Genomic DNA, 72,089 nt, shown 5'->3' on the forward strand with positions numbered 1-72,089 from the left:
AAGATGACATCATTATGAACAACAGTGCAACCTCCTACTCAAACATAAACATCAACTAAATGGATCAAAACGACAAATTATTGGTTCATTCCAACGTGTTCCATTCTTCGTTGGGGGTATGCACACATTGTGATCGACCAATAATGGTCGCCTCTGTAAGGTTTTGGTTACGGCTGACATTGATGATGTAAAATGTAAAAAACAGTGTGTGGACCTTCCTATAAATAGGTAGTCACCCTGTTTTTTTTTCTGAGGATGTCTCTAAGACTGCTAACATACCTCCTTCTGTCATTACCCTAAGGGCACATCTCAATAGTCTCATGTGGCTTCCTTCCCTGGTCTATTCTTATCCCACCGCATCTCTCTCTCTCTCCAAATCAGATCAGATGATGAAGACAAGAAGGGAAGAGAATATAGATAGATTATTTTATTAGTCACATGCACGGGGGGATGACAGATGTAATTGCAGGGTACAGTGACATTCTTGAGCTCTTAGCTCTAACAGTGCAGGTTAACAATAGAAGTGAATGAAAAAAAAATGATAATTAAATAAATAAAGAATTTACGGTACCTAGTTTACACCGCTGCCGATAGCATCCAAACACAACATATTTCAGCATGCACAAACCCTGTGATATGTCTTAGCCAACTGAGAACCGATCTACTCATTGACACAACTCTGCTTAGATTGCCAGGTAGTAACTGAATTTAACTTTGGTTGTTTTGTTTACTAGTTTAGCGAGCCGGCTAACGCTGGTGCTGCTGCTGTCAACTATTTAGCTACCATAGCTAGATAGCTAGTTGGCTGTTAATATTATGTATTCATACCTTTGTAATCGGTTAAATAGTACGACTTGTAGAATTGACAGCCCTTCTCCAATTTGCTTTTCAGCACTGACGTTGTTGCAATTCTGTGGACATCGCTTACGGGGAACTGTGGCATCTAGCTACCCTACATGACCATAAGTATGTGGACAAACATATAATTCCAAAATCATGGCAAATAACATGAGTATGTCCCCCCTTTGCTGCTATAATAGCATCCACTCTTCTGGGAAGGCTTTCCACTAGATGTTGGAACATTACTGTGCGGACTTTCTTCCATTCAGCCACAAGAGCATTAGTTAGGTCGGGCGCTAATGTTGGGCGATTAGGCTTGGCTCGCAGTCGGCGTTCCAATTCATCCCAAAGGTGTTCTATGGGGTTGAGGTCAGGGCTCTGTGCAGGCCAGTCAAGTTATTCCACACCGATTTCTCTATGGACCTTGCTTTGTGTATGAGGACATTGTCATGCTGAAACAGGAAAGGGCCTTCCTCAAACTGTTGCCCCAAAGTTAGAAGCCCAGAAAAGTCTAGAATGTAATTGTGTGCTGCAACGTTAAGATTTCCCTCCACTGGAACTAAGGGGCCCGAACCATGAAAAACAGCCCCAGACCATTATTCTTCCTCCACCAAACTTTAGCGTTGGAACTATGCATTTGGGCAGGTAGCATTTTCCTGGCATCCACAAAACCCAGATTCGTCCGTCGTCCGTGGCCAGATGTTGAAGCGTGATTCATCACTCCAGAGAATGTGTTTCCATTGCTCCAGAGTCCAGTGGCAGGTAGCTTTACGCCACTCCAGCCGACGCTCGGCATTGGTGATCTTAGACTTGTGTGCGGCTGCTCGGCCACGGAAACCCATTTCATGCAGCTCCCGACTAACAGTTATTGTGCTGACGTGGCTTCCAGAGGCTGTTTGGAACTCGGTAGTGAGTGTCGCAACCGAGGACATTTTAACGAGCTTCAGCACTCGGCAGTCCCGTTCTGTGAGCTTGTGTGGCCTAACGCTTCGCAGCTGAGCTGTTGTTTCTCCTAGATGTTTCTACTTCACAATAACAGCACTTACATTTGACTCTAGAAGGGCAGAATTTTTGATGAACTGACTTGTTAGTGAGCTCTTCAGTACCGGCCGTTCTACTGCCAATGTTTGTCTATGGAGATTGCATGACTGTGTACTAGAATTTGTGGGTGTGGCTATTTTGAAGGTGTAGTGTAAATTGGTAATGATTACTACAACTTTAGATACCTGACTAGACTAACTTAAACAATAAATAAAAATCTTAGCTGACGTGGCTAATTGAGTGATTGCTGAATTTCGAAATTGCACCTTGGGTATTCTACTATTGTAACTCTCAACAGTGTGTTGAGACGTCGACTGAGTTGCCCCAGAAATGTAAATAATTATTTGGTCGGAGGTCTGTCATGCCAGATAATGTCCCCGTCCAAAAAGTGTCCCCGTCTGCATCACAATGGGATTCGATAAACTATCATTGCGTCCATTTCTATATCAACAGTGTGATGACATAATGATGATAAGTTTGGAGATCATTACAGCCTAAATCACATTCTTTTCATCATCGCTATGCGAACAAGGTTGACAGTTTCACTGTTTAAGGTCCCTGTGTGTAAGGGTGTCTGGTTCTTAACAACGCAATTGACTGTATATAGCCTCCACATTGACTCTGTACCGGTACCCCCTGTATATAGCCTCCACATTGACTCTGTACCGGTACACCCTGTATATAGCCTCCACATTGACTCTGTACTGGTACCCCCTGTATATAGCCTCCACATTTACTCTGTACCGGTACCCCCTGTATATAGCCTCCACATTGACTCTGTACCGTAACACCCTGTATATAGCCCCTCTATTGTTATATACTGCTGCTCTTTTATTATATGTTATTCTTACTTCTTACTTTTTATTTGTTGTATTTTCTTAAAACTGCATTGTTGGCTAATGTAAGTACGCATTTCATTGTCAGGTGTGTAGTTGTTGTATTAGGCGGATGTGACAAAAAACATTTGATTTGATTTGATTTTGAATTATCCCAACACATAGGTTGTAATCTGGCTCCCCAGTGATGTTCCACACTCACCGCTGCTGAGAGAGAGAGAGAAAGAGAGAGAGAGAGACCTGGAGAGTCTGCCCGGCCGGGAAATAATTCCCTATTTCTTTTAGAATAAGTTCAAATTGAAAATATTTTTTTTGTCTCCACGCCTTGTTAAATCATTTTCATCATGGCAATACACATTAAAACAAATTCTAACTTAAATGTGCAATTTTAATTTAGAAAATAAAGACAAATTACATGGATTTTTTTTTATTGGCACCCTGAAGCTAATACCGCCTTTGGCCAAGCTAAGTGCAAATAAATGCTTCTTGTAGCCATCAATGAGCTGCACCTTTCTATTGGAAACTTGGCAGCAAATTGCTGTAATTATTAAATGTTTGAGGGTTGTTCTGCGACCAACTGCTCTGTTCTGCCTTATGGTATTATCGGTTATGGATATGATCATCTGGACATTTCGCTGGCCACTCAAGGTGAGTACAGCATCTCTTCTTGAACCAAGGTGCTTTTGGTATATGTTTGGGGTTGTTTGTCCTTTCAGCAGAGATAGAGACACAGATTGTCGACACTGGGTTGAACATTGTGGATCTATTTTTTTTTTCACTCTCCCGCGGCCCAGGGGGGAGCTCTTAACATTCAGCCTTTTATCAGATGTTTTCAATACTATTGTGGATAATCATGCACCCTTCAAAAAAATAGTTTAATTGAAAACCTGGGATACTCCAGAATTATCAAAGCCATTCATAAAAGAGATGATGCTTGGGTCAAGGTCAGGAACACAGGCTTAGGCCCCGGACTGGCAAGCTTTTAAGCAACTGAGGAATCATTGTGTAAGACAAATGAGAAAAAGCTCAATCTGATTATTATGTAACATCTCTTTTGGATTGTAAAATGGGAACCCGGCAAAATTCTGGGAAACTGTCAAATCCCTGAAGGGTTCTACTTCCTCGTCTCTGCCACAACAAATTGATTCAGACACTGGCCTCATTACGGGGGGGGGGGGGGGGGGGGGGGGGGGAATGCATCATTGATGCATTTAATCACCATCTCTTTTAAATCACTTCTAAGCCTATTCACAGTGATATAAGGCTGGATGCTGATAGGCGGAAACTTACTCAATGATCAGAGAAATTATAGTCAAAACTTTTCTTTTAGTATATATGGACAGAAAAAGTCCAGAATGCGTTGCTAGAAACATGAAATTCAAAAGGGGCCGATCAATTGGATCCCGGTATGCTTAAGTCTGCAGAGCCCGTCATTGTTCGCTCAATAACACACCTTTTTTAAATTTACAATTATTATTGTTATCAGGAAATATTCCAAAATGGTGGAAATCATCTCTTGTGCTGCCACTTCATAAGGGACTGGGATAGTAGGGATCATAATCATCATAGCTCCATTTCAAGGCTTCTCGGTCTAGCTAAGATTCATCCTGTATCACAAGGTTGGCTGGACTTCGATAAAGACTCGTAGACATCTACGTTACTCCCGTTTTGTTTACAAGGGATCTACTTCATAAACTTCAGTCTCGTCTAACTTTGCTGTTGAAAGTATAGACACCTGAGTTGCCTAACCCGCTAACAGGATTGGTTAACTCTTGAGTTTCCTAGGGTCTACCTCGAGCTAGATAAATCTGCTTTTAGATTGGTGGGATAGAGCAGTATGGAGGTGGGATAGAGCAGTATGGAGGTGGGATAGAGCAGTATGGAGGTGGGATAGAGCAGTATGGAGGTGGGATAGAGCAGTATGGAGGCGGGATAGAGCAGTATGGAGGCGGGATAGAGCAGTATGGAGGTGGGATAGAGCAGTATGGAGGTGGGATAGAGCAGTATGGAGGTGGGATAGAGCAGTATGGAGGTGGGATAGAGCAGTATGGAGGCGGGATAGAGCAGTATGGAGGTGGGATAGAGCAGTATGGAGGTGGGATTGAGCAGTATGGAGGTGGGATAGAGCAGTATGGAAGTGGGATAGAGCAGTATGGAGGTGAGATAGAGCAGTATGAAGGTGAGATAGAGCAGTATGAAGGTGGGATAGAGCAGTATGGAGGTGAGATAGAGCAGTATGGAGGTGGGATATAGCAGTATGGAGGTGGGATAGAGCAGTATGGAGGCGGGATAGAGCAGTATGAAGGCGAGAGAGCAGTATGGAGGTGGGATAGAGCAGTATGGAGGTGGGATAGAGCAGTATGGAGGTGGGATAGAGCAGTATGGAGGTGGGATAGAGCAGTATGGAGGTGGGATAGAGCAGTATGGAGGCGGGATAGAGCAGTATGGAGGCAGGATAGAGCAGTATGAAGGCGAGAGAGCAGTATGGAGGCGGGATAGAGCAGTATGGAGGTGGGATAGAGCAGTATGGAGGTGGGATAGAGCAGTATGGAGGTGGGATAGAGCAGTATGGAGGTGGGATAGAGCAGTATGGAGGCGGGATAGAGCAGTATGGAGGTGGGATAGAGCAGTATGGAGGTGGGATTGAGCAGTATGGAGGTGGGATAGAGCAGTATGGAAGTGGGATAGAGCAGTATGGAGGTGAGATAGAGCAGTATGAAGGTGAGATAGAGCAGTATGAAGGTGGGATAGAGCAGTATGGAGGTGAGATAGAGCAGTATGGAGGTGGGATATAGCAGTATGGAGGTGGGATAGAGCAGTATGGAGGCGGGATAGAGCAGTATGAAGGCGAGAGAGCAGTATGGAGGTGGGATACAGCAGTATGGAGGTGGGATAGAGCAGTATGGAGGTGAGATAGAGCAGTATGGAGGTTTGATAGAGCAGTATGAAGGTGGGATAGAGCAGTATGAAGGTGGGATAGAGCAGTATGAAGGTGGGATAGAGCAGTATGGAGGTGGGATAGAGCAGTATGGAGGTGGGATAGAGCAGTGTGGAGGTGGGATAGAGCAGTGTGGAGGTGGGATAGAGCAGTATGGAGGTGAGATAGAGCAGTATGAAATGTAGGTGAGCCTCTTGTCCAGGTGGGATAGAGCAGTATGAAGTGCAAATGAGATTGTGTTGTCCATGGATCTATTGGGGCGTTATGCAAGTTGGAGTGGATCCAGTGTATCTGGGATGATGGAGTTGATGTGGGCCATGACCAGTCTTTCCAGACACTTCAGGATGACAGATGTGAGTGCTGTCATGATGTGACTACCATTCATGTGATGACTGTTATTTTATCAAATCAATTAACTATGTTTAGTTATTACGTGATTAAATGAATCATGTAACAATTAACTCATTAGCAATCTTGGGGCACCACGGGAAAAGTTATTTAACGAGTTACTATCTCCCGATTTAATAAATTAATATATCTTAAATCAATAAAAGTACATGATTAATTATTACCTCATATCAGTCTCATTCTGAATGTTGTTGACTTCATAAATTTGCTTGAACCCTAGTCTAAATGACGATTCAGTGATACACAAATTGGCTTAATTATTTATTTACTAACTAATTAAATCATCTCACAGAAATTCCTTGAGCACACACAATTAGGTTGAATTGATTACTAACATAATCAATGAAAAGTCCCTAGTGCACCAACCTGATATGACGGCTTGTTACACAATGAAAGGGGTGGGGAAAGAAAGAACGGGAGAAGGAGAGACAAAGAAATTCAACTGTCGTACATACAGTTGAATAATACGCTCACTGTAAATATTAATATTCAGCACCCTAACAATGGCTCTTTCGGGTTTAGAAATGCAACATATATTTACGTTTAGATGTATTTGTCTGTCTTCTCTGAAACCAGTCTGTTACGAATAATTAGAGAGAAAGTCTCTGGTTGTGTAAGTCTCTGGTTGTCCACCAGAGGTCACAATGTTGTCCTCAGTTGTACGAGGCTTCTTTGTCTCTTAGTGTTCGTTAGACTGGATACATCAAACGTACCACACAGTGTTGATAGGGAAAATGTTCTTCTTTTCTTTTCTCATCTTCGGTTGAGTTTCCTAGACTACGTTACATGCAGAGCTGCAGGCGGTGCATGTCTTCTTCTTCTCTGTTGAGTTTCAGAGGATCACGCTGTCGGTCTGTATTTAACCATTTCAAAGTGTAGCCACCGCTCCACACATTTTGGTCTGGTAGATTCCATTCGTGACGTCCGGCTCAACACTGTCCGCCTGCTTTGTCTAATGTACATTTTAGTTAGCAGTCCTTTTATGCACTCACCTTGGAGGGATGACGTGGGCGTGGTCACTGACTCAGCAAAAGCTAACATGAAAAACAATTCTCCTCTTGTTAGCTTGTTTGATATAATCAAATGTAATCTTCACACAAATAGTTTCATGTTTAATCATATACGTATTAGAACATTTAGATGTAAAGCTGATAACTGGGACAGATACATTTGTGGAGTTACAGTAATTTAGTTATACTGTCCATAATTGAATGATATCACAAAACAATCTTTTGACAGGATTTATTGTTTGGATCCCCACCAACCATCTCCCACATTCATTATGTTAGGAAAATTGTTTCATTATCCACTTTTGGATGTTGGAGTATTGTCGTCAGATTCTCTCTCTACACACACACAGGATTGCTTTCTTCTTCTTCATACTGCAGGTCCAGAGAGAGAGTTTACGGCAGGTCGTTAAAAAGTAATTCCTCTCTGGTGGGATGGAGGGGACTCTCTTTTATCCATGACAGTGCTACAGGACAATATTCATTTAAACAGGTTGCCTTTGATTTATTGGGAATAGGGACAATGGTGGTCAGCTTGTAACATGTTGGGATTACACCCTGGGACAAGGAGATGTTGAATATGTCTGTGAAGACCCTTGCCAGATGGACTGCTCATGCTCTGCAGACATGACTGGGGATTCCGTCTGGTCCTGCGGCTTTGCGAGTATTAACCCCTTTTAAAAGACTTACCGGTACTCACATCAGCCATGGAGAATGAGATCCCACAGTCATCCGGAACAGCTGGTTGCCCGTATCACACGCAGCAGAGAGAGGGAGAGAGAGAGAGAGAGAGAGGGAGAGAGAGATAGCAGGATATTGTACTGCAAGAAGATAGTGCAGTGCAAAGATTTTTGACTGGAGAAAAGTGTGTATGAGTCTCTATGGATGTGTGTGGCTTAGAGTATCTCTGTTACCATCTGGTAAGCCATCAGGTTCCGAGATGGCTACTTCCACCAGCCCATCAGACTGCTGAGCATCTAACCCTAGCTGTCTCCCTACACAGACCTGCACCTTAGTGACTATTTGCACAACAAGCTCTAACAGTCTGTCGTCAGAATTAAAACGTTCATCCATGTTCATCGAAGTTGTGCCAAACGTGAAATTTCTAAGTGCTTTAAGGTTGAGAGGGTCATCTGACCAACGGGCGTTGTGGTCGCTAGTCACTAGAGCTCTGCAAACCCAATACCTCTTTCTCATATTGCATTACAATATTTTGATACTGAACTCTTTATAAACGAACCCAATACTGATTAACAACGCTGACTACTCAAGGAGGTAAGAAAAACGTTGCTTCTCCGATGTCTTCGTCTATAGTTAAGCGTCACGAGACAGCCCTCAGCACTTAAATAGCTGCTGGGATTTCTGAGGCATTAGCCAAGCAACAGAACTCTCTCGAAGCTATGCTACAACTGGTGTTAGCTGAGGCGGTGAAACCACTCAACAGAAAACACAGAGAGAATTTGGTGGCTGTTGAAGCTCTTACAGTCAACGTTGACAGGTGGATGAAAGTGATGGACAATCTGTCTACTAAAGTGGCAAGGTGAAAATATGGGAAAGCAAAAGGAAAACCAACTGAAAGCAAACGGAAAACCAACTGAAAGCAAACGGAAAACCAACTGAAAGCAAACGGAAAACCAACTGAAAGCAAACGGAAAACCAACTGAAAGCAAACGGAAAACCAACTGAAAGCAAACGGAAAACCAACTGAAAGCAAACAGAAAACCAACTGAAAGCAAACAGAAAACCAACTGAAAGCAAACGAAAACCAACTGAAAGCAAACGGAAAACCAACTGAAAGCAAACGGAAAACCAATTGAAAGCAAACGAAAACCAACTGAAAGCAAACAGAAAACCAACTGAAAGCAAACGAAAACCAACTGAAAGCAAACGGAAAACCAACTGAAAGCAAACGGAAAACCAACTGAAAGCAAACGGAAATCCAACTGAAAACAAACGGAAAACCAACTGAAAGCAAACGGAAAACCAACTGAAAGCAAACGGAAAACCATTGACTGTCTTGTGCCATTGCAGAAGACGCAGGTGAAGATGGCCAAAATGGACGACTGTTCACGTCACTCAAATGTACGATTAATTTCTTTAAAAGAAGGAGACGAGACTGACGATCCCATCAAATTCCTACCCAGAATTCCCTAAATGGATCCCATCCGTATCTCACAAGGTTGAGATAGAAAGAGCCCTTCACATCTACTCAGGACCTGGGACTAGTAATGCTTCAGCCAGACCCGAGGATGCTGATCTTCAAGGTCCTCCGGTACAATGACCACCAAGCCATTCTACAAGGAGCCAGAGCAGCAGAGCTCATTCACCAAATCAAATCCAATCAAATAAAATGACCATGCACATATTTAGCAGAGGTTAGTGTGGGTGTAACGAAATGCTGTGTTCCTAACTCCAACAGTCTGGAAGTATCTAAAAACGATTCACAAAAAGCCACACAAATCTAAAAGAAAAAGCATGTAATTGAATTGAATTAAGAAAAAATATATATTACATTGAGTAATGTCAGAGTGGCATTGACTAAATTACAACAGAATACAGTATATACATATGAGATGAGTACAGCAGTATGTAAACGTTATTAAAGTGACTAGTGTTCCATTAATAAAGTGTCCAGTGATTCAAGTCTATGTATATAGGGCAGAGGTGCAGAGTTGAGTGAAAGCCGGGTAGTGATGGCTATTTAACTGTCTGATGGCCTTATGATAGAAGCTGTTTTCCAGTCAGTTGTGTTGTGACAAAGTAGGGGGGTATACAGAAGTTAGTCCTATTTGGTAAAAGACCAAGTCCATATTATGTCAAGAACAGCTCAAATAAGCAAAGATAAATGACAGTCCATCATTACTTTAAGACATGAAGGTCAGCCAATGCGGAAAATGTCAAGATCTTTGAAAGTTTCTTCAAGTGCAGTCACAAAAACCATCAAGCACTATAATGGAAGTGGCTCTCATGAGGACCTCAACAGGAAAGGAAGACCCAGAGTCACCGCTGCTGCAGAGGAGAAGTTCATTAGAGTTACCAGCCTCACAAATTGCAGCACAAAAAATTGCTTTCAACAGTTCAAGTAACAGACACATCTCAACATCAACTGTTCAGAGGAGACTGTGTGAATCAGGCCTTCAGGGTCGAATTGCAGCAAAGAAACCACTACTAAAGGACACCAATAAGAAGACGAGACTTACTTAGGCCAAGAAACGAGCAATGGACATTAGACCGGTAGATATATATGTATTTTGGTCTGATGAGTCCAAATTTGAGGTTTTTGGTTACAACCACCGTTATTTCATAGTTTGAATGTCTTCACTATTATCCTACAATGTAGAAAGTAGTAAAAATAAAGAAAAACCCTTGAATGAGTAGGTGTTCTAAAATTATTGACCGGTAGTGTAAATAGACAAAAAAAAGACAGTGAACATGTACCTGTGCAAAAGAGAAGCTTTGATAGAGTAGCAGAGAAACAGAAGGTCTTATCTGATGACATGGAGTCTGAGCTTGATAACCATATTAAGAATTTCATGGGTTTACCAGTTTCATGGGTTTACCAGTTTCATGGGTTTACCAGTTTCATGGGATTAGAAGTTTTCTTGGGTTTACCAGTTTCATGGGCTTAATGGTTTCAAAGGTTTAGTAGTTTTATGGGTTTAGTAATTTCATGGGTTTAGTAGTTTCAAGGGTTTAGTAGTTTCAAGGGTTAAGTAGTTTCATGGGTTTAGTAGTTTCATGGGTTTAGTGGTTTAATGGGTTTAATGGTTTAATGGATTTACGAGTTACATGGGCTTAGTAGTTTCATGGGTTTAGTAATTTCATGGGTTTAGTAGTTGTATGGGTTTATTAATTTCATGGGTTTAGTAGTTACATGGGCTTAGTAGTTTCATGGGTTTAGTAGTTTCATTGGTTTAGTAGTTTCAAATGGAGAGAATTTACCTAGTGTGTGTGTGTGTGTGTGCGTGTGTGCGTGTGTGTGTGTGTGTGTGTGTGTGTGTGTGTGTGTGTGTGTGTGTGGGGTAGAGCGTCTCTGTGTGGAGTAGAGCGTCTCTCTGTGGAGTAGATTATCTATGTGTGCAGTAGAGCGTCTCTGTGTGCAGTAGAGCGTCTCTGTGTGCAGTAGAGCGTCTCTGTGTGCAGTAGAGCGTCTCTGTGTGCAGTAGAGCGTCTCTGTGTGCAGTAGAGCGTCTCTGTGTGCAGTAGAGTGTGTACGTGTCGGATGCTTACCTTGGACGGAAGGTCATTTCTCAGCCAGGGGCCTGATTAACCTTAACCGCAAGTTCCCCTTTTCCTTTTCTCACACAGAAACATTACCACTACACCACTACACTATGGCCCTCTGATCCTAACGTACACACATAGGAACAGGCGTGTGTACACATGCACACATGCACACACACAAACACACACGCACACACACACAGTCATTTGAATGAGTGTAAAACCTGGAGATAGTAATTATTGATGAGAGGTCAACACATCTCTACATGCAAATGTGCTTCCCACCCGCAGTTACAGAATAACAAACATTAAGGCCTGCTCTTTCTCTCTCTCTCTCTCTCTCTCTCGCTGTCTCTCTCTCACCCTTTCTCGCTGTCTCTCTCTCTCTCTCTCTCTCTCTCTCGCTGTCTCTTGCTGTCTCTCTCTCTCTCTCTCTCTCTCTCTCTCTCTCTCTCTCTCTGTCTCTCGCTGTCTCTCTCTTTCTCTCTCTCAATCTCTCTTGCTGTCTCTCTCTCTCTCTTTCTCGCCCTTTCTCAATTCAATTTAAGGGGCTTTATTGGCATGGGAAATATATGTTAACATTGCCCATGCATGTGAAATAGATAATAAACAAAAGTGAAATAAACAATAAAAATTAACAGTAAACATTACACCCACAAAAGATCCAAAAGAATAAAGACATTTCAAATGTCATATTATGTCTATATAGGCGTAGTGTTGTAACGCAAATAGTTCAGGGCTACAGACGATACGCGCTGGCAGAGTTTGCTGTTTTGATTGACAAGGCAGATCATCCAATTACATCGTCCAGAATGATTATTTGAGACTCGCTCCCCAATCGGCGCCGGCATGAGGCGGTCCTTAGGCAAATGTGTTGACGAAGAGGACGCATGCATTTCATTCATTTTCAGCGAACGGAACGTAGAGAGCGAACGACGGAGTGAGGCAACGGGGAAACTTGCTGATTTGGACTTCACTTGTTTCAGAGCTTTTGAGAAATAATTGTAAGAGCACCGTAAAATAATTGATTTGTCCGTAAGGTTCTGAAGAATCGAGTCTTCTACATAATTTCAAGGTAAGAAAAGAGATAAACTGTCATTTTTTTTTTACCAATAGTGTCTAGACAACTAAATAGTAATTTCTTGCGCAACGATGTTAATAAATGTGTAGTGGCATAATAGTCAAACCATGTTATAGGCGGATTATTATACCCAACTCAAAGGAAGGACATAGTGACAGGCGCGCGCGCGCGCACAAACACAAACACACACACACACACAATAACAAGGGCATGGGCAGCATGAGCGTTTGAAGCTTTCTTTGCGCGCATAATATCTATCTGTGTATCTCTCTCTCTCTCACACACACACGCATTCTCTCTCTCGGGCTCAATTCAATTCAACAAATGCTTTATTGCCACCGTTGTCAAAGCAATGTATAGGACGTGTCACATACATTAACTATATTTATTTATTTGAAATGTATCAGGATGAAATCTCTTAAAATGCACCCTCTCGTTTTCAAGAATGTAAAAAAATAGATATATATTTGTTTGAGCAACAAAATTAGTAGATGTCAACAAAAAAATGATCATACATGTCAAATAATTCACTCAAAAGAAAATCAACAATTGAGAAATTAAATCTACAAGGTCTCTCTTATGATAGGACAGGACATAATCTACAGATAGATCGACCGTCTATGTTATCCCCAAACAAAATGCAGATTTTCTTTTCAACAGCTCTCTCTCTCTCTCTCTTTCAATTCAACTATCTCTCTCTCTTTCAATGCAACTCTCTCTCTCTCTCTCTCTCTCTCCCTCTCTTTCAATTCAACTCTCTCTCTCTCCCTCTCTTTCAATTCAACTCTCTCTCTCTCCCTCTCTTTCAATTCAACTCTCTCTGTTTAACGGGAACGCGGTAACAGGTGCGTCTGATGGATTGCCATGGTGACAATACTTTAGCTCGCCCTTCCATGCGCACTGACGGGAACATGAGCAGACATGTCGCCACTCGTGATGTATAAGATGTTGTTAGATGTATGTCAGTCTGCCTCAGAGTAAGGTCATAGAACACGGACATGACAAACAGACTGCTGAAATCCTTTTGAAATGAACTAAGCACCATGAGACATGCTTCTGTGCTTTGATGTCCTTCATGCTTTAATGAACATTCCGAAAATAGCCATATTTATGGCTGTGTCCCAAAGGGAACCATGTTCCCTATGTAGTGCATAACTTTTGACCAGAGCTCTATGTGCCCTAGTCAAAACTAGTGCACTATAAAGGAAATAGAGTGCCATTTGGGATGCATTCTATAATGTCAATATGGAACACTACAAGCTGGTAGTAGAGGTTGTAAGGGTAAATTAAGACAGAGAGATACATCATCCTACTTGGTAGATGGAGAGAGACATTATCCTACTCGGTAGATAGTGAGAGACAACATACTACTTGGTAGATAGTGAGAGACATTATTCTACTTGGTAGATAGTGAGAGACAACATCCTACTTGGTAGATAGAGAGAGACATTATCCTACTTGGTAGATGGAGAGAGACATTATCCTACTCGGTAGATAGTGAGAGACAACATACTACTTGGTAGATAGAGAGAGACATTATCCTACTTGGTAGATGGAGAGAGACATTATCCTACTCGGTAGATAGTGAGAGACAACATACTACTTGGTAGATAGTGAGAGACATTATTCTACTTGGTAGATAGTGAGAGACAACATCCTACTTGGTAGATAGAGAGAGACATAATCCTACTTGGTAGACAGAGAATGACAACATGCTACTTGGCAGATAGAGAGAGACATTATCCTACTTGGTAGATGGAGAGAGACATTATCCTACTCGGTAGATAGTGAGAGACAACATCCTACTTGGTAGATAGTGAGAGACATAATCCTACTTGGTAGACAGAGAATGACAACATCCTATTTGGTAGATGGAGATATACATGATCCTACTTGGTAGATAGAAAGATACAGTATGATACTTGGTAGAAAGATATAGACAATATTCTACTTGATAGATAGAGATATACAGTAAATTACTTGGTAGATAGAGAGCGACACTATCCTACTTGGTAGATAGAGATAGACCATATCCTACTTGGTAGAAAGAGAGATACATTATCCTGCTTGGTAGATAGAGACATACAGTATTCTACTCTCTCTCGCTCTGTGCGTGCAGGTGTGCATGTCCAAGCCCTCACCACCACTTAACCTCCGCTAGTGAGTCATGCCATTTTGTGGCACTACTTGAAAAAGGTGCACTTGAACATCGTGAAGCAGAGAATAGGTGCCACCAGCACCATTCAACCAGAGTAGAGGTGCTACCAGCACCAATCAACCAGAGTAGAGGTGATACCAGCACCATTCAACCAGAGCAGAGGTGATACCAGCACCATTCAACCACAGTAGAGGTGCTACCAGCACCATTGAACCAGAGTAGAGGTGCTACCAGCACCATTAAACCAGAGTAGAGGTGCTACCAGCACCACTCAACCAGAGTAGAGGTGATACCAGCACCATTCAACCACAGTAGAGGTGCTACCAGCACCATTCAACCAGAGTAGAGGTGCTACCAGCACCATTAAACCAGAGTAGAGGTGATGCCAGCACCATTCAACCAGAGTAGAGGTGCTACCAGCACCATTCAACCAGAGTAGAGGTGATACCAGCACCATTAAACCAGAGTAGAGGTGCTACCAGCACCATTCAACCAGAGTAGAGGTGATACCAGCACCATTCAACCAGAGTAGAGGTGATACCAGCACCATTCAACCAGAGTAGAGGTGCTACCAGCACCATTCAACCAGAGTAGAGGTGATACCAGCACCATTCAACCAGAGTAGAGGTGATACCAGCACCATTCAACCAGAGTAGAGGTGATACCAGCACCATTCAACCAGAGTAGAGGTGCTACCAGCACCATTCAACCAGAGTAGAGGTGATACCAGCACCATTCAACCAGAGTAGAGGTGATACCAGCACCATTCAACCAACTGAGAAAGTCAACCACTCAAATGTAAATGTGAGGCAAGTCAGCAGACGGATGCAACTGAACCAATCATAAGTCCAGTAGTCTGGTGACATCACAGTACAGTAGACCTATGAGATCGATAGGTCGACTGCTATGGATCAGACAGTGACAGTGTCGACGTCTCATGTGACAGGCCAAAGCGTATCATGGTCACGTTTATGTCGGAGAAACTGTGTGTTGGCATATTTCATTCACCGTATTGATAGAGCACTATTGTAGACACCTCTACGAATGTGCACAATACTTGCTACCGGTCGAGTTTACCTTGCAGTCTCGTGCCGGTTCTCCTTGATTGATATACACTATATATAAACTATATACACTATATCTACACAATATACACTATATATACACTATATATACACTATATATACACTATATATACACACAATATACACACAATATACACACTATATATATACTATATTTACATATATATGTATATATATTTTTTACCTTTATTTAACCAGGCAAGTCAGTTAAGCACAAATTCTTATTTTCAATGACGGCCTAGGAACAGTGGGTTAACTGCCTGTTCAGGGGCAGAACGACAGATTAGTACCTTGTCAGCTCGGGGATTCGATCTAGCAACCTTCTGGTTCCTAGTCCAACTCTCACTAGGCTACCCTGCCGCCACTATAAATGCAAACTATATATACACACTATATATATATTCACTATATATACACCCTATATATGCACACTAAATATACACACTATATATACACTATATATATATATATATATATATATATATATATATATATATATATATATATATATATATACTATATTTACACACACTATATATACACTATAAATGCAAACTATATATGCACACTATATATACACACTATATATATATATTCACTATATACACCCTATATATGCACACTAAATATACACACTATATATATATATTCACTATATACACCCTATATATGCACACTAAATATACACACTATATATACACTATATATACTATATATACACACTATATATACACTACACATTCACACTATATATACACTATATATGCACTCTATATATATATATATATATATATATATACACACACTATATATATATATATATATATATATATATATATATATATATATACTATATTTACACACACTATATATACACTATATATATTCACTATATATATATATATATATATATTTATACACTATATATACACACTATATATATATATATACTGTATATACAGTCGTGGCCAAAAGTTTTGAGAATGACACAAATATTAATTTCCATAAAGTTTGCTGCTTCAGTGTCTAGATATTTTTGTCAGATGTTACTATGGAATACTGAAGTATAATTACAAGCATTTCATAAGTGTCAAAGGCTTTTATTGACAATAACATGAAGTTGATGCAAAGAGTCAATATTTGCAGTGTTGACCCTTCTTTTCAAGACCTCTGCAATCCGCCCTGGCATGCTGTCAATTAACTTCTGGGCCACATCCTGACTGATGGCAGCCCATTCTTGCATAATCAATGCTTGGAGTTTGTCAGAATTTGTGGGTTTTTGTTTGTCCACCCGCCTCTTGAGGATTGACCACAAGTTGTCAATGGGATTAAGGTCTGGAGAGTTTCCTGGCCATGGACCCAAAATATTGGTGTTTTGTTCCCGAGCCACTTAGTTATCACTTTGCCTTATGGCAAGGTGCTCCATCATGCTGGAAACGGCATTGTTCGTCACCAAAGTGCTCCTGGATGGTTGGGAGAAGATGCTCTCGGAGGATGTGTTGGTACCATTCTTTATTCATGGCTGTGTTCTTAGGCAAAATTGTGAGTGAGCTCACTCCCTTGGCTGAGAAGCAACCCCAAACATGAATGGCCTCAGGATGCTTTACTGTTGGCATGACACAGGACTGATGGTAGCGCTCACCTTGTCTTCTCTGGACAAGCTTTTTACCAGATGCCCCAAACAATCGGAAAGGGATTTCATCAGAGAAAATGACTTTACCCCAGTCCTCAGCAGTCCAATCCCTGTACCTTTTGCAGAATATCAGTCTGTCCCTGATGTTTTTCCTGGAGAGAAGTGGCTTCTTTGCTGCCCTTCTTGACACCAGTCCATCCTCCAAAAGTCTTCGCGTGCAGATGCACTCACACCTGCCTGCTGCCATTCCTGAGCAAGCTCTGTACTGGTGGTGCCCCGATCCCGCAGCTGAATCAACTTTAGGAGACGGTCCTGGCGCTTGCTGGACTTTCTTGGGCGCCCTGAAGCCTTCTTCACAACAAATCACACGCTATCCTTGAAGTTCTTGATGATTCGATAAATTCGATTGGTGCAATCTTTTGGGTGTCTGTCTGTCTGTCTGTCTGTCTGTCTGTCTGTCTGTCTGTCTGTCTGTCTGTCTGTCTGTCTGACCTTGTGCATGTGTGTGCATGTCTTTGTATATATCTGTGGGTGTGTGTGTGTTTAGTTGTCCGTGCCCATGCTATGTATGTGTGTGTGTTTCTGTGCACACCCATGCTACGTGTTTGTGTGTGTCCACGCGTGCCCATGCTATGTGTTTGTGTGTGTCCACACGTGCCCATACTATGTGTGTGTGTGTCTTTCCGTGCCCATGCTAAGTGTGTGTGTATCTTTCCGTGCCCATGCTATGTGTGTGTTTGTCTTTCTGTGCCCATGCTTTGTGTGGGTTTGTGTCCGTGCGTGTCGATGCGTGCCCATGCTATGTGTGTGTGTGTGTGAATGTGTGATTGTGTGCTGTGTCTATGAGTGTTGAAGTAATAGAGTTCAGTGTCATCATGGGAGCACTTGTCATGTGTGTGTTTAGTTGTGAGGTGTGTGTTTAGTTGTGAGGTGTGTGTTTAGTTGTCAGGTGTGTTTAGTTGACAGGTGTGTGTTTAGTTGTGTGGTGTGTTTAGTTGTCAGGTGTATGATGCTGGCTGGTGTGTGTTTAGTTGTCAGGTGTGTGATGCTGGCTGGTGTGTGTTTAGTTGTCAGGTGTGTGATGCTGGATGATGTGTGTTTGGTTGTCAGGTTTGTGATGCTTGCTGTTGTGTGTATATTTGTCAGGTGTGTGATGCTGGCTGGTTGTGTTTAGTTGTCAGGTGTGTTTAGTTGTCAGGTGAATTTAGTTGTCAGGTGTGTTTAGTTGCCAGGTGTGTTTAGTTGTCAGGTGTGTGTTTAGTTGTCAGGTGTGTGTTTAGTTGCCAGGTGTGTTTAGTTGTCAGGTGTGTGTTTAGTTGTCAGGTGTGTGGTGTGTTTAGTTTTCAGGTATCTGATGCTGGCTGGTGTGTGTTTAGTTGTCAGGTTTGTGTTGCTGGCTGGTGTGTTTAGTTGTCAGGTGTGTTTAGTTATCAGGTGTGTTTAGTTACCAGGTGTGTTTAGTTGTCAGGTGTGTTTAGTTATCAGGTGTGTTTAGTTGACAAGTGTGTGTTTAGTTGTGTGGTGTGTGTTTAGTTTTCAGGTATCTGATGCTGGCTGGTGTGTGTTTAGTTGTCAGGTTTGTGTTGCTGGCTGGTGTGTGTTTAGTTGTCAGGTGTGTTTAGTTGACAAGTGTGTGTTTAGTTGTGTGGTGTGTGTTTAGTTTTCAGGTATCTGATGCTGGCTGGTGTGTGTTTAGTTGTCAGGTGTGTTTAGTTATCAGGTGTGTTTAGTTGACAAGTGTGTGTTTAGTTGTGTGGTGTGTGTTTAGTTTTCAGGTATCTGATGCTGGCTGGTGTGTGTTTAGTTGTCAGGTGTGTGATGCTGGCTGGTGTGTGTTTAGTTGTCAGGTTTGTGTTGCTGGCTGGTGTGTGTTTAGTTGTCAGGTGTGTGATGCTGGCTGGTGTGTGTTTAGTTGTCAGGTGTGTGATGCTGGCTGATGTGTGTTTGGTTGTCAGGTGTGTGATGCTGGCTGATGTGTGTTTGGTTGTCAGGTGTGTGATGCTGGCTGGTTGTGTTTAGTTGTCAGGTATGTGTTTAGTTGTCAGGTGTGTGTTCAGTTGTCAGGTGAATTTAGTTGTCAGCTGTGTCTTTAGTTGCCAGGTATGTGTATATTTGTCAGGTGTGTGATGCTGGCTGGTTGTGTTTATTTTTCAGGTGTGTGCTTAGTTGCCAAGTATGTTTAGTTGCCAGGTGTATGTTTATTTGCCAGGTGTATGTTTATTTGCCAGGTGTGTTTATTTGCCAGGTGTGTTTATTTGCCAGGTGTGTTTATTTGCCAGGTGTGTTTATTTACCAGGTGTGTTTAGTTGCCAGGTGTGTTTCGTTGCCATGTGTGTGTTTAGTTTTCAGATCTGTGTTTAGTTGCCAGTTGTGTGTTTAGTTTTCAGGTGTGTGTTTAGGTACCAGGTGTGTGTTTAGTTGTCAGGTGTGTGTTTAGTTTTCAGGTCTGTGTTTAGTTGCCAGGTGTGTGTTTAGTTGTCAGGTGTGTTTAGTTGTGAGGTGTGTGTTTAGTTGTCAGGTGTGTGTTTAGTTGTCAGGTGTGTGTTTAGTTTTCAGGTCTGTGTTTAGTTGCCAGGTGTGTGTTTAGTTGTCAGGTGTGTTTAGTTGTGAGGTGTTTGTTTAGTTGTTAGGTGTGTTTAGTTGTGAGGTGTTTGTTTAGTTGTTATGTGTGTGTTTAGTTGTCAGGTGTGTTTTTAGTTGTCAGGTGTGTTTAGTTGACTGTTGTGTGTTTAGTTGCCAGGTGTGTTTAGTTGACTGTTGTGTGTTTAGTTGCCAGGTGTGTGTTTAGTTGTTAGGTGTGCGTTTAGTTGTCAGGTGTGTTTAGTTGCCAGGTGTGTGTTTAGTTGTCAGGTGTGTTTAGTTGTCAGGTGTGTTTAGTTGCCAGGTGTGTGTTTAGTTGCCAGGTGTGTGTTTAGTTGACAGGTGTGTGTTTAGTTGACGGTGTGTGTTTAGTTGTGTGGTGTGTTTAGTTGTCAGGTGTATGATGTTGGCTGGTTTGTGTTTAGTTGTCAGGTGTGTGATGCTGGCTGGTGTGTGTTTAGTTGTCAGGTGTGTGATGCTTGATGATGTGTGTTTGGTTGTCAGGTGTGTGATGCATGCTGGTGTGTGTATATTTGTCAGGTGTGTGATGCTGGCTGGTTGTGTTTAGTTGTCAGGTGTGTTTAGTTGTCAGGTGAATTTAGTTGTCAGGTGTGTTTAGTTGCCAGGTGTGTTTAGTTGTCAGGTATGTGTTTAGTTGTCAGGTGTGTGTTTAGTTGTCAGGTCTGTGTTTAGTTGCCAGGTGTGTTTAGTTGTCAGGTGTGTGTTTAGTTGTCAGGTGTGTGTGGTGTGTTTAGTAGTCAGGTGTGTTTAGTTGTCAGGTGTGTGTTTAGTTTTCAGGTATCTGATGCTGGCTGGTGTGTGTTTAGTTGTCAGGTTTGTGTTGCTGGCTGGTGTGTTTAGTTGTCAGGTGTGTTTAGTTATCAGGTGTGTTTAGTTGACAAGTGTGTGTTTAGTTGTGTGGTGTGTGTTTAGTTTTCAGGTATCTGATGCTGGCTGGTGTGTGTTTAGTTGTCAGGTTTGTGTTGCTGGCTGGTGTGTGTTTAGTTGTCAGGTGTGTGATGCTGGCTGGTGTGTGTTTAGTTGTCAGGTGTGTGATGCTTGCTGGTGTGTTTATATTTGTCAGGTGTGTGATGCTGGCTGGTTGTGTTTAGTTGTCAGGTGAATTTAGTTGCCAAGTATGTTTAGTTGCCAGGTGTATGTTTATTTGCCAGGTGTGTTTATTTGCCAGGTGTGTTTATTTGCCAGGTGTGTTTAGTTGCCAGGTGTGTTTCGTTGCCATGTGTGTGTTTAGTTGTCAGGTGTGTTTAGTTGTGAGGTGTGTGTTTAGTTTTCAGGTGTGTGTTTAGTTGTCAGGTGTGTGTGTTTAGTTTTCAGATATGTGTTTAGTTGCCAGGTGTGTGTTTAGTTGTCAGGTGTGTTTAGTTGTGAGGTGTTTGTTTAGTTGTTAGGTGTGTTTAGTTGTGAGGTGTTTGTTTAGTTGTTAGGTGTGTGTTTAGTTGTCAGGTGTGTTTAGTTGTGAGGTGTTTGTTTAGTTGTTAGGAGTTTTTAGTTGTGAGGTGTGTGTTTAGTTGTGAGGTGTGTGTTTAGTTGTCAGGTGTGTTTAGTTGACAGTTGTGTGTTTAGTTGCCAGGTGTGTGTTTAGTTGTTAGGTGTGTGTTTAGTTGTCAGGTGTGTTTAGTTGTCAGGTGTGTTTAGTTGACAGTTGTGTGTTTAGTTGCCAGGTGTGTGTTTAGTTGTCAGGTGTGTTTAGTTGTCAGGTGTGTTTAGTTGTCAGGTGTGTGTTTAGTTGTCAGGTGTGTGATGCTGGGTTGTGTGTGTTTATTTGTCAGGTGTGTGATGCTGGCTGGTGTGTGTTTATTTTTCAGGTAGTGATGCTGGCTGGTGTGTGTTTATTTGTCATGTGTGAGATGCTTGCTGGTGTGTGTATATTTGTCAGGTGTGTGATGCTGGCTGGTTGTGTTTAGTTGTCAGGTATGTGTTTAGTTGTCAGGTGTGTGTTTAGTTGTCAGGTGGATTTAGTTGTCAGCTGTGTGTGTAGTTGCCAGGTGTGTGTACATTTGTCAGGTGTGTGATGCTGGCTGGTTGTGTTTAGTAGTCAGGTGTGTGGTTAGTTCCCAAGAATGTTTAGTTGCCAGGTGTATGTTTATTTGCCAGGTGTGTTTATTTTTCAGGTGTGTTTATTTGCCAGGTGTGTTTATTTGCCAGGTGTGTTTAGTTGCCAGATGTGTTTCGTTGCCATGTGTGTGTTTAGTTGTCAGGTGTGTTTAGTTGTGAGGTGTGTGTTTAGTTGTCAGGTGTGTGTTTAGTTGTCAGGTGTGTGTTTAGTTTTCAGGTCTGTGTTTAGTTGCCAGTTGTGTGTTTAGTTTTCAGGTGTGTTTAGTTGTGAGGTGTTTGTTTAGTTGTTAGGTGTGTTTAGTTGTGAGGTGTTTGTTTAGTTGTTAGGTGTGTGTTTAGTTGTCAGGTGTGTTTAGTTGTGAGGTGTTTGTTTAGTTGTTAGGTGTGTTTAGTTGTGAGGTGTGTGTTTAGTTGTGAGGTGTGTGTTTAGTTGTCAGGTGTGTTTAGTTGTCAGGTGTGTGTATAGTTGTCGGGTGTGTTTAGTTGTGAGGTGTTTGTTTAGTTGTTAGGTGTGTGTTTAGTTGTCAGGTGTGTTTAGTTGTGAGGTGTTTGTTTAGTTGTTAGGAGTTTTTAGTTGTGAGGTGTGTGTTTAGTTGTGAGGTGTGTGTTTAGTTGTCAGGTGTGTTTAGTTGACAGTTGTGTGTTTAGTTGCCAGGTGTGTGTTTAGTTGTTAGGTGTGTGTTTAGTTGTCAGGTGTGTTTAGTTGTCAGGTGTGTTTAGTTGACAGTTGTGTGTTTAGTTGCCAGGTGTGTGTTTAGTTGTCAGGTGTGTGATGCTTGCTGGTGTGTTTATATTTGTCAGGTGTGTGATGCTGGCTGGTTGTGTTTAGTTGTCAGGTGAATTTAGTTGCCAAGTATGTTTAGTTGCCAGGTGTATGTTTATTTGCCAGGTGTGTTTATTTGCCAGGTGTGTTTATTTGCCAGGTGTGTTTAGTTGCCAGGTGTGTTTCGTTGCCATGTGTGTGTTTAGTTGTCAGGTGTGTTTAGTTGTGAGGTGTGTGTTTAGTTTTCAGGTGTGTGTTTAGTTGTCAGGTGTGTGTGTTTAGTTTTCAGATATGTGTTTAGTTGCCAGGTGTGTGTTTAGTTGTCAGGTGTGTTTAGTTGTGAGGTGTTTGTTTAGTTGTTAGGTGTGTTTAGTTGTGAGGTGTTTGTTTAGTTGTTAGGTGTGTGTTTAGTTGTCAGGTGTGTTTAGTTGTGAGGTGTTTGTTTAGTTGTTAGGAGTTTTTAGTTGTGAGGTGTGTGTTTAGTTGTGAGGTGTGTGTTTAGTTGTCAGGTGTGTTTAGTTGACAGTTGTGTGTTTAGTTGCCAGGTGTGTGTTTAGTTGTTAGGTGTGTGTTTAGTTGTCAGGTGTGTTTAGTTGTCAGGTGTGTTTAGTTGACAGTTGTGTGTTTAGTTGCCAGGTGTGTGTTTAGTTGTCAGGTGTGTTTAGTTGTCAGGTGTGTTTAGTTGTCAGGTGTGTGTTTAGTTGTCAGGTTTGTGATGCTGGGTTGTGTGTGTTTATTTGTCAGGTGTGTGATGCTGGCTGGTGTGTGTTTATTTTTCAGGTAGTGATGCTGGCTGGTGTGTGTTTATTTGTCATGTGTGAGATGCTTGCTGGTGTGTGTATATTTGTCAGGTGTGTGATGCTGGCTGGTTGTGTTTAGTTGTCAGGTATGTGTTTAGTTGTCAGGTGTGTGTTTAGTTGTCAGGTGAATTTAGTTGTCAGCTGTGTGTGTAGTTGCCAGGTGTGTGTACATTTGTCAGGTGTGTGATGCTGGCTGGTTGTGTTTAGTAGTCAGGTGTGTGGTTAGTTCCCAAGAATGTTTAGTTGCCAGGTGTATGTTTATTTGCCAGGTGTGTTTATTTTTCAGGTGTGTTTATTTGCCAGGTGTGTTTATTTGCCAGGTGTGTTTAGTTGCCAGATGTGTTTCGTTGCCATGTGTGTGTTTAGTTGTCAGGTGTGTTTAGTTGTGAGGTGTGTGTTTAGTTGTCAGGTGTGTGTTTAGTTGTCAGGTGTGTGTTTAGTTTTCAGGTCTGTGTTTAGTTGCCAGTTGTGTGTTTAGTTTTCAGGTGTGTTTAGTTGTGAGGTGTTTGTTTAGTTGTTAGGTGTGTTTAGTTGTGAGGTGTTTGTTTAGTTGTTAGGTGTGTGTTTAGTTGTCAGGTGTGTTTAGTTGTGAGGTGTTTGTTTAGTTGTTAGGTGTGTTTAGTTGTGAGGTGTGTGTTTAGTTGTGAGGTGTGTGTTTAGTTGTCAGGTGTGTTTAGTTGTCAGGTGTGTGTATAGTTGTCGGGTGTGTGTTTAGTGGTCAGGTGTGTGTTTAGTTGTCAGGTGTTTGTTTAGTTGTCAGGTGTGTGTTTAGTTGTGAGGTGTGTGTTTAGTTGTCAGGTGTGTTTAGTTGTCAGGTGTGTGTTTAGTTGTGAGGTGTGTGTTTAGTTGTCAGGTGTGTGTTAAGTTGTCAGGTGTGTGTTTATTTGTCAGGTGTGTGTTTAGTTGTCAGGTGTGTTTAGTTGACAGTTGTGTGTTTAGTTGCCAGGTGTGTGTTTAGTTGTTAGGCGTGTGTTTAGTTGTCAGGTGTGTTTAGTTGTCAGGTGTGTTTAGTTGTCAGGTGTGTGTTTAGTTGTCAGGTGTGTGATGCTGGGTTGTGTGTGTTTATTTGTCAGGTGTGCGATGCTGGCTGGTGTGTGTTTATTTTTCAGGTAGTGATGCTGGCTGGTGTGTGTTTATTTGTCATGTGTGAGATGCTGGCTGGTGTGTGTTTAGTTGTCAGGTGTGTGATGCTGGCTGTGGTGCCACTTGACAAAAGAGGCATAGTTCCAAATGTTAACCCTGGCCCTTGACTTTTTTCCTTGTGTAGTTTCGTTACAGCCTTATTCTAAAATTAATGAAGTTAATAGAATCCTCATCGATCTACACACACTGCTCCATAATGACATCACAATATCCCATCATTACATCATAATACCCCATAATGACAACACAATACCATAATGACATCACAATACCCCATAATGACAAAGCAAGGTTTTTATTTATTTTTATTTAATGAAAATGTATTACAATTAATATAGGAAACAGAAATATAATATTTATGTAAGTATTCAGACCCTTTGCTATGAGACTCCAATTTTAGCTCAGGTGCATCCTGTTTCCATTGATCATCCTTGAGTTGTTTCTACAACTTGATTGGAGTCCACCTGTGGTAAATTCAAGTGATTGGACATAATTTGGAAAGTCACACAGCTTGCTAGTTAACTTGGATGTTTATAAGACAGTGATATAGTGTGGGGTGCTTTTCGGGCAAGTGTCGATCTCTGATAACGAGTTGTTAGCCTGAGTGTTTTACTTTAATTATGAGTATTTTACTAAAATTCTGAGTATTTTACTATAATTATGAGTATTTTACTATAATTATGAGTATTTTACTATAATTATGAGTATTTTACTAAAATTCTGAGTATTTTACTATAATTTTGAGTATTTTACTATAATTATGAGTATTTTACTATAATTATGAGTATTTTACTATAATTATGAGTATTTTACTATAATTGTGAGTGTTTTACTATAATGGCTATAATTACAGGGCATCTCTGAAACACTCTCCGGCGAATATGAATTAGAGGGCACAAGGCCTGTGTCCTAAATGGGACCCTCTTCCCTATATACTGCACTACTACACATAGGGCTCTGGTCATAAGTAGTGCTCTATATAGGGAACTGGGTTCCATTTGGGACATAAACAAAACAAGTCATAATTAAAATCATAAATAATATGAAACAATTGTATGGACAGATAAAATGTTGGGAGATGTTAGCCATGCTTAGCTACCGTAGAGAGACCTGGGAGACGTATCTCAGACAGAGAGACACACCCTCCCCGCGCTGTCCATCCCCTGTGTAAGTCTCCAGGCTCTACATGTAGGGTGATCTTAAATTAGATTGTTTGAACCATCGCTGAGGTGGGCTCTGTTTCTATAGCGATGCATCCTTCCTCCTCTCTGTCTGTCTCTCTCTCTCTCTCTCTCTCTCTCTCTCTCTCTCTCTCTGTTGTTAGAACAGGTCTCTCTCTCTCTCTGTTGTTAGAACAGGTCTCTCTCTCTCTCTCTCTCTCTCTCTCTCTCTCTCTCTCTCTCTCTCTCTCTCTCTCTCTGTTGTTAGAACAGGTCTCTCTCTCTCTCTCTTGTTAGAACAGGTCTCTCTCTCTGTTGTTAGAACAGGTCTCTCTCTCTCTCTTTGTTCTTAGAACAGGTCTCTCTCTATCTCTCTGTTCTTAGAACAGGTCTCTCTCTATCTCTCTGTTCTTAGAACAGGTCTCTCTCTATCTCTCTGTTCTTAGAACAGGTCTCTCTCTATCTCTCTGTTCTTAGAACAGGTCTCTCTCTATCTCTTTGTTCTTAGAACAGGTCTCTCTCTATCTCTCTGTTCTTAGAACATGTCTCTCTCTCTGTTGTTAGAACAGAGAGGATCTGCAGAGAATAATGGGAGAAACTCCCCAAATACAGGTATACCAAGCTTGTAGCGTCATACCCAAGAAGAATTGATACTGTAATCGCTGCCAAAGGTGCTTCAGCAAAGTACTGAGTAAAGAGTTAGAATACTTACGTAAATGTATTGTCACTTGTTAATGAGCAATAGGTCTAAGTAATTAAATATAAATTGCTATATCCTGTGTAACAGCTAGTAATAACATTTTATTTCTGCAGATATTACATGTCCTCTGTGGTGTACTCCTGCGTTCCTTTATAGCTAGCCACATTTCACTGTCAATATAGGACACAACTCAAAACTGCTTAGAAAACAAACAAATTCTTCTTCTTCTTCTCTGGTATTATGGCGGTTCAGCAAAACAAACGTTAAAGATGCGTGCCGCCACCTACTGTACGGGTAACTACATTGTCTTTAGGGAAACTTAAACACTTGTGTGTTTGTTCATCACTTGCATGGTGCTTTTAGAAGCTGTGCTATGCTTTGAAATAGTGTATTTCTCGTATTAGATCCGTTTTTCGTAAAGCTCAACCAAGTTAACTCAGACGGATCGCTTTATTTTTGGGGTGGGGCAAGTGCTAGCAACAACGTCAACCTGAGATTTATTTTGAACAGTGCACATTCATGGTTAAGTAATTAGAGTCTATTGGGCATAATCTCTCAGACACCCAGCGCATCCACGAGGGACCCCAACCTTTGTCACAGTTGTTAAATGAATCGGATGCAGCTGAGAAGAAGCGAAAACAATAAGCTGGTGAATTTAGTGGAAACCTGCCCATTTGTATTTATGCATGATAACAAGCATTCGTTGTTAAACTTCTGTAATTAGAGACTGTATTTACTACCAAATAGATTGATATTATTGCACTGTGAATGGTTACAGTTTAACTCCAATACTTGTTAAGTGTAATTGTTGAACGAATTTAACAATTCCTATATGTGTTCATTAACCAATTCAATTTAAATCACTCTGTCTGTTTCTAAGAATTTGTAAGATCCTTATTTGCATAAAATAGACAGAGACCAGTCTACCAAGATTAGCCAATAGCATTTATTCTCGAGAGCGCTGCTCATAATACCACGTACATTAGTTTATATACCTCACATTTCGACATAAATGTCTCTCCTCCTCTCAGATACAACGACAGTATAGTTCACAAGCCTTCCCACATTGTCTGCCACCTGTTAAACAATCTACTACAAGCCCAAGGTCTCTCCCCTCCCTGGGTGGGGACAGAATAAGGAACACAGCATTCCAGCCGGTCTGACGATAGCTCCTTTCGTTTCTAACAAGGAACAGAAAGTCCTTGTTCTAATTCTTGACTAAAACTACTATTTTCAGTATTATGATTATAATAAGATTCATACATCCATACAGAAACATAGTAGTATTCTGTTTAGTTATAGTTCTAAGTTAAATGTATACATAATTTAGTCATTATTCATAAAAATCCCATAACAGTAATGACTTACGCAATAAGGATCCTCTAAAGGACGCGTTAACATTGATTGTTTTAATCATTGATTTGATTCGTTGTGTCTCTTGTTTATTTCTCCAGAGAGGAGACTTTGTGATGGGGAAAGGAAACAGTAAGCTGGCACCAGAGGTTCTGGATGACCTCACCAAGAGTACTGAGTTCAACGAGGCTGAGCTCAAGCAGTGGTACAAAGGCTTCCTCAAAGACTGTCCCACTGGTATACTGAACCTAGAGGAGTTCCAACAGCTATATGTGAAGGTGAGGGAGGGAGGGAGGGACTTAAAGACTGTCCCACTGGTATACTGAACCTAGAGGAGTTCCAACAACACTATGTGAAGGTGAGGGAGGGAGGGAGGGACTTAAAGACTGTCCCTCTGGTATACTGAACCTAGAGGAGTTCCAACAGCTATATGTGAAGGTGAGGGAGGGAGGGAGGGACTTAAAGACTGTCCCACTGGTATACTGAACCTAGAGGAGTTCCAACAGCTATATGTGAAGGTGAGGGAGGGAGGGAGGGACTTAAAGACTGTCCCACTGGTATACTGAACCTAGAGGAGTTCCAACAACTCTATGTGAAGGTGAGGGAGGGAGGGAGGGAGGGACTTAAAGACTGTCCCACTGGTATACTGAACCTAGAGGAGTTCCAACAACTCTATGTGAAGGTGAGGGAGGGAGGGAGGGACTTAAAGACTGTCTCACTGGTATACTGAACCTAGAGGAGTTCAAACAACTATATGTGAAGGTGAGGGAGGGAGGGACTTAAAGACTGTCCCACTGGTATACTGAACCTAGAGGAGTTCCAACAACTCTATGTGAAGGTGAGGGAGGGAGGGACTTAAAGACTGTCCCACTGGTATACTGAACCTAGAGGAGTTCCAACAACTCTATGTGAAGGTGAGGGAGGGAGGGAGGGACTTAAATATTTCCCCACTGGTATATTGAATCTAGAAGAGTTCCAACAACTATATGTGAAGGTGAGTGAGGGAGGGACTTAAATACTGTCCCACTGGCATTCTGAATCTAGAGTTCCAACCACTACATATCAAGGTGAGGAAGAGAGGGAGGAGAGGAGAGGGAGGGATGAGGAAGGACACAGATGGTGATTATTCGTAGGGAGAGAGGGGGGACCAGTGGGTTGAAGAGGAAATAGCAGTGAATTGGTGGGGTGGTGGGGGGAGGTGGGGACAAGAGAAACGATGGAGGACAGTGGTAGATGGCTTTCCTAAAGCGTTCCCGCTGTCATACTCAAAGCAAACTATCTAAAGGAAGAAAGTCATTTGGAGTAGAGGGATTTTTGGGGGATTGGTTTAGAATGTGCAACATCATCCGTTCATATCTGCGTTCCAAATGGACCTCTATTACCTATGTAAGGACATTATCTTCGCCCACGGTGCCATTTGGGACTAAGTCTATTTGAATAGCCTTCCAGTGACCAACAGTGTGTCACATTTATTTTTGTATTTTTCTCTCATGCAGTTCTTTCCGTACGGCGACGCGTCTAAGTTCGCCCAGCACGCTTTCCGGACCTTCGATAAGAACGGGGACGGGACCATCGACTTCCGGGAGTTTATCTGTGCCCTGTCAATCACCTCGAGGTACACGGGTGCGCACACACTCACTCACTCACACACACACTCAGTCACGCACTCACTCACACACTCACTCACTCACTCAGTCACACACTCACACACTCAGTCACGCACTCACTCACACACTCACACACTCACACACTCAGTCACACACTCAGTCACACACTCACTCACACACTCACTCACACACTCACTCACACACTCACTCACACACACACTCACTCACACACTCACACACACACTCACTCACACACACACTCACACACTCACACACACACACACACTCAGTCACACACTCACACACACACACACACACACACACACACACACACACACACACACACACACACACACACACACACACACACACACACACACACACACACACACACACACACACACACCTGTGTATTTCTATTTGCCAGTTCTTTCCATCACCTCTAGGGGGACCTTTGAGCAGAAACTCAACTGGGCCTTCAACATGTACGACTTAGACGGAGACGGCAAGATCACACGCATGGAGATGCTGGAGATCATAGAGGTCTGTGTGTTTCTGTGTGTTTCTGTGTGTCTTTGAGTGTGCTTGTCTCCATACTTGTGTGTATGCATGTGTGTGCGTCCATTTGTGTGTGTGTGAGTGCATTTACTGTGTGTGTGTGTGTGTGTGTGTGTCTATGACAACTTACTTTGTGTGCATATTGCTCCAGCGAATGCCCCATTCCATCTTTACTGAACTCCCCTCTCTCTCTCTCTCTCTCTCTCTCTCTCTCTCTCTCTCTCTCTCTCTCTCTCTTCTCTCTCTCTCTCTCTCTCTCTCAGGCAATCTACAAGATGGTTGGCACTGTGATAATGATGCGTATGAACGAGGATGGGCTGACTCCCCAGCAGCGCGTGGATAAGATCTTCTCCAAGATGGATAAAGATCACAACGATGAGATCACGCTGGACGAGTTCAAAGAGGCAGCCAAGAGTGATCCCTCCATCGTCCTACTGCTACAGTGTGACATGCAGAAATAGAGGAGGGAGGTAGGAGGTGAGGGAGGGAGGAGTGATGAGGAAAGGAGGGAGGAGGTGAGGGAGGAGGGAGGGAGGTGAGGGAGGGAGGAGGAGGGAGGTAGGAGGTGAGTGAGGAGGTGGGGGGTTGAGGTGAGGGAGGGAGGGAGGAGGGAGGTGGCAAGTTTGACCTCTCATTGTACTATTTTTGCCAATTGATATTGGGGGCGGGGGGGGGGTCTCTATTTCTGCTATAGGATCTGCAGATGTATGGATGGAGAGACTGGTAGGGTGAGGGAGTAGAGATGGAGGAGAGCAGGGTAGGGAGGGATGGAGAGACTGGTAGAGTGAGGGAGTAGAGAGATGGCGAGACTGGTAGAGTGAGGGAGTAGGGAGAGATTACGAGGGGTAGGTTGTGGGACCAGACATTGTGACATAATAGAGACACTCTTGGAGGGGAGATGATAGTTTGAAAGAGAGAGACAGAGATAAAGAGATAGAGGGGGGAGAATGAGAGAGAGAGCGTGAGCGGAGAGAGATAAATCAAATCAAATCGAATCAAACGGTATATGTCACATGCGCCGAATACAACAGGTGCAGAACTTAGCGTTAAATTCTTACTTACAAGCACTTAATCAAGAAATATATTTAATAAAATATTTACTAAATCAAATAAAGTTAAAACAAACAATTGAATCAAATGGTAACACAATAAATGTACATTGTAAATAGTCAGAGTGGCCATTCAATTAGCTTAGTTGTTCAGCAGTCTTATAGCTTGGGGGTAGAAGCTGTTGAGGAGCCTCTTGGACCTAGACTTGGTGCTCCGGTACTGCTTGCTGTGCGGTAGCGGAGAGAACCGTCTGTGACTACGGTGGCTGGAGTCTTTGACAGGTTTTTGGGGCCTTCCTCTGACACCGCCTGGTATATAGGTCCAGGATGTTAGGAAGCTTGGCCCCAGTGATGTACTGGGCCGTATGCACTACCCTCTGTACCAGGCGGTAATGCAACCGGTCAGAATGCTCTCTATGGTGTTGTCGTGCCCTCTTTACAACTGTCGTGGTATGTTTGGACCATGATAGTTTGTTGGTGATGTGGACACACCACCTGGGGGAGGTGCGTCATGAAAGTACAGGATCCAGTTGCAGAGGGAGATGTTTAGTCCCAGGTTCCTTAGTGTAACGATGAGCTTTGTGGGCACTATGGTGTTGAACGCTGAGCTGTAGTCAATGATTCTCACATAGGTGTTCCTTTTGTCCAGGTGGGAAAGGGCAGTGTGGAGCGCGATTGAGATTGCGTCATCTGTGGATCTGTTGGGGCGGTATGCGAATTGGAGTGTGTTTAGGGTTTCTGGCATGATGGTGTTGATGTGAGGCATGACCAGCCTTTCAAAGCACTTCATGGCTACATATGTGAGTGCTACGGGGCGGTAATCATTTAGGCAGGTTACCTTCACTATCTTGGTCACAGGGACTATGGTGGTCTGTTTGAAACATGTAGGTATTACAGACTCGGCCAAGGAGAGTTTGAAATGTCAGTGAAGACATGCATTGAGTACACGTCCTGGTAATCCGTCTGGCCCCACAGCTTTGTGAATGTTGACCTGTTTAAAGGTCTTGCTCACATCGACTATGGAGAGCGGGATCACACAGTCGTCCCGAACAGCATTTAGCTCTTCTGGCAGGTTCGCTGGGCAGCTGGTTTTCCCATGTAATCCGTAGTAGTTTTAAAGCCCGGCCACATGTGACAAGCGTCAGAAATGGTGTAGTCGGATTTAATCTTAATCCTGTATTTTACGCTTTGCCTCTTTGATGGTTTGTCTGAGGCCATAGCGGGATTTCTTATAAGTGTCCGGATTAGTTTCCTAGAAAGTTGAAGCTCTAGCCTTTAGCTCGGGTGGATGTTGCCTGCAATCCATGGCTTCTGGTTGGGAAATGTACGTACGTACGGTCACTGTGGGGACGAGGTCGTCGATGCACTTATTGATGAAAACGGTGACTGAGGTGGTATACTTCTCAATGCCATTGGATGTATCCCGGAACATATTTCTAGTCTATGCTAGCAAAAAAGTCCTGTTGAGTAGCATTCGCGTCATCTGACCACTTCCGTATTGAGCCAGTCACTGTTACTACCTGATTTGTTTTTTCCTTGTAAGCAGGAATCAGGAGGGTAGAATTATGATCAGATTTGCCAAATGGAGGATGAGGGAAAGCTTTGTATGTGTCTCTGTGTGTGGAGTAAAGGTGGTCTACAGTTTTTTTTTATTTTTCTGGTTACACATGTGACATACTGGTAGAAGGTAAAACTGATTTAGTTTGCCTGCATTAACGTCCCCGGCCACTAGGAGCACCACTTCTGGATGAGCGTTTTCTTGTTTGCTTGTGGCCTTTATACAGCTGGTTGAGTATGGTTTTAGAGCCGGCATCGGACTCTGGTGGTATGTGTGGTCTACAGCTTATCATGAGATACTCTACCTCAGGCGAGCAAAACCTCTAGGCTTCCTTAGATATTGTGCACCAGCTGTTGTTTACAAACATACAAAGGCCGCCATCCCGTGTCTAACCAGAGGTTGCTGTTCTGTCCTGCTGATGTAGTGTATAACCCACCGCCAGCTGTATGTTCTTAATGTCGATGTTACAGTTTTTAATGTCCCGTCGGTAGGATAGTCTTTCTCGTAGATTGTCCAGTTTGATATCCAATGATTGAAACGTTGTCAAATAATATGGAGGGTAGTGGTGGTTTACTCACTCGCCAAACAATTCTCACAAGGCACCCAGACCTCTGCCCAGACCTCAGAGAGAGAGAGAGAGAGAGAGAGAGAGAGACAGATATATACCTCCAGCTGTCAGGGAGTTAATAGAACGTTCACCGGGTCAGATACGACATACTGATCAAATCAGAGTGTGTGGGCTTGCTTGCGTCCGTCCGTGTATGTGCTCGAAGTCTAAACAAAAAAGACAACTGTGGTGCAGAATGAACCTTCTGGGAATATATTAGTCCCCCTTTAGCTTCACGTTCTGCTTTTTAATCCCCTCTCTTAGACATTCTGACATTATAATGGTGATGATAGTAATGGTCTCTTATAGGGGAGGATAGTAATGGTCTCTTATAGGGGAGGATAGTAAGAGTGAGGGTAGTAATGGTGAGGATAGTAATGGTGAGGATAGTAATTGTATCTTACAGGCGAGGATAGTAATGGTCTCTTATGGGGGAGGATAGTAATGGTTTCTTATGGGGGAGGATAGTAGTGGTCTCTTATGGGGAGGATAGTAATGGTTTCTTATGGGGGAGGATAGTAGTGGTCTCTTATGGGGAGGATAGTAATGGTGAGGATAGTAATGGTGATGATAGCAATGGTCTCTTATAGAGGAGGATAGTAATGGTGAGGATAGTAATGGTGATGATATCAATGGTCTCTTATAGAGGAGGATAGTAATGGTGAGGATAGTAATTGTATCTTATAGGGGAGGATAGTAATGGTCTCTTATGGGGGAGGATAGTAATGGTCTCTAATGGGGAGGATAGTAGTGGTCTCTTATAGGGGAGGATAGTAATGGTGAGGATATTAATGGGGAGGATAGTAGTGGTTTCTTATAGGGGAGGATAGTAATGGTCTCTAATGAGGAGGATAGTAATGGTCTCTTATAGGGGAGGATAGTAATGGTGATGATAGTAGTGGTCTCTCATAGGGGAGGATAGTAATTGTGAGGATAGTAATTGTATCTTATGGGGGAGGATAGTAATGGTATCTTATGGGGGAGGATAGTAATGGTCTCTTATAGGTGAGGATAGTAATGGTGATGATAGTAGTGGTCTCTTATAGGGGAGGATAGTAATTGTGAGGATAGTAATTGTATCTTATGGGGGAGGATAGTAATGGTCTCTTATGGGGGAGGATAGTAATGGTCTCTTATGGGGAGGATAGTAATGGTCTCTTATGGGGGAGGGATAGTAATGGTATCTTATGGGGGAGGATAGTGATGGTCTCTTATGGGGGAGGGATAGTAATGGTCTCTTATTGGGAAGGATAGTAATGGTGATGATGTAATGGTCTCTTCACCTTTTAAAGATTATCCCTGTCCATTTGTCTCTGTCTTTAAATGCCACCATAAAGGTTAAATGAACAGGGGAACGAAACAAACATTTGGCCATCAGCTGACTTCAGTTTATGTTATGGTTGCAGGTAGCTACGATACTCATTCTCCAAATGACTTTGAAGGTTTGAGTCGCAGGAAGAAACTTTTAAACAAAACGTTTAAAAATCAACAGACTTTAAAATGAAGTCAATGTTGTGATTGGTGGTAAGTTGTATAGTTAAAATCGTCACAAAAAGGATTTAATGCTTTAAGGCTGTTTAGTCTTGCTTTAGACAAAACATTCCGTACTTGAAACATCTGATGATCAGTCAGAACAATAGAGCCAATAATAGAGCCAGTATGGTGCCATAGTTTCTTGTAGCTCAATGATAATTACCGGCTGTTTGAAGAAACTGAAGTCTGGTGGATCCGCTAAAGGGCAAAGCCTCCATATTTCTCTTATTTTCCCCGAAAAAGCCTGAAAAAGCCATCCTCCCTCTTTCCTCTCATCCTCCTCTTCCTTCCTCATCCTCCTCTTCCTCCTGCTCTTCAAATGTCAGGCAGAAAGAGGGATGTGACAGGTGGTTGAGGAGAGGGAGATTGTTGAACTCCTCTCTGATCAAAAATCAATCGAGAAAAGAGCAAGAGGTGTGTGTGTGTGTGCGTGTGTGTGTGTTTATGTGTGTGTGTGTTCGTGTGTGTGTGTGTGTGTTTGTGCCTGTGTGCTATGTTTCCAGTCCAATAGCTAGACACCAGAGATCTGAATGTCCTGTAGATAGAGGAGACGAAGAGATGGAACACTCCCCAGCCAATGACATTTTTTCCCTCATCTTTAGCCAATCTGAATGTTCCCTCCCTCATAGAGAGACAAGCACTGGCCTGTTTTGTCAAATGTCATAATGAGATGAAATGTACATGACGTTAACCGTGTGTATGAATATAAACAGTTGTAATAATGTACATGTAACACTAACCTAGACTTCTTTAATGGCAACACAGCTACAGTGGTTTGTGAATAACCTGTGTGTGTGTGTGTGTGAGCGTGAGTGTGAGTGTGAGTGTGTGTGTGTGTGTGTGTGTGTGTGTGTGTGTGTGTGTGTGTGTGTGTGTGTGTGTGTGTGTGTGTGTGTGTGTGTGTGTGTGTGTGTGTGTGTGTGTGTGTGAGAGCGTGAGTGTGAGTGTGTGTGTGAGTGTGTGTGTAACAGAGATGCCTCAGCAGTCCAATTTCTACATTCCTTGTGTCAACCAGGGTTTGCCAACAGCCAGTCTAAGGGACGAATTTGGCACCCCAAGTTTTCTGAGCAAAAAAATAATTATATTTATTTCTATTTTTTTTGGGGGGGGGGGAGAGACTGTAAAAACACCAGGAAATCAGCTTCAATTGATTTTAATTGATCTCTTCCCAAGTATACCCACACATAGAAAGAGAGAGACATGTGATTGTATACAAATGTAAGCAAGGTTTGAAATGACTATGTTTGAGTCAAACATTATAACTGCTTTTGATTCTTACTTACTGGCCCCCATGATCATCTGCTCCAGAAAAAATCAGACCGCAGCTGAATCTAGTTGATGATCCCAGGTGTGGACCCTCAGTCTCACCTCAGTTACAGTTGGGTGTATAATTTAAATTACAGTTGGGTTTATAATTTAAATTACAGTTGGGTTGGTATGTCATTTAAATTACAGTTGGGTTTATAATTTAAATTACAGTTGGGTTGGTATGTCATTTAAATTACAGTTGGGTTTATAATTTAAATTACAGTTGGGTTGGTATGTCATTTAAATTACAGTTGGGTTTATCATTTAAATTACAGTTGGGTTGGTATGTCATTTAAATTACAGTTGGGTTGGTATGTCATTTAAATTACACTTTGGTTGGTATGTCATTTAAATTGCAGTTGGGTTGGTATATCATTTAAATTACAGTTGGGTTGGTATGTCATCTAATTACAGTTGGGTTGGTATGTCATCTAATTACAGTTGGGTTGGTATGTCATTTAAATTACAGTTGGGTTGGTATATCATTTAAATTACAGTTGGGTTGGTATGTCATTTCAATTACAGTTTGGTTTATAATTTAAATTACAGTTGGGTTGGTATGTCATTTAAATTACAGTTGGGTTGGTATGTCATTTAAATTACAGTTGGGTTGGTATGTCATCTAATTACAGTTGGGTTGGTATGTCATTTAAATTACAGTTGGGTTGGTATGTCATAAAAATTACAGTTGGGTTGGTATATCATTTAAATTACAGTTGGGTTGGTATGTCATCTAATTACAGTTGGGTTGGTATGTCATCTAATTACAGTTGGGTTGGTATATCATTTAAGTTACAGTTGGGTTGGTATGTCATAAAAATTACAGTTTGGTTGGTAAATCATTTAAATTACAGTTGGGTTGGTATATCATTTAAGTTACAGTTGGGTTGGTATATCATTTAAATTACAAAGCAGGGAAAGATGTGAGAATTATATCTGACTTGCTGTTGTTTCTTGTTTGCAGCTATCTGTTGAATGTGACTGTGGTTGGATTTGATTGTAATTTGTATTGATACCCCAGGGGAAATCTAAAATAGGGGTTTAGGATTTGTTATGCTTGCTTCCTTTGAGATAGTTAGTTGACCTAGTTGGCTCCTGGGAAACAAATGTCATTCCGACGTCATTAATAGGTTATTCACTTAAATCAATGAATATATTATATTTGATAAAGATTTGTTTGACTCTGGTTTAATATGGTTGACTGACACTGTTAAAAAATATACAACACCACAATGGAATGTAGATTAGATAGAGGACCAACCTATTCAGAAATATCACATGCTGATACAGAAATATAAAATATAGAAAGAAACCAGCCCCTAATTTTACTACGGATCTATATAATTCTATTTATTCTACTCTGTGACAGGGGAACCACTTGTGCTCTGTTGTGTAATATACAACAATTCTGCTGTTGACTTCAACATGTCTGTGCTGTTGATGTGAATTTCTGTGTGTTTCGTTGATTAATTATGTTCCGTTTTTTTTTATTTCAATATTGTACGGCTCTTAGAACAAAGAACAATGTAATTATTTTTGTTACATAGAATGAAAACACTTGGATGTTGAAATGATCTGGGTTGGTGTATTTTCTTTGTCCGTCATGTAGGTGCATCGCAGCGAATCGGAAGGACACTACCACACACACACACACACACACACACACACACACACACACACGCACGCACGCACGCACACACACACACACACACACACACACACACACACACACACACACACACACACACACACACACACACACACACACACACACACACGCACACAACAACACAACCCAAAGAGTATGAGTCACTGTCTGGTGATGTCAGAGTGACGCAGTAATGTCATCCTCCATGGCGTTCTCATGGTAACCAGGTAGACTTATGGAGACACACATACATCCGTAGTCTAATGACTAAGGAAATTAATTTTGTCCCTCCTATCTGAAAGCTGTCATTTGGTTAACTGGCCAGTAATAGATAAATCATTGAAAATAATGAAATGAGACAAGGAGAGGAGAAGGTAAATCCGTTTTTCTAGTTCCTCCTCCCTGTCCAGGATTGTCAGATTGGTCACACCAGATCCACTGCAGTATTAGACGTTTATCCAGGTCCCCAGGACGTCAGGAGATGCCTTCAATGTGGTTCACTAAGGGCAATGTGAGCGTCCCGGCTTGCTAGGGCGTTGTGGACGAGGATAGAAGAAGGGCTTGAATCGCGAGCTACGGCTCCTAGTATCATGGTTTCTGTCCCAAGCCTTAACCCTGACCTTAACCAGTCAGAATGAATGCTTAAACTTAACCCTGACCTTAACCAGTCCGAATTAATGCCCTAAACTTAACCCTGACCTTAACCAGTCTGAATGAATGCCCTAAACTTAACCCTGACCTTAACCAGTCCGAATTAATGCCCTAAACTTAACCCTGACCTTAACCAGTCAGAATTAATGCCCTAAACTTAACCCTGACCTTAACCAGTCAGAATGAATGCCCTAAACTTAACCCTGACCTTAACCAGTCCGAATTAATGCCCTAAACTTAACCCTGACCTTAACCAGTCAGAATTAATGCCCTAAACTTAACCCTGACCTTAACCAGTCAGAATGAATGCCCTAAACTTAACCCTGACCTTAACCAGTCAGAATGAATGCCCTAAACTTAACCCTGACCTTAACCAGTCAGAATTAATAACAATCAAGTTGTTTCTGTTTGAGCCATATGTCAACCCTTACCTTACCAGTTGTTTGGAAAACAACATTGATTATTATATTATATTCGGAAGGCTCATACGACATAAGAGTCATTTCACTCTTTAAAAAAAAATGTAATAGACTACTGCAGAGAAAATTGCCAGCCAATTTCCCTCAGAGAAACATTTTATATTTGTCGGGTATTATTCTTGGCCTCCTCAGCAGTTTGAGTGAGGGAGAAAAAGAGATGGTGAGATTGAGAAGAGAAAGGGAGAGAGGGAGAGGGAGATAGAGAGAGAGAGAAAAGGGGTTGGATGGGAGATTAGGGGTTGGATGGTAGATTAGAATTGATTGAAAGAGAGAGGAAGGGAGATTAGAATGGAGAGAAATAGAGGATAGGAGGTTAGAAAGGAGAGAGAGAGAGAGAGAGAGAGAGGATAGGTGATTAGAATGGAGAGAGAGAGATAGAGAGGATAGGTGATTAGAATGGAGAGAGAGAGAGATAGGAGATTAGAATGGAGAGAGAGAGAGATAGGAGATTAGAATGGAGAGAGAGAGAGAGAGAGGATAGGTGATTAGAATGGAGAGAGAGAGAGAGAGAGAGGATAGGTGGTTAGAATGGAGAGAGAGAGAGAGGATAGGATATTAGAATGGAGAGAAAGAGAGAGAGAGAAGATAGGTGATTAGAATGGAGAGAGAGAGAGAGGGGATAGGAGATTAGAATTGAGATAAAGAGAGTGAATGGGAGACTAGAATGGAGAGAAAAAGAGATGATAGGAGATTAGAATTGATGGATAGAGAGAAAGAGAGAGGATGGGAGACTAGAACGGAGGGATAGAGAGAAAGAGAGGATAGGAGATTAGAATGGAGGGATAGAGAGAAAACGAGAGAATGGGAGATTAGAATGGATGGATAGAGAGAAAGGGAGAGGATAGGAGATTAAAATGGAGGGATAGAGAGAAAAATAGAGGACAGGAAATTAGAATGGCGAGAAACAGAGAGGGTTGGAGATTAGAATTAGAATTAGAATAGATGCAGTAGTTGGAGGGATACCTTGTCTTAATGACTGTGTGTTGGAAAATTAGCTTTCTATCCGTCCCCCAATATACTTGAGGAGAGTGGAGGAATGGGCCCCTCAGGCATGTCATAATGCAAACATAGCATATCATATCTTAACCTCAGTGAACACAAACTCATTAGATAACACCACACTGAACCTTAGACATCTCCAGTAGCTAATTCACCATCTTTGCCACAATAAATGTTCACATATGACATTCATTCCTGCACGTTATGACATACTTAAGTGTTAATTTCCTCTAATTAATGATTGAATATTCACTATTCAATATTCTCCTCATCTACACTTTTTCCTAAACCATTATGGATACACGGCATCTACCTTAAATGTAGGCACCTTCAATGTTAGAAACATTCAGTGTAGCCACCTACAATGGTAGACACCGTCAGTGCATCCACCTTCAATGTAGCCACCTTCAATGTAGCCACCTTCAATGTAGCCAGCATCAATGTTGCCAGCTTCAATGTTGCCAGCTTCAATGTTGCCAGCTTCAATGTAGCCAGTTTCAATGTTGCCAGCTTCAATGTAGTCAGTTTCAATGTAGCCAGATTCAATGTTGCCAGCTTCAATGTAGCCCGTTTCAATGTTGCCAGCTTCAATGTGCCAGCTTCAATGTAGCCAGCTTCAATGTTGCCAGCTTCAATGTAGCCAATTTCAATGTTGCCAGCTTCAATGTAGTCAGTTTCAATGTAGCCAGATTCAATGTTGCCAGCTTCAATGTAGCCAGTTTCAATGTTGCCAGCTTCAATGTGCCAGCTTCAATGTAGCCAATTTCAATGTTGCCAGCTTCAATGTAGCCAGCTTTAATGTCCAAAAAAAGCCCCATCACTCTAAACTCCTGTCCAACCCCCTTTTTTCCGCTCTGTCTCCAAAAATAATGATATGCCCAGACTTTTTACTGTATTTTTTTGCAATTTGTATCATGTTAAATATTACCCACTATCGGTAGCCACCGTCAGTTATACCCACATATATTTTAACTGTCACATTAGTGTTAGTTTCCTTACAGAAACTAGAACATGCATATAATTGTCAGATTGGGATAGAAAACACTCTAAAGTTTCCAAAACTGTCAAAATATTGTCTGTGAGTATAACAGAACTGATATTGGAAAATCAAACCAGGAAGTGGCTGCCGCTCTTTCTATCACAATCTGTCAATTATATGCATATTCTAGCATCTGGTCCTGAGAAATAGGCTGTTTACTTTTAAGAACGTTATTTTTCCAAACATAAAAATACTGCCCCTTAGCTTCAAGAGGTTTTAATGTCCTGTTGGTAGGATATACGTGCTTTCAGTTCGTCCCATTTATTTTCCAGCGATTGAACGTCAGCTAACAGTACGGGTGGCAAAGGCAGATTAGACACTCATTAAAGAAAACAAAAGGAGCACCTACGTGAGAATGTTATTCATTGACTACAGCTCAGCGTTCAACACCATAGTGCCCTCAAAGCTCATCACTACGCTAAGGACCCTGGGACTAAACACCTCCCTCTGCAACTGGATCCTGGACTTCCTGACGGGCCGCCCCCCAGGTGGTAAGGGTAGGTAACGAACACATCCACCACGCTGATCCTCAACACAGGGGCTCCTCAGGGGCACGACTACAACACCATCATTAAGTTTGCCGATGACACCACACCAAGGGGTAGGCCTGATCACCGACAACGATGACACAGCCTATAGGGAGGAGGTCAGAGACCTGGCCATGTGGTGCCAGGACAACAACCTCTCCCTGTAGTGCTGTAGTGGAGCAGGTTGAGAGCTTCAAGTTCCTTGGCGTCCACATCACCAACAAACTAATGTTGTGACGTTGTATTAGTTAATATGACGACTGTTGCTCATCGAATTATTAAAAGTTTCTAATTGCGTGATTAACTGAATCAAGCAATTACTAACTCATTAACCTGGGGCACCATGGGACAATACGTTTTTATTGAGTTTCTATTTCCCAAATGAACTCAAAGAATATCAGAATATCGATTTTACAACAGCCGCTAATTAACCAGTTACCTCTACAGTCTCGTTCTGAACGTTGTATAATCTGGGAATCTGCACGGACCCGGGTCTCACCAATGAGTTCGGACCCGGGTCTCACCAATGAGTTCGGACCCGGGTCTCACCAATGAGTTCGGACCCGGGTCTCACCAATGAGTTCGGACCCGGGTCTCACCAATGAGTTCGGACCTGGGTCTCACCAATGAGTTCGTACCCGGGTCTCACCAATTAGTTCGTACCCGGGTCTCACCAATGAGTTCCACACCAATCTTAGTTGAGTATTTATTTACTAGAAAGCTAAAATGATGATAAAAGATACACATACACAAAAACACATTCTAGGCTATTGATTAGAACTTAATAACGGGCATAACGGGCCAACACACTATGGCGCGTGTTACCCAAAAATGGGGATTTAAAATATACATTTGGGTGAATTTGTCATCTATGCTTATTCTAACCCTAGCCTTGCCCCAAACTGCCGCTCTTATGGGTCAGAATGTAATGATGTAATTACGTGGGGAAGGTCTCTGTGGATTCTCCACGTGGACTGTCCAGGCTGCTCAATGACGCACTTCTCCGGCGCACCTCTCTGGTCGTCCTCACGATGTCAGTGTCCTTTTGGCTTAGTGGTCTGTTCCCTCGCCCTTGTTCTGGAAGGGGTCTTCTGAGGACAGACAGCTCTGTAGCTCAGAGCTCACAGCGTAAGAATGAAACAGTGCAGATACCACGATTCGATGGGAGATGGAGGCTAGGTGGTTCGACTTGAATTCACCCACTTAGACACAGCTACTCATCCGTAGCTTGGGTAGAAAAATATTTCTTTGTCTTCAAACTTGCTTTGGGTTTTGGGTTCGTTGACTCTTTAGACCTCGGCTGCAGCTTGGGTCACGTAGTCTAATCTGTAAACTCTTCACACACAGGTTTTATACCCTCTGGTCAGAAGTGGGTCGTAACTGCCTTTAGGGCAATTCTCTGGGCGTACCAAGTTAAGTGCAAGGTTTAGGTTTTGTTCAAATCCAATTTTAGACAACTAACTTCACATTTCATCTTTACCAAAACATTCTCTTTGATTTGGACATTTTCCACACAACGTACAATGTATAAACATCAAGCATATACTAGGAAAACACGTTACAATGTTTTCGTAATAACGTCATCTATTAACCTTTAATAAAAAAACAAAAATGACATACATTTTCATATTCCATCTATCGTCATGACCACCATTGTGGCTGACGGAAACCATTTTTCCAAAGTCCCTTTATTTCATGTTTAATGTTCTGAGGCTGGTTCTCCATAGTAACAGGACAAAGGAATGTTGTCGGTGGCCTAAGATTTACCAGGGGCGTGAGGGGTCATAAAACCCCCACATTTTCAGAACCCTAGATCTCTCCTCCTCTGTTGGGTTTGAGAGATAATCTGTAGGGTTATGGTCTCCTGTAACCTGACCTGATCATGACACTAACATAGTCCAAGCACACCAAGATAGTCGTGAAGAGGGCACGACAGAACCTATTCCCCATAAGGAGACTGAAAATATTTGGCATGGGTCCTCAGATCCTCAACAGGTTTTACAGCTGCACCATCGAGAGCATCCTGACTGGTTGCATCACTGCCTGGTATGGCAACTGCTCGGCCTCCGACCGCAAGGCACTACAGAGGGCAGTGCGTGCGGCCCAGTACATCACCAGGGCCAAGCTTCCAGCCATCCAGGACTTCTATACCAGGCGTTGTCAGAGAAAGGCCCTAAAAATTGTCAAAGACTCCAGCCACCCTAGTCATAGACTGTTCTCTCTGCTACCACACGGCAAGCGGTACCGGAGCGCCAAGTATAGGCCCAAAAGGCTTCTAAACAGCTTCTACCCCCAAGCCATAAGACTCCTGAATCTCTAATCAAATGGCTACCCAGACTATTTGCATTGCCCTCCCCCCTTTCTACTCTGCTGCTACACTCTGTTATTATCTATGCATAGTCACATTAATAATTCTACCTACATGTGCATATTACCTCAATTACCTCGACACCGATGACCCCGCACATTGACTCTGTACTGTAACACCCTGCATTTTGCTCCGATATTGTTATTTACTGCTGCTCTTTAATTATTTGTTTTTCTTATCTCTTAATTTTTTTATAGGTATTTTCTTAAAACTGTACTGTTTGTTTTTAAGTAAGCATTTCACTGTTGTATTCAACATCACTGTTGTATTCATGTGACAAATACCTTTGGTTAAATTTGATTTGATATACGATCAATTTAGCCTTTTAAATCCTAATGAATAACATTGTATAGACAGTGGGAACCTCTTATTCCAGATCAACACTGCTACTCTGAGACACCTTGTAATACTGAACTAAAGTTATCAAGATCAACCAGCCAATATTATATGTTTTGTTTTCCTTGTGAAATGTTTCTTTCGATTTGTTTTCATTAAGTCATGAAAAGAAAGAAGAAGTTGTGTTTGATACATGAATCATTCTAGTTCAATGTCATGGTCGAGATACAACATGACTCGCTCAGACATAGAAACCTTTCTCAAGATAAAGCACATTTTGTATGTCAGAGATACCAACAATTTATGTTTATGCCCATGTAACAAGTTTTACTAACCTCCAAGTATCTGCTATTCTTAATAAATGCCGTTTCTGGGCCTCCCGGGTGGCGCAGTGGTTAAGGGCGCTGTACTGCAGCGCCAGCTGTGCCACCAGAGACTCTGGGTTCACTCCCAGGCTCTGTTGTAACCGGCCGCAACCGGGAGGTCCCTGGGGCGATGCACAACAGATGTCATAGAGCTGTTGCCAGATAATTGAATGTACATGTTTCTACTATCAGCCACCTCCAACGTTGTTTTAGAGAATTTGTCAGTACGTCCTACTGGCCTCACAACCACAGACCTTAGCCGTTATTTATCCAGACATATTAACCATTCAATCTTCGTGAAGAGAATTGAAAGCCTTTTGCATCTAATTACAGTCCTAGATTATTTCAGCACAACTAATCCCATGTGTACCGTATGTGCTGCATTCACACTGCTATCCGGGCGTATCTGGGTGTTTGTTGGCCAGTTTCGTTCTCAGAAGATGTGGTGGAGGACAAGACCATATACACTGAGATCACCTCTAACTACCAATGTTTTTTGGCCTACCAACCTTTTTCAAGAGCCCTTGAGAATCTGTACACCCATCCAGGTGTGTATTTATGTCTGTCAATGCACACACCCTTTTGATTGTATCTACAAACACAACCTCAGTCCCTATGGTGTGTATTTGTGGGAAAGTAGGTGAGATGTCAGTGGGAGGCAATGTGTGGGTGCGTGTGCGTGTGCGTGTGCGCGAGAGAAAGAGAGAGAGAGAGAGAGAGAGAGAGCGAGAGACATACATATATAGAGAGAGAGACAGAGACATAGACAGAGACATATATATATAGAGAGACAGAGAGAGAGACAAAGACAGAGCGATAGATATATACAGTGCCTTGTGAAAGTATTCGGCCCCCTTGAACTTTGCGACCTTTTGCCACATTTCAGGCTTCAAACATAAAGATATAAAACTGTATTTTTTAGTGAAGAATCAACAACAAGTGGGACACAATCATGAAGTGGAACGACATTTATTGAATATTTCAAACTTTTTTAACAAATCAAAAACTGAAAAATTGGGCGTGCAAAATTATTCAGCCCCCTTAAGTTAATACTTTGTAGCGCCACCTTTTGCTGCGATTACAGCTGTAAGTCGCTTGGGGTATGTCTCTATCAGTTTTGCACATCGAGAGGCTGAAATTTTTTCCCATTCCTCCTTGCAAAACAGCTCGAGCTCAGTGATGTTGGTTGGAGAGCATTTGTGAACAGCAGTTTTCAGTTCTTTCCACAGATTCTCGATTGGATTCAAGTCTGGACTTTGACTTGGCCATTCTAACACCTGGATATTTTTATTTTTGAACCATTCAATTGTAGATTTTGCTTTATGTTTTGGATCATTGTCTTGTTGGAAGACAAATCTCAGTCCCAGTCTCAGGTCTTTTGCAGACTCCATCAAGTTTTCTTCCAGAATGGTCCTGTATTTGGCTCCATCCATCTTCCCATCAATTTTAACCATCTTCCCTGTCCCTGCTGAAGAAAAGCAGGCCCAAACCATGATGCTGCCACCACCATGTTTGACAGTGGGGATTGTGTGTTCAGAGTGATGGGGTGTGTTGCTTTTACGCCAAACATAACGTTTTGCATTGTTGCCAAAAAGTTCAATTTTGGTTTCATCTGACCAGAGCACCTTCTTCCACATGTTTGGTGTGTCTCCCAGGTGGCTTGTGGCAAACTTTAAACAACACTTTTTATGGATATCTTTAAGAAATGGCTTTCTTCTTGCCACTCTTCCATAAAGGCCAGATTTGTGCAATATACGACTGATTGTTGTCCTATGGACAGAGTCTCCCACATCAGCTGTAGATCTCTGCAGTTCATCCAGAGTGATCATGGGCCTCTTGGCTGCATCTCTGATCAGTCTTCTCCTTGTATGAGCTGAAAGTTTAGAGGGACGGCCAGGTCTTGGTAGATTTGCAGTGGTCTGATACTCCTTCCATTTCAATATTATCGCTTGCACAGTGCTCCTTGGGATGTTTAAAGCTTGGGAAATATTTTTGTATCCAAATCCGGCTTTAAACTTCTTCACAACAGTATCTCGGACCTGCCTGGTGTGTTCCTTGTTCTTCATGATGCTCTCTGCGCTTTTAACGGACCTCTGAGACTATCACAGTGCAGGTGCATTTATACGGAGACTTGATTACACACAGGTGGATTGTATTTATCATCATTAGTCATTTAGGTCAACATTGGATCATTCAGAGATCCTCACTGAACTTCTGGAGAGAGTTTGCTGCACTGAAAGTAAAGGGGCTGAATAATTTTGCACGCCCAATTTTTCAGTTTTTGATTTGTTAAAAAAGTTTGAAATATCCAATAAATGTCGTTCCACTTCATGATTGTGTCCCACTTGTTGTTGATTCTTCACAAAAAAATACAGTTTTATATCTTTATGTTTGAAGCCTGAAATGTGTACAAAAGGTCGCAAAGTTCAAGGGGGCCGAATACTTTCGCAAGGCACTGTATATATATATAGAGAGAGAGACAGAGACAGAGACAGACAGAGACAGAGACAGAGACAGAGAGAGACAGAGAAAGGGCTTTGGGCTAAACTTCCAGACAACAGCAGCATGCTCAGGACAGCATGTGGCCTGTTAACTGAAATAGCTATTAGACACACACACACACACACACACTCCTCCATCCCCTCACCACCCCCCTCCTCCACCACTCCCTCCACCACCCCCTCCACCCTCCTCCACCACCCCCCTCCACCACCCTCCTCCACCACCCCCCTCCACCACCTCACCACCCTCTCCACCCTCCTCCACACCCTCAATACCCCCTTACCACCCCCCACCACCCCCTTAGGGGTGTGGTATCATTAGTACGTCGAATAGAGGATAGTTCTACATACCTGATACAGGAACAGAGGAGAGTTCCACATACCTGATACAGGAACAGACGAGAGTTCCACATACCTGATACAGGAACAGAAGAGAGTTCTACATACCTGATACAGGAACAGAGAGTTGGGATATATTATATTATTTATATCATAAACATTGAGTGCAAGCCATAATCTATAAGCATGGAGGATGCTGTGAAATAACTGTCTTCGACAGTTGAAAGACAGACACACTATCATATGTAGGACACAGGGATAGTTTACTTGATGTAATGTGGCAACAGACACTTCATTTGTGGAAGTGCCTCTGTGTAACAGGAAACCGTTCAAGAATGTGAAACACTTTGATTGAATAGGTCACACGAGTGCAAGTCATCTCTGAAGAAAACCCCTGACAATAGTAATATCTCACACAGTCGTCTCCTCAACCCATTCAAGTTTTTTTTTTAAAGACAACCATAATGTTTTTCAATCTCTGCGTTTCCAATCATGTTTCCCTATATAGTGCACTACTTTAGACCAGAGCCCTATTCCCTATATAGTGCACTACTTCATACCAGAGCCCTATTCCCTATATAGTGCACTACTTCATACCAGAGCCCTATTCCCTATATAATGCACTACTTCATACCAGAGCCCTATTCCCTATATAGTGCACTACTTTAGACCAGAGCCCTATTCCCTATATAGTGCACTACTTTAGACCAGAGCCCTATTCCCTATATAGTGCACTACTTCATACCAGATCCCTATTCCCTATATAGTGCACTACTTCATACCAGAGCCCTATTCCCAATGTAGTGCACTACTTTATACCAGAGCCCTATTCCCTATATAGTGCACTACTTCATACCAGAGCCCTATTCCCAATATAGTGCACTACTTCATACCAGAGCCCTATTCCCTATGTAGTGCACTACTTCATACCAGAGCCCTATTCCCTATGTAGTGCACTACTTCATACCAGAGCCCTATTCCCTATGTAGTGCACTACTTCATACCAGAGCCCTATTCCATATGTAGTGCACTACTTCATACCAGAGCCCGATAGCTAGAGTACCTTCAGAAAGTAGTCATACCCCTTGACTTATTGTACATTTTGTTTTACAATCTGAATTAAAAATTGATTTTTTGTTTCTCTCACCTCCCCACAATGACAAAGTGAAAACATGTTTTTTGAAATCTTTGCTCCTGAGTCAGTACATGTTAGAATCACCTTTGGCAATGATTACAGTTGTGAGTTTTTTCTGGGTAAGTCTCTATGAGCTTTGCACACCTGGATTGTACAATATTTGCCAACTATTCTTTTCAAAAGATGATCAGTGCTAGACAACCATTTTCAAGTCTTGCCATAGATTTTGAGCAGATTTGAAGTCAAAACTGTAACTCAGCCACTGAGAAACATTCAATGTCTTCTTGGTAAGCAATGTTACGGAAATGTATACTGTGAGAGACTTTGTCATTTCTTTAAAAAAAATCGTCTTTATTTGATATCAATCAATTTTCGCAATAATGAAGCAAGTCAACCCAACATTCTTGACTGTTGGGCCAAGCAGCCAAACCTTTATAGACAATGCAGAGTTCTTACATAGCTGACACTAAAAATGTTTAGTCATGGCTGGTTCCACCCCTCCCATGCGGATCGGGGTGCATCACAAGCCATCCTGAGTGCATCCTGTGGTCATCTGCACCTGGTGTTTCAACCTGGCTCAGTTTCCCAGATGCCGGGATGGTGTTGAGACAACGGATTATGTTCTACTCTCTATCCCGGTTACACACCGCCACATCTTATCTCTGGAAAGCAGTCTTTAGGTTTTATTACCAAGTCAACTGTCCGCTAAAGCCCCTAGAGGCTAGACTCAACCCACAGACACAGATGAGAGTACTCATCAAAGCTATTCAATGCATAAACAGTATTATAACATAATTTTGTAATTTTCCAGTGTAGATTTGGCCTTGTGTTTTAAAAAGGTTAGTGTCCTGCTGAAAGGTGAATTCAAGTGAGTTCAAAAACAGGATGCATGTTTTGGAATATTTCTATTCTGTCATTTAGGTTAGTATTGTGCAGTAACTACAATGTTGTTGATCCATCCTCAGTTTTCTCCTATCACAGCCATTCAACTTTGTAACTGTTTTAAAGCCACCATTGGCCTCATCTACCAATAGGTGCCCTCCTTTGCGATGCATTGGAAAACCTCCCTGGTCTTTCTGGTCGAATAAAGTGTTTGAAATTCACTTCTCGACTGAGGGACATTTCCGATAATTGTATGTGTGGGGCACAGAGATGAGGTAGTCATTCAGAAATCATGTTAAACACACAGAGTGCAACTTATTATGTAACTTGTTAAACACATTTTTACTCCTGAACTGATTTAGGCTTACCATAACAAAGGGGTTGAATGCGTATCAACTCAAGACATTTCAGCTTTTCATTTTAATTGAATTTGTGAACATTTTGGAAAAACATAATTCCACTTTGACATTATTGTTGTGTGTAGGCCAGTGACAAGAAATGTAAATTGTATCAGTCTGTAACACAACAACATGTGGACAAAGGGGTGTGAATACTTTCTGAAGGCTCTGTATATCTTCACACTTCCATGAATGTGCCGGTGAAGTATAGGAAATAGATGGGAACATGTTGTTGCTCTCAGAGAAAAGGATACATTATTAGTTATGTACAGCACAGTAGAATGTCAAGGTAACACACAGTAGAATGTCAAGGTAACACACAGTAGAATGTCAAGGTAACACACAGTAGAATGTCAAGGTAACACACAGTAGAATGTCAAGGTAACACACAGTAGAATGTCAAGGTAACACACAGTAGAATGTCAAGATAACACACAGTAGATTGTCAAGGTAACACACAGTAGAATGTCAAGATAACACACAGTAGAATGTCAAGGTAACACACAGTAGAATGTCAAGATAACACAGTAGAATGTCAAGGTAACACAGTAGAATATTGAGATAACACAGTAGAATGTCAAGATAACACAGTAGAATGTCAGGATAACATACAGTAGAATGTCAAGATAACACAGTAGAATGTCAAGATAACACACAGTAGAATGACAAGATAACACACAGTAGAATGTCAGGATAACACACAGTAGAATGTCAAGATTACACACATTAGAATGTCAAGATAACACACATTAGAATGTCAAGATAACACACATTAGAATGTCAAGATAACACACATTAGAATGTCAGGATAACACACAGTAGAATGTCAAGATAACATACAGTAGAATGTCAAGATAACACAGTATAATGTCAAGATAACACAGTAGAATATTGAGATAACACAGTAGAATGTCAAGATAACACAGTAGAATGTCAATATAACATACAGTAGAATGTCAAGATAACATACAGTAGAATGTCGAGATAACATACAGTAGAATGTCAAGATAACACAGTAGCATGTCAAGATAACATACAGTAGAATGTCAGGATAACACTGTAGAATGTAAAGATTACACACAGTAGAAAGTCAGGATAACACAGTAGAATGTCAAGGTAACACACAGTAGAATGTCAAGATAACACAGTAGAATGTCAAGATAACACAGTAGAATGTCAAGATAACACAGTAGAATGTCAAGATAACACAGTAGAATGTCAAGATAACACAGTAGAATGTCAAGATAACATACAGCAGTGTACTGTGTATTTTTGCTTAAGGTTCCCACCAACGCAGGTGACAGTTGCTCCCCCAGCTCACACTCCTTCACATAGATCCTGTACAGACATACCATGAAGTACAACATTAACCATAACATGAGCAAAGTAGAGTTGTGTGAACTTTCTGTAGATATCTAGACTACCACACACTTGATCGAATTGGAGAGTCGAGGTGAAACACTTAATGAGTGCAGTTTGCCATTACTTTCACAGGTTATGTGCAATGAAACTAGCTAGACCCATTCAGATTGTAACCGTTCAGGTAGAATGTCACGACTTCCACCGAAGGTGGTTCCTCTTCCTGTTCGGGCGGCGCTCGGCAGTCGTCGTCACCGGTCTACTAGCTGCCACCGATCCCTTTTATTTTTTGTTTGGTTTTGTCTGTCTTGTTGTCACCTGTGTCTAATTCAGCTTCAGTGGGGTATTTAATCTCGCCCTACCCTCTAGGTTTTGTCTCTAGGTTTTGTCTATCTTGTTGTCACCTGCGTCTAGTTTAGGTTAATCAGTGGGGTATTTATTCTCGCCCTACCCTCTAGGTTTTTGTGCGGGATTGTTTGTGTATCTGTCATTGGTTTGGGGTTTCGTTTTGTTTGTCTGTTGAACAGGTGTTTTTACGGGAATGTGCCCCACACGTTCGTTTAGTTAGAGTGTTGTGGCTGTGAAATTCCCAAAACTTGTGCAGCAAATTCTACTAGATGAAAAGCTGACATGAGTATAACATCCTTGCGTTTAAAGCATTCTCGATTTTAGAAAATTAAGATACTGTGTCACATTATATATTTGCATACTGTGAATGCGTCATGGGCGATTGCGTTGCTTCCCGCTACTCGTTGATTTAGATAGCGCATCCCCAAATCTAATTGATCAGCTGTTGTCAAAGCCGAAATGAGTAGGACCTCCGGGCGTTTAAAGTATACTCGATTTTCGGCCTCCCGGGTGGCGCAGTGGTTAAGGGAGCTGTACTGCAGCGCCAGCTGTGCCATCAGAGTCCCTGGGTTCGCGCCCAGGCTCTGTCGTAACCGGCCGCGACCGGGAGGTCCGTGGGGCGACGCACAATTGGCCTAGCGTCGTCCGGGTTAGGGAGGGATTGGTCGGTAGGGATCTCCTTGTCTCATCGCGCACCAGCGACTCATGTGGCGGGCCGGGCGCAGTGCGCGCTAGCCAAGGTTGCCAGGTGCACGGTGTTTCCTCCGACACATTGGTGCGGCTGGCTTCCGGGTTGGATGCGTGCTGTGTTAAGAAGCAGTGCGGCTTGGTTGGGTTGTGTATCGGAGGACGCATGACATTCAGCCTTCGTCTCTCCCAAGCCCGTACGGGAGTTGTAGCAATGAGACAAGATAGTAGCTACTACAACAATTGGATACCACGAAATTGGGGAGAAAAAGTAAAATTAAATAAAAAAATAAAAATAAAAAAAAGTATACTCGATTTTCAAAATGTTGCAAACTATTAAAATGTATTTATTTGCATAATCAAACAGCCTACTATTTAGGACGCAAGTATGAGTATTAGGACATGGCCACTGTTTTACCTTTGCTTAGCCCCTGTGGCTTAAACCAATGTTGCTATTACTCTTTCCAAAGTCAAGACAGAACTTATTTTTTTTACAAGACAGAGAGCAGAATTGCCATCCATCAAGATGGATTCATCCATGACTTCCATGGTAATTGTCCCAGTCGTCCGACACACCTCCATCTGATCAACAGTCAAACGTCCCATTATTCCATCTGATCTGCCATAACAACTGTTGAATCTGAAACAGGATAATTACTATCACAACCCAAAATAATAAATCAAAGATTATTCTGCTTCTTTAAAGAAATGTAAAGAATTCTGATGGTAGACATCAAGCCAGACCATTTCATTGCTAAAAAAATTCAAGAACTCCTCTTCTCTCAGGAGAAGAAGCCGCCCCGCTGGGAGCCCAAATCTCTCTCAATGGTTAGTGGTTAGAGTGTTGGACTTGTAACCGAAGAGGTTAAAGAGATCAAATCCCCGAGCTGACAAGGTGACACTATTCCCCGGTAGGCCATCATTGAAAATAAGAATTTGTTCTTAACTGACTTGCCTAGTTAACTAAAGTACAAATAAAAAATGAACTCAGAAGGGCATTGGATAGCATGAATAAAGGCACATCTCCTGGATGGGATGGTACTCCCCCTGATGTCTATTTTGCAATCATGTAGGATCACTATTTTGCTAGAAATTATTAACACAGCCGCTCACAACATTTAATTTGGGAGAGATGGGAATACAGCGCTCATTTTAATTTAGCTGAACATGTTATTTAACGATGACAGCTCCTTGAATCTCTCAATCATTCAGAGACAATTCCAGCTCGCAGGCAGCACTGCCGGAGGCAGCACTGGCTCTGAGATAGAAATCCCCTCTCTCTCTCCAATTTAACCAGTGGACACAGTTACTATTAGAAGTTATAACATTATAATGATCGACAGGGAGAATGACTGGTGCTATGATCAAGGAACATTTGAGGCCTGGATAAATATATTTTATATCTATAAAGAACAATCTCAGCTAAAGCCCAACGCATAAATGCAAACGAAATACAGCTCTGGAAAAAAATGTTGAGACCACTGCAAAATGATACGTTTCTCTGGTTTTACTATTTATAAGTATGTGTTTGGGTAAAATGAATATATTTGTTTTATCCTTTAAATTACTGACAACATTTCTCCCAAATGAACAATATTGTCATTTAGAGCATTTATTTGCAGAAAATGACAATTGGTCAAAATAACAAAAAAAGATACAATGTTGTCAGACCTCAGATAACGCAAAGAAAATAAGGTCATATTCATTTTTAAACAACACAATACTAATATTTTAACTGAGGAAGAGTTCAGATATTTGGTGGAATAACCCTGATTTTCAATCACAGCTTTCATGCGTCTTGGCCTGCTCTCCGCCAGTCTTTCACATTGATGTTGGGTGACTTTATGACACTCCTGGTGCAACAATTCAAGCAGCTCGGCTTTGTTTGATGGCTTGTGACCATCCGTCTTCCTCTTGATCACATTCCAGAGGCTTTCAATGGGGTTCAGATCTGGAGATTGGGCTGGTTATGACAGGGTCTTGATCTGGTGTTCCTCCATCCACACCTTGATTGACCTGGCTGTGTGGCATGGAGCATTGTCCTGCTGGAAAAACCAATCCTCAGAGTTCGGGAACATTGTCAGAGCAGAAGGAAGCAAGTTTTCTTCCAGAAGAACCTTGTACGTGGCTTGATTCATGTGTCCTTCACAAAGACAAATCTGCCCGATTCCAGCCTTGCTGAAGCACCCCCAGATCATCACCAATCCTCCACCAAATTTCACAGTGGGTGAGAGACCTGGAGAGGCCTACAATCCACAAAGTCTCGCACCCACTGTGAAATTTAGTGGAGGATCTGTCTAGATCTACAGTGTCTAGAGTATCTTGATCTACAGTATCTAGAGTGTATAGATCTATAGTGGCCAGAGTGTCAAGAGCTACAGTATCTAGATTGTCTAGATCTACTGTATCTAGAGTGTCTAGATCAAAAGTGTCTAGAGTGTCTAGATATACAGTGTCTAGAGTGTTAGATATACAATGTCTAGAGTGTTAGATATACAGTGTCTAGAGTGTCTAGATCAACAGTGTCTAGAGTGTCTAGATATAGAGTGTCTAGTGTCTAGATATACAGTGTCTAGAGTGTTAGATATACAGTGTCTAGAGTGTCTAGATATACAGTGTCTAGAGTGTCTAGATATACAGTGTCTAGAGTGTCTAGCTCTACAGTGTCTAGAGTGTCTAGCTCTACAGTGTCTAGAGTGTCTAGCTCTACAGTGTCTAGAGTGTCTAGCTCTAGTGTCTAGAGTGTCTAGATATACAGTATCTAGAGTGTCTAGATCTACAGTGTCTAGATCTACAGTGTCTAGAGTGTCTAGATATACAGTGTCTAGTGTGTCTCGATATACAGTGTCTAGAGTGTCTAGGTCTATAGTGCCTAGAGTGTCTAGATCTACAGTGTCTAGAGTGTCTAGCTCTAAAGTGTCTAGAGTGTCTAGCTCTACAGTGTCCAGTGTCTAGCTCTAGAGTGTCTAGAGTGTCTAGCTCTACAGTTTCTAGTGTCTAGCTATACAGTGTCTAGAGTGTCCAGATCTACTGTGTCTAGATATACAGTGTCTAGAGTATCTAGATATACAGTGTCTAGAGTGTCCAGATCTACAGTGTCTAGAGTGGCTAGATATACAGCGTTTAGAGCGTCCACCTAGACTTCAGATAATAAGGCAAAGGTAAGCACTGTAGTTTCAATAGTTGACTTAAGTATCTTACAAAATCTGTAGAAATGTATTTCAAGCACCCCTGAAAACAGACTTAGATTACACATTTCCTGGTTGTCTCACAACATGCAGTAAGTAAAGCTCTGGTAACCAGTTTCCAAGACAAATTCACCTCTTCTCTACATTTTACTAAAATCTGTCTGAACGATAGCATTACAATGTGGTTAAATGTTATTTTGTCAGACAGTTCCTCATTGAGCCATGAGGTGGCAGCATTGTCCTGTTTCTAAATGTCTTTCAGAGGGCCAAGTGTTGTCCATGAAACACGCTATGAAAAAAATTGTGAAAATAAATGCATCAACTGACTCAAAGTACAGTAGACACATATGCAATTTCTGTATAAAGAAATACCAAACATAATCAGAACTGGTCAGACACTACCATGTACACTGGCCAACTCCTTCCCTCCACAGACTGCTGTGAGATATCTGTGTTATATCCTATTGATCTGACCAACAGTCTAACGTGCCATTACTCCATCACACCTCAATCTGACCAACAGTCTAACATCGTATTACTCCATCACACCTCTATCTGACCAACAGTCTAACATCGTATTACTCCATCACACCTCTATCTGACCAACAGTCTAACATCGTATTACTCCATCACACCTCTATCTGACCAACAGTCTAACATCGTATTACTCCATCACACCTCTATCTGACCAACAGTCTAACATGCCATTACTCCATCACACCTCTATCTGACCAACAGTCTAACATGCCATTACTCCATCACACCTCTATCTGACCAACAGTCTAACATCGTATTACTCCATCACACCTCTATCTGACCAACAGTCTAACATGCCATTACTCCATCACACCTCTATCTGACCAACAGTCTAACATGCCATTACTCCATCACAACTCTATCTGACCAACAGTCTAACATGCCATTACTCCATCACACCTCTATCTGACCAACAGTCTAACATGCCATTACTCCATCACAACTCTATCTGACCAACAGTCTAACATGCCATTACTCCATCACACCTCTATCTGACTGATGGAGTTTGAAATTGTATTGGTCATATATACATATTTAACAGTTGTTACAGAGTGTAGCAAAATTATTGTGTTTCTAGCTCCAACAGTACATCAATATCGAACTAAATTATTGTCTTCCTTGCTCCAACAGTAATATCTAACTAAATGCTTGTGTTCCTAGCTCCAACAGTACAGTAGTATCTAACTAAATTATTGTCTTCCTTGCTCCAACAGTAATATCTAACTAAATGCTTGTGTTCCTAGCTCCAACAGTACAGTAATATCTAACTAAATGATTGTGTTCCTAGCTCCAACAGTACAGTAATATCTAACTAAATGCTTGTGTTCCTAGCTCCAAAAGTACAGTAATATCTAACTAAATTATTGTCTTCCTTGCTCCAACAGTAATATCTAACTAAATGCTTGTGTTTCTAGTTCCAACAGTGCAGTGATATCTAACTAAATGATTGTTCCTAGCTCCAACAGTACAGTAATATCTAACTAAATTATTGTGTTTCTAGTTCCAACAGTGCAGTAATATCTAATAAATGTTTGTGTTCCTAGCTCCAACAGTGCAGTAATATCTAACTAAATGATTGTGTTCCCAGCTCCAACAGTACAGTAATATTTGACAAGTAATATCTTGCAGATGAGAGATGTCCAATAAGACCATAGCAGTCCTTAGAGATTCAGAAGATACTCAGAATCGGTTGAGGTCACACATAGTGCCTCAACCTACGCTGTCTGTGTTGCATTGATCTGTTATGATACCCAAAGCTCCAACCTGCATTACTCAGCATTCGTCCAAAATGGCACCCTATTCCCTACATGGTGCACTCTTTTTGACCAGGGCTCTAATGGTCTTGGTCTAAAGTAGTGCTCTTTATAGGGAATAGGGTTCAAATTGGGACTTTATCCTCTTATTCCAAAGCGCAGTTAGGGTGATAAAATCAGAACACCATTTGCTAGTCCTGGTCTAACTGGCGCCGCAGTGATCTAACGACACCGCTGGGATGCGCCTGGTTGTCAACGGTGATTGACCGTTAATCGTATGTTTTTTATTTCCGTGGGGGGTTGGAGGGGCAAGAGGAGGCAGAGCCTGCTGGCTGCACTATACCAACCCACTACAGCAGAGAGGTACAGTGTTGTAGAGTAGAGAGATTAGTCATTTTTTAGGTCTGTTCGGTTACGGTTCTGTTATAAAAAAAAACTAAATTGAATCACGGTTTTCGAATCCTATTTAGATTTTTTTTTTTTACATTATATGAGTTATGTTATGTTATTGAAATGATTTTAGAGCTTCAAAATGGAAATTACAAAGCCAAAAATAGTGAACATTCAATTGCCAAAACATTGAAAACATTCCATGGTCTCTGTCAGGTCCACAATTCGTAGACATCAATAGAAAAACAGGAAATGACTATAAAATATTTAAATATTTCACTTGTGTATATTACTTAGTTTTTATTTGATGGACTTTATTATGTTTTATTCCTTACAGTAATCTTCTCATCTCTGCTCAGACTTTAGCAGCCAAACAGCCAGACAATGCTCTGTGCTTCCCATACTGTACTGTCTTTGAGTCATCCTATTTAGCTGGTCAAGTAGCAAGCTGACCTCTCATGCCGGAACAAACAGGCGCAATGGATTATGGTCATTGCAGTTAATTTTCTTTATTTTTACTATTTTCTACATTGTAGAATATTAGTGAAGACATTAAAACTATGAAATAACACATATGGAATCATGTAGTAACCAAAAAAGTGTCAAACAAATCAAAATACAGTTTATATTTGAGATTCTTCAAAGTAGCCACACTTTGCCTTGACAGCTTTGAACACTCTTGGCATTCTCTCAACCAACTTCATGTGGTAGTAAACTGGAATGCATTTCAATTAAGGATTAGCCCTCTTTTTTTCAATTTTCGCCTAAAATGACATACCCAAATATAAAAACTACCTGTAGCTCAGGCCCTGAATCTTGGTACCATTTAAAAGGACACACTTTGAATTTTGTGGAAATGTGAAAGGAATGTAGCTGAATATAACACAATAGATCTGGTAAAATATAATACAAAAAAAAAAACATTCCTTGTATTTTTTTGTACCATCATATTTGAAATGCAAGAGAAAGGCCATAATGTATTATTCCAGCCCAGGTGCAATTTAGATTTTAGCCAACAGTGTATGTGCACATTTTTTAGACTGATCAAGTGAACCATTACATGTCTGTACAAAATATTGTGTCAAGACTCCCCAAATGTGCCTTATTTGTTCATTAATAACTTTTCATGTTCAAAATTGTGCACTTTCCTCAAACAATAACATGGTATTCTTTCACTCTAATAGGTACTGTAAATTGGATAGTGCAGTTAGATAAACAAGAATGCAAGCTTTCTGCCAATATCAGATATGTCTGTATCCTGAAGTTTTAACAGGAGTGCCTAGTTAAAAGTTAATTTGTGGAATTTCTTTCCTTCTTAATTAAAACCTCTTGAAGCTAGGCACTATTTTTATGTTTGGAAAAATAACGTTCCCAAAGTAAACGGACCATTTCTCATGACCAGATGCTAGAATATGCATATAATTGACAGATAGAAAACACTCTAACGTTTCCAAAACTGTAAAACTATTGTCTGTGAGTATAACAGAACTGATATTGAAGGCGAAAGCCTGAGGATAATCCAATCAGGAAGTGCCTCTTATTTTGAAACCTCTGTGTTCCTATGCAGTCCTCCATTTAAAGGAATATCAACCAGATTCCTTTTTCTGTGGCTTCCCTAAGCTGTCAACAGTCTTTAGACATAGTTTCAGGCTTTTATTTTGAAAAATGAGCGTGAAGGATCACATTGCGTAAGTGGAGAGGTGGGGGCTCTCAGAATGAGTTGGTGCGCAATTGAGTAAACCGGCCATTGTTCCTCCCGCTGTCATGGAAAAAGCTACACACTCGGTTGATATATTATCGAATATATATTTTAAAAACTACCTGAGGAATGATTATAAAAAATGTTTGACATGTTTCTGTGGACATTATGAAGACTCTTTGGAATTTCCATCTGCGTTGTCATGACCGCTCTTTCCTGTGGATTTCTGAACATAACGCGACAAACAAATGTCGGTATTTTGGGTATAAAGATAATCTTTATGGAACAAAAGGAACATTTGTTGTGTAACTGGGAGTCTCATGAGTGAAAACATCCGAAGACCATCAAAGGTAAACGGTTAATTTGATTGCTTTTCTGATTTTCGTGACCAAGCTTCCTGATGCTAAGTGTACATAATGCTATGCTAGGCTATCGATAAACTTACAAACACGCTTGGATTGCTTTCGCTGTAAAGCATAATTTCAAAATCTGAGACGACAGGTGATTAACAAAAGGCTCCGTTTGTTTGGCACGTTATGTTCAAAAATCCACAGGAAAGAGCTGTCACGACAACGCAGACAAATTCCAAATAGTATCCGTAATGTAATTTAAAATATATCATCGATAATATATCAACCGCAACTGTCTTTTTCAGTCAGAGAGGGAAAGGCAATGGCTGCCCCAATTCTGTTAAGCATACATAACGCTGCTGGTACCCAGCCATACAATGACACAATGTTATCTTTCTCGCTAATTTTTCTAAATAAAAGTCTGAAACTATGTCTAAAGACTGTTGACATCTTGAGGAAGCGATAGGAAAAGGAATCTGGTTGATATCCTTTAAATCCAGCAAAGGGAGGCTATGGAACATGGAGTTTTCAAAATAGAAGCCACTTCCTGGTTTGATTTTCCTCAGGGTTTAGCCTGCAATATCAGTTCTGTTATACTCACAGACAATATTTTGACAGTTTTGGAAACGTTAGAGTGTGTTCTATCAAATACTAATAATAATATGCATATATTAGCAACTGAGACTGAGGAGCAGGCCGTTTAGTTTGGGCAACTTATTCATCCAAGCTACTCAATACTGCCCCCAAGCCATAAGAAGTTTTTTATGCGTCTGAGCCAATCAGTTGTGTTGTGACAAGGTAGGGAGGGTATACAGAAGATGGGCCTATTTGGTAAAAGACCAAGTCCATATTATGGCAAGAACAGCTGAAATAAGCAAAGAGAAATGACAGTCCATCATTACTTTTAGATATGAAGGTCAGTCAATCCGGAGAAGTTCAAGAAATGTTAGAGTTCAAGTCAAACACCATCAAGCGCTGTGATGAAACTGTCTCTCACGAGGACCGACACAGGAAAGGAAGACCCAGAGTTACCTCTCCTGCAGAGAATAAGTTCATTGAAGTTAACTGCACCTCAGATTGCAACCCACATAAATGCTTAACGGAGTTCAAGTGACAGACACATCTCAACATCAACTGTTCAAAGGAGACTGCATGCAAAGAAACCACTACTAAAAGACACCAATAAGAAGAGACTTGCTTGGGCCAAGAAACATGAGCAATGGACATTAGACTGGTGGAAATCTGTCCTTCGGTCTGATGAGTCCAAATTTGATATTTTTGGTTCCAACTGCAATGTCTTTGTGAGACGTAGAGTAGGTGAATGGATGATCTCCTCACGTGTGGTTCCCATCGTGAAGCATGGAGGAGGAGGTGTGATGGTGTGGGGGTGCTTTGCTGGTGACACTGTCTGTGATTTATTTAGAATTCAAGGCACACTTAACCAGCATGATTTCCACAGCATTCTGCAGCGATATGCCATCCCATCTGCATTGCGCTTAGTCAGACTATTAATTTGTTTTTTAACCGGACAATGACCCAAAACACACCTCCACGCTGTGTAAGGGCTATTTGACCAAGGAGAGTTATAAGTGCTGCATCAGAAGACCTGACCTCCACAATCACCTGACCTCAACCCAATTGAGATGGTTTGGGATGAGTTGGACCGCAGAGTGAAAGAAAAGCAGCCAAAAGTGCTCAGCATTTGTGGGAACTCCTTCAAGACTTTTGGAAAAGCATTCCTCGCGAAGCTGAATGAGAATGTATGTCCACAGTTTTGACTGGTACTTTAGTTCTTGACTTAATTTCTCTCCTGAATGATTTGATTTCTTTCTAGGGAAATTACGCATTAATTGCAAAAAAATCTAAACATCTAAATTGAACGGCCATTGGTCATTGTTGTTGATTATTTGTTTAGTTGTTTATATATCAGGAAAGTATTCAGAAAGTTAACTTTAGAGAGAGAGAGAGACAGACAAAGAGAAACAGAGACATAGAGAGTGAGATAGACACAGACAAAGAGAAAGACAGAGAGAGACAGAGACTGTGTGTGTGTGTGTGTGTGTGTGTGTGTGTGTGTGTGTGTGTGTGTGTGTGTGTGTGTGTGTGTGTGTGTGTGTGTGTGTGTGTGTGTGTGTGTGTGTGTCTGTGTCTGTGTCTGTGTCTGTGTCTGTATTTGTATAAACCTTGCTGTCTGTCTATCTGACATTTACAACATTGTTTCAATATTCAAATTTGATCTCCAGCTGTCCTATAGTAACGAACATGTCAGGTGTAAGGAGTCGGAATGAGACAGACAAGTAGGCAGTTTTTCTCAGCCAGTCGAAATCATGAATCAGCATCATTATTATGGAAATATACATTAGAAAACATTTAAAACTAAACGAATTGCAGATAGTTTGCAGGAAATGGAGATACTCAGATACCTCTCATTTAATGAGTCGATGAAAGAATGAAACACCTGCTGGATTAGAAGAGCGAGAGAGGGAGGAGGAGAAAGAGAAAGAAAGACACTCAGAGACACACACACTGATGGGGGGGAATGCAGAGAGAGAAAGACAGTTGGGTGTGATGGAGTGATGTGTGAACGGACAGAGAGATAATGGAAAAAGGAAGAATGGTAGATGGAGGGAGTTAGGAGGCTGCCGGCTGTGAGATTTTGGGTCTCAGGGGGCCATCACCAGCATTGATTTTTCATTATTCGGAATGAGCAGAGGTGGACCTTATACATACTTTCTCCTTACCACAACATCCTAGTACCTGACTCAAATGTTCAAATGTTCATAAATTACCAGCATCGTCGAATAATAATAAGGCAGAACAGTTGAAACTGGAGCAGCAGCACGGTCAGGTGGACTGGGGACAGCAAGGAGTCATCATGTTAGGTATTCCTGGGGCATGGTCCTAGGGCTCAGGTCCTCCGAGAGAGAGATTGAAAGAGAGAATTAGAGAGAGCATATGTGGGATGGCCAGTCCTCTTCTGGCTGTGCCGGGTGGAGATTATAACAGAACATATCTCTCTGGTCACCCCCTAAACCAATTCTTCCTTTTGCCGCCTCTCCTTTCAGAACTACCTCTTCCCCAACTGTAATTTTGATTTATTTATGTTGCTCTTTTGCACACCATTATTTATATTTCTACCTTGCACATACTTCCACTACAAATCGACCATTCAGGTGTTTTAGTCGCTATATTGTATTTACTTTGCCATCATGGCCTTTTTTGCCTTTACCTCCCTTATCTCACCTTATTTGCTCACATCGTATATAGACTTGTTTATACTGTATTATTGACTGTATGTTGGTTTTACTCCATGTGTAACTCTGTGTCGTTGTATGTGTCGAACTGCTTTGCTTTATCTTGGCCGGGTCGCAATTGTAAATGAGAACTTGTTCTCAACTTGCCTACCTGGTTAAATAAAGTTGTTCTCAACTTGCCTACCTGGTTAAATAAAGGTGTTCTCAACTTGCCTACCTGGTTAAATAAAGGTGTTCTCAACTGGCCTACCTGGTTAAATAAAGGTGTTCTCAACTGGCCTACCTGGTTAAATAAAGGTGAAATAAATAAATAAATAAATAAATTCCAGCATCCGAACAACTTCCCTTCAAGTTCGCAAGTGGCTGAAACGAATCCCCAAGCAATAAGACTGCAAAACAGCAGAATGGCTACACTATCTGAGTTGAGCTCATGTATTTCTTTTTGCACTGTCTATGCACACTCAGAGGACTCCACGCACACTGACACTCCAACACACCCAACATGCACACACATTTATACTGACTCTACACACACACTCACATACAATCTTCAATCTTTGCTGCTACTCTATTTATCATGTATATATATATATATATTGATGCCGAGTCACCTTACCCCTATAAATATCACTCCAGTATATTTGCACATTGTTAATATGGTACTGGAACTTACCCTGTATATAGTCACCTTCCCCCTATACATATCTACCTCCATCACTCCAGTATCCATGTACATTGTTAATATGGTACTGACCCTGTATATAGTCACTTTACCCCTATACATATCTACCTCCAACACTCCAGTATCCCTGTACATTGTTAATATGGTACTGACCCTGTATATAGTCACTTTACCCCTATACATATCTACCTCCATCACTCCAGTATCCATGTACATTGTTAATATGGTACTGACCCTGTATATAGTCACTTTACCCCTATACATATCTACCTCCATCACTCCAGTATCCCTGTACATTGTTAATATGGTACTGACCCTGTATATAGTCACTTTACCCCTGTACATATCTACCTCCATCACTCCAGTATCCCTGTACATTGTTAATATGGTACTGACCCTGTATATAGTCACTTTACCCCTATACATATCTACCTCCATCACTCCAGTATCCATGTACATTGTTAATATGGTACTGACCCTGTATATAGTCACTTTACCCCTATACATATCTACCTCCATCACTCCAGTATCCATGTACATTGTTAATATGGTACTGACCCTGTATATAGTCACTTTACCCCTGTACATATCTACCTCCAACACTCCAGTATCCATGTACATTGTTAATATGGTACTGACCCTGTATATAGTCACTTTACCCCTGTACATATCTACCTCCATCACTCCAGTATCCCTGTACATTGTTAATATGGTACTGACCCTGTATATAGTCACTTTACCCCTATACATATCTACCTCCATCACTCCAGTATCCATGTACATTGTTAATATGGTACTGACCCTGTATATAGTCACTTTACCCCTATACATATCTACCTCCATCACTCCAGTATCCCTGTACATTGTTAATATGGTACTGACCCTGTATATAGCTTCTTACTTCATCTTGTACTTCTTATATCTTATTTTTATTTATTGTGTGTTTTTGTTCTGCCTTGTTATTTTTTAATGCTACATTGATATTAATTACTGCATTGGAGCAAGAAAGGCATTTCTTTCATTTCAACAGTACTTGTCGACGTGACATTAAAACTTGAAACTTGAAACTATCTCCTCGGAGCAAGCATCCGAGCGAGAGATAGAGTGCCCCATAATCTGTTTTGGCCAGACGGCATCAGACCCTTGTCCTCTGCCTCCACAATGATGCAAGTACTACCAGCAGCACCTGTCTTTTCACTAAAGAAATGCATTAACTTTAGGTCATTTAAAACATTTAATCATCTTTATTTGTATTTGCTCTGCTCTGCTCTGAAAGCTCTTCATTCCTGCAGCTTCATTTCAACAAAAATCATGTTTTCAATCATATCGAATGAAACAATCCACAGGAACTCTGTCAAGGTGGAATAGTCCAATATTATGAACCAGTCTGTGGGTGATTAATGACACTTGGGTTGTATTAAAATATTGGGTTATACTAAAATCTTGGGTTAAATTAAAATCTTGGGTTAAATTAAAATATTGGGTTATACTAAAATCTTGGGTTAATTTAAAATCTTGGGTTAAATTAAAATCTTGGGTTAAATTAAAATATTGGGTTAAACAATAAATATACAGTTGAAGTCTGAGGTTTACCACTACAACACCTTAGCCAACTACATTTAAACTCAGAATTGAACAATTACTGACATTTAATCGTAGTAAAAATTCCCTGTCTGTCACGGCTTCAATAAGTAGTGAGTGCAGGAGTCAGGCGCATAGAGCCTAGAGGTAAATATACAGTTGAAGTCTGAAGTTTACAACTAGTAGTTCAAAAGATGTGGATATTCCAACAAAACAGAGAGACGCCACACACAAAAGGGCGCGCAAAGTCCCAGTCCAAACAAACAGGACGAAACTGATCGGAAAAAGAGACCACAAGAGTAATCAAACACCATAAACAGAAAACAAGCCTGCACAAAAGCCCACAACCAAACCTAAACAGGACACAGGGGCAACTCATCAGACACAACTAAATTAAACAGAAAAGGGGATCGGTGGCAGCTAGTAGCTGAGTGCCACCCGAACAGGAAGAGGCACCATCTTCGGCGGGATTCGTGACACTGTCTTAGGTCAGCTAGGATCACCACTTTATTTTAAGAATGTGAAATGTCAGAATAATGGTAGAGATAATTATTTATTTCAGCTTTTATTTCTTTCGTCACATTCCCAGTGAGTCAGACGTTTACATACACTCAATTAGTATTTGGTAGCATTGCCTTGAAATTGTTTAACTTGGGTCAAACGTTTCGGGTAGCCTTCCAAAAGCTTCCCACAATAAGTTGGGTGAATTTTGGCCCATTGCTCCTGACAGAGCTGGTGTAACTGAGTCAGGTTTGTAGGCCTCCTTTTTCAGTTCTGCCCACATATTTTCTATAGGATTGGGGTCAGGGCTTTGTGATGGCCTCTCCAATACCTTGACTTTGTTGTCCTTAAGCCATTTAACCACAACTTTGGAAGTATGCTTGGGGTCATTGTCCATTTGGAAGACCCATTTGCGACCAAGCTTTAACTTCCTGACTGAGGTATTGAGATGTTGCTTCAATATATTCACGGAATTTTCCTTTGTCATGATGCCATCTATTTTGTGAAGTGCACCAGTCCCTCCTGCAGCAAAGCACCCCCACAACATGATGCTGCCACCCCCGTGCTTCAGGGTTGGGAGGGTGTTCTTCGGCTTGCAAGCCCCCCCGTTTATCCTCTAAACAGAGCAATGATTATTATGACCAAACAGTTCTATTTTTTTTTCATGGACATTTCTCCAAAAAGTACGATCTTTGTCCCCATGTGCAATTGCAAACCGTAGTCTGGCTTTTTTATGGCGGTTTTGGAGCAGTGGCTTCTTCATTGCTGAGCGGCCTTTCAGGTTATGTCGATATAGGACTTGTTTTTACTGTGGATATAGATACTTTTGTACCCGTTTCCTCCAGCATCTTCACAAGGTTCATTGCTGTTGTTCTGGGATTGATTTACACTTTTCGCACCAAAGTACGTTCATCTCTAGGAGACAGAAAGCATCTCCTTCCTGAGCGGTATGACGGCTGTGTGGTCCCATGGTGTTTATACTTGCATACTATTGTTTGTACAGGTGAATGTGGTACCTTCAAGGATTTGGAAATTGCTCCCAAGGATGAACCAGACTTGTGGAGGTCAACAATTTCACACTTGTAATGCACTGTATCACAATTCCAGATTTTGCTGCTTTTGAACCTGAAGCAAGACAGAATGCCTGGATTACGAGGCCCCCTTGATGCTGTGAGGCCTGGGACAACTGCCTCTTCTGCCTACTGATAAGTCCACATCTGACGCCACAAAGGGAATGACTGAACAACTTGGAAAGAGTTTCGCCTTCCAAATGTACAGTATGTGTTCCTGGAGACTAGCGCCCAACTTGAGTTAGTTATCTGTTGCAAGGGAGTGTACTTTATATGCTGTTGAAATGCAAAGGGAATCATTGAACAACTTTAAATTTGCAGACCACATTTCTCATGATATATTTACAGTATACTGTATGTTCTAGGAGGCCAGAACACCCTTAAAATGTTATGAGGTTATTAGGAATGGACATGGTTTTTTTGAATACTCAATGTGTAGCAAGTGAAGCGGGAGATTTTCTAATGAATGCAAAATTGTATAAAAATTCTGAAATTAAATTGACTAAATGAGAAAGGGTAAGCTACAATGGTAAACCAACAAGGTAGGCTGTCGTTTCATATCAATGGAGTTGTTGTAGACAAATACGAGGAGCGCAGCAAAGTAGCCTCAGTAAAGTCTTTTTACTTTATCTGTCTACTGTAGCTAGCAAGCTTCTTTACAACAACGCGTTGCAGTCAAGACAGGCTCTACCATACGTAACCTGTGGAAGCAACAAGTGTGTCCAAATAGCGCAAGTCAGTTCGGCTACTTTCTCTCTCTCTCTCTCTCCTACGCAGTGCCACTCACATAGACTATCACACACACACCGCCCCCGCTCCTCTCTCGTTCCTCCCCCGCGCAACAGCTCTCTCTCTCTCTCTCTCTCTCTCTCTCTCTCTCTCTCTCTCTCTCTCTCTCTCCTACCGCAGTCCCACTCACATAGACTATCACACACACACCGCCCCGCTCCTCTCTCGTTCCTCGAGAAGTTTAAAAATATACATCTTTGAAACACGTGTTTCGACTATCCAGATATCCAAAATAATATCATGATATTATTTAAATAGTGAAATTAAATCAAATGCCCATAAGGTGATTGATAAGATGACAGATGATAAGATAAGATGACAGATGATAAGATAAGATGACAGGTGATAAGATAAGATGACAGGTGATAAGATAAGATGACAGATGATAAGATAAGATGACAGGTGATAAGATAAGATGACAGGTGATAAAATAAAATGACAGGTGATAATATAAGATGACAGGTGATAAGATAAGATGACAAGTGATAAGATAAGATGACCGGTGATGAGATAAAATGACAGGTGGTCGATAAGATGATAGGTGATAAGATAAGATGACAGGTGATAAGATAAGATGACAGGTGGTCGATAAGATGATAGGTGATAAGATAAGATGACAGTTGATAGGATAAGATGACAGGTGGTCGATAAGATGATAGGTGATCAGATAAGATGACAGGTGATAAGATAAGATGACAGGTGGTCGATAAGATGATAGGTGATCAGATAAGATGACAGGTGATAAGATAAAATGACAGGTGATAAGATAAAATGACAGGTGATAAAATAAAATGACAGGTGATAAGATAAGATGACAGGTGATAAGATAAGATGACCGGTGATAAGATAAAATGACAGGTGGTCGATAAGATGATAGGTGATAAGATAAGATGACAGGTGATAAGATAAGATGATAGGTGGTCGATAAGATGACAGGTGATAAGATAAGATGACAGGTGATAAGAAAAGATGACAGGTGAGAAGATAAGATGATAGGTGGTCGATAAGATGAGAGATGAGAAGATAAGATGACAGGTGATAAGATAAGATGACAGGTGGTCGATAAGATGACAGGTGAGAAGATAAGATGACAGGTGAGAAGATAAGATGACAGGTGGTTGATAATATGACGGGTGATACGATGACTGTAGATACTATGACAGGTGATAAGAAAAGATGAAAGGTGATAAGATGACAGGTTATAAGATAAGATGACAGGTGATAAGATAAGTTGACAGGTGAGAAGATAAGATGACAGGTGATAAGATAAGATGACAGGTGATAAGATAAGATGACAGGTGAAAAGATAAGATGACAAGTGAAAAGATAAGATGACAGGTGATACGACGACTGTAGATAAGATGACAGGTGATACGATGACTGTAGATACGATGACAGGTGATAAGAAAAGATGAAAGGTGATAAGATAAGATGGCAGGTGATAAGATAAGATGACAGGTGAGAAGATAAGATGACAGGTGATAAGATAAGATGACAGGTGAGAAGATAAGATGACAGGTGATAAGATAAGATGACAGGTGATAAGATAAGATGACAGGTGATACGATGACTGTAGATACGATGACAGGTGATACGATGACTGTAGATACGATGACAGGCGATAAGAAAAGATGACATGTGATAAGAAAAGATGAAAGGTGATAAGATAAGATGACAGGTGATAAGATAAGATGGCAGGTGTCATAGTTGACAACAGAAAACAACTTGTGGTAGAAAGCACTGACTGGAAATAACTCCACAAATAACTCCACAAGCATAAGACAACTGTGGAGACGTCTGTGTACAATATTAGTTCTGTAAACATGATAATTGTCATTCCTTTACATTCACATTGAAGTTCCCTACGGTCATCAGATTATGATTTGACCTCACTTTACCAGTGAGATCAGACCATACCAAAATAATACAGTGTGACTGGCCTATCTTCTACACCAGGGATCATCAACTAGTGTAACGAAGGCGGGAATTGGGCGGTAATCATTTCCTAATTCTACTTTGTTCCAGTTAATTTGACGCTAGTCTGTGAACCTGTGTGTGAGGGAAGGCTGTTCCGGTTGGTCAGTTTGAAAAATGCTCCATCCTGAATGCGAAGGTGTCAAATAAGGTTTGTAACGTCATGAAAAACTCAGGGAAATTAGTTTCAGAATATTTAGTTCAAGTAATTCATGAAGGCAAACTTTTAAATATTATCAATCACTTTAAAAAAATCTACATTTCAGCCATCGTCGGGATGACCCTTCTGTGTGTGCTGCGTGTCTGTGTGTGCTGCGTGTCTGTGTGTGCTGCGTGTCTGTGTGTGCTGCGTGTCTGTGTGTGCTGCGTGTCTGTGTGTGCTGCATGTCTGTGTGTGTGCTGCGTGTCTGTGTGTGCTGCGTGTCTGTGTGTGCTGCGTGTGTGTGTGTGCTGCGTGTCTGTGTGTGCCGCGTGTGTGTGTGTGTGCTGCGTGTGTGTGTGTGTGCTGCGTGTGTGCCGGAACAAGTGGGCCATTCCCTGAGGAGAGAAAGCGGGACATGTGAGTAGCAGGTACAAAATAATTTGATAACCAATTCAATACATAACGTGCAACAGTTATCTCGTTAGTTAACTATAGCTAACTAAGTGTTAATATCGCTTTTCCACAGCCACCGTAGACAGCCTATATTAATCTGCTGGGGTTCCCCTCTAAACAGTAACCATGTAGTTCCGACAACTTTGACAAATATTGACAAATAACTTGCTGTGCATAGATCTCCCCTGAAACATTCATATTTGAGCCTCATAAACATGTCTACTTAGATACCTAGGTTTGAAGTAGCCTACCTTATCCATTTCATCCCTGATACATTGAATGAGGGAATCATTCTATGAAGACAAAAGTATTGGGTTGTAATGTTGAATTATTGTATATCAAGGGTGGCAACCATCATCCAGGATACAAGGAGTGCAGGCTTTTGTTCTAACCCTGGTCCAAACACAATGTAGCCTGGTTTACTCAAGTAGTATTTTGCTGGATGATTTTCACTTGCGCTTGACTCATTTTCTATTAAGGTATCTTTTCTTTGACTCAAGTATGACAATTGGGTACTTCACCACTGCCTGTAGGAAATGTCCAGTTGATCAACTAGCCCCTGTTAGCAACTCAATTTGACCTTGTGTTTTAGGTTATTTTCCTGCTGAAAGGTGAATTCATATCCCAGTGTCTGGTGGAAAACAGACTGAACCAGGTTTGCCTATGGATTTTGCCTGTGCTTAGCTCCATTCCATTTATTTTTTATCCTGAAATACCCCTCAGATTACAAGCATACCCATAACATGATGCTGCCACCACTATGCTGGAAAGTGATACTCAGCTACTGTATGTGTTGTTTTGGATTTGCTCCAAACATAATACTTTGTATTCAAGACAAAAGGTAATTACTGTGTCACATGTTTTGCAGTATTACTTCAGTAATACTGTTTTTTAATATTTTTTATTCTGTACAGGCTTCCTCTACTCACTCTGTCCATTAGGTTAGTATTGTGGAGTACCTGCAATGTTGTTGATCCATTATCCGTTTTCTCCTATCACAGCAATTAAACTTTGTAAGTGTTTTAATGTCAGCATAGGCTTCATGGTCAAATCCCTGAGTGTTTTCCTTCTTCTCCGGCAGCTGAGTGAGGAAGGACGCCTGTATCTTTGTAGTGACTTGGTGTATTGCTACCTCAATCAAAGTGTAATTAAAAACATACTTCACCATACGCAAAGGGGTATTCAATGTCTGCTTCTTTTTTTTTTCCATCTACCAATAGGTGCCCTTCTTTGTGAGGCCTTGGAAAACCTCCCTGGTCTTTGTGGTTGAATCAGTGTTTGAGATTCTCTGCTCGACTGAAGGACCTTACAGATAATTGTATGTGTGGGGCATAGAGATGAGGTGATGATTAAACAAATGATGTTAAATACTATTATAGTGAGTCCATGTAACTTATTATGTGACTTGTTAAGCACATTTTCACTCCTGAAATGATTTAGGCTTGCCAAAACAAAGGGATTGAATACCTATTGACTCAAGATATTTCAGCTTTTCATTTTTAACTAATTTGTAAAATGTTCAATTTCCACTTGACATTATGTGGTATTGTGTGTAGCCAGTGATTTAAAAAAATGATTTATTGAATTTTGAATTTAGGCTGTTACACAAGAAAATGGCGAAAAGTCTCATGGATCTGAAGGAACTGTAGATAAAATTAGACGAACCAGCTATCACCATCTTGTAGTTATCATAGACAGACTGTGGAGGCCTCGACCATCAGGGTTTTTTTGGTTTTGTTGTCATTCAGATATATGAACACACATAAGATGTGGCAAAATGTGTCCAATTTCACACTGTAATACATTGCTTTCAGAAAGTATCCATACCCCTTGGCATTTTTCCTATTTTGTTGCCTTACAACCTGGAATTAACATAGATTGTTTTGGGGTGGGGTGTGGGGGGGGGGGGGGGGGGGGTTATATCACTTGCTTTAGCTGTATGCTTAGGGTCATTGTCCTGCTGGAAGGTGAACCTCCGTCCCAGTTTCAAATCTCTGGAAGACTGAAACAGGTTTCCCTCAAGAATGTCCCTTTATTTAGCACCATCCATCATTCCTTTAAATTCTGACCAGTTTCCCTGCCGATGAAAAACATCCCCACAGCATGATGCTGCCACCAC

General features: G+C 41.4%; 1 protein-coding gene across 1 annotated transcript; it reads left to right on the top strand.

The window, feature by feature from the left end:
• Positions 1–12,210: 12,210 nt before the first annotated feature.
• LOC139391888 (visinin-like protein 1) lies at positions 12,211–30,462 on the top strand. Its single transcript, XM_071139505.1, has 5 exons — positions 12,211–12,369; positions 27,928–28,104; positions 29,323–29,441; positions 29,880–29,976; positions 30,255–30,462. The coding sequence occupies exons 2-5, from the start codon at positions 27,943–27,945 to the stop codon at positions 30,450–30,452; spliced, it is 576 nt and encodes a 191-aa protein (XP_070995606.1). The 5' UTR covers positions 12,211–12,369; positions 27,928–27,942; the 3' UTR covers positions 30,453–30,462.
• Positions 30,463–72,089: the final 41,627 nt, after the last annotated feature.

The sequence above is a fragment of the Oncorhynchus clarkii genome, chromosome 32, assembly GCF_045791955.1.
Source record: "Oncorhynchus clarkii lewisi isolate Uvic-CL-2024 chromosome 32, UVic_Ocla_1.0, whole genome shotgun sequence".
Classification (NCBI taxonomy): domain Eukaryota; kingdom Metazoa; phylum Chordata; class Actinopteri; order Salmoniformes; family Salmonidae; genus Oncorhynchus; species Oncorhynchus clarkii.

Bases quoted from the DNA above. Each gene is read 5' to 3' on its own strand.
- LOC139391888 (XM_071139505.1), top strand. From the start codon at position 27,943: ATGGGGAAAGGAAACAGTAAGCTGGCACCAGAGGTTCTGGATGACCTC. The intron at 28,105-29,322 runs GTGAGGGAGGGA...TCTCTCATGCAG, and splicing joins TCCAACAGCTATATGTGAAG to TTCTTTCCGTACGGCGACGC. The intron at 29,442-29,879 runs GTACACGGGTGC...CATCACCTCTAG, and splicing joins GCCCTGTCAATCACCTCGAG to GGGGACCTTTGAGCAGAAAC.